Here is a 61,931-nt window from a genome sequence, read left to right as displayed (position 1 = left end):
TTGGCACACTGCAATATTGAGAGAGAGAGAGAGAGAGAGAGAGAGAGAGAGAGAGAGAGAGAGAGAGAGAGAGAGAGAGAGAGAGAGAGAGAGAGAGAGAGAGAGAGAGAGAGAGCAAGCAATAAGTCATTGAAATGGTAATGTAGTAGAGACACCACACCTTGGTTTAGGCAAAGTCTCCTCCAACAACAACATGTGAAATGTGCAAAGACGAGGTTTACCTAGAAGAAAAACGATGTTGAAACATTTATAGTATAATAGGTTTCTGATAAATATGTAAAATAAAATTAATGAAAATATAATATGAATACGTGCATGCATGTGTGTGTGTGTGTGTGGAGAGGGAGGGAGAGTATGCATGTGTGTGTGTGTGTGTGTGTGTGTGTGTGTGTGTGGAGAGGCAGTAAGTATAAATAGATGTATGCACATATGTGTGTGTGCGTGGGGTAGGTCGGGAGTTCTTTGTTAAAAATCAAAATGTAGAAAGGACATCATGAAGGAAATTACTAAAAGCTATCGAAAGAAAAAAATTAAGATTTGCTTTCACCAAAAAAACCTCCTCCTAGATGTGGAAATGAATGGATATCATACCTCTGGCAACAAATTATTCGACTTCAAACTATCACTAAGGGAAAGGCTTAATAAGTTTGAACACTCCTGCATCACAATTTGGGAAACCAAAACATGTTACGAATAGAGATTTTTAGTGTATAGGAATTTTTGACGGTCGAGCAAACAGAAGGTGATCAAACTGTAGGAGACAACAAAAATCTCAAGATGGAGCTTCACACAGAAGTTAGCTCAAATTCTATAACAAAGTTGACATCAAAAGTAACGAAGCACATCATCTGCACACCTAATTAATCTACATTGCCTTAAGGGTATTCGAGCTAGATTCTCGTAGCTCTTTCACGAATGAAACACGATGTTTGTTTCTCAGCCAAGACAGAGGATCACCGTAACAGCATTGGAGGTCGTTAGTAGCAGAGGAGATAAGCTCACATATAGTGTGCCTCATACACACATCCATCTTGTGTCGGGGGCATCAATGCGTCTATGACACGGTGAGTATGTTACTACTAAGTTGCACACCCACAACATTAGGCATCACATCCATGCTCTGAGTAATTAACTGGCCTTGACCTGCTATGACAATTTGAATACGATCATCATCACACACTGACTCCATGGACGGGCATTGACGGGCATTGAAGGCATGCATTATATTAGTAATCCAATGGGTGAGTTTAGTGCTATGGCTAAAGACAAAAAGCATTGGGCAAAAAAGTCTGTCCATTTGTTGTTTTCTCCTCCTCCACTTCTGCCCATGCGCGCTCTCTCTCTCTCTCTCTCTCTCTCTCCTCCTCCTCTTCAAGCTTTCCTGATCTCTGACTTCATCAGAATTCTGTTCGACTTTCTTCTCCATCCCTTTCACCTTCCACCTTCCCCCTTCCATGGCGCATTGTCAACCTGCTCGTTTCTCGCCCGATCCCTTTTCGCCTGCTCATTCCAATACAGTGAAAACGATCTTCTAGTACTCGCTTGTTGACAAAACAGGAGATCCAGTTTCATCCCCTTCCCTCTTTCTCCCAAGACGCTGAAAGTTCCTTATACTCTCCATATCTGCTGACCTAACTGCATCAGAAGACACCCTTGACAGAAGAAAACCCTAACCCTAGCCGAAGAATACAAGCAGGCTGAACACGCCAATTGAAAACCGGTAGATTTCTCGATCAGCAATCCGTGGATTTCTGCGTACAACAATTGTGAATGGCCGAATAACACATGGATGGCCGATAACAATAGCTACAGAATCAATGCCCGGAATGTCTGGGCAAGCAATGCCGAAGGTGTGGCAGCTTGAAGATAGGATCGCCAGAGTGGTAATGCCGGCGGTATGGTAGCTTTGATGGCAGATGTAGCGCCGGAAAGGCTCAGCAAGAGCAGCAGTGCGAATCAGGAGGCACTGTCGGATTTTCCTAACTCCGTCAGAGCTGGTGCTGGAAAGGCACGGAAAAAGATGCCGAAAATCATACGGGAGGGTTTCATGGTGCGGTACGGCAGACGGAAAATTGGCCGATCGTTCTTTCACAAGCGCTACTTTGTGCTGGAGCCCAGGCTTCTTGCATATTATAAGAAACAACCATCAGACAATGAGGTGAGATTTTTCTTTTGAGATTTCATGGCATCGCCCTCGTGTTTTTTGGAGATTAGGATCCCAATGGTTTGATCAGTCTGTCTTTCACCTCTGCAGATTCCCATCAGATCGCTTTTCCTTGATGCGAATTGCAGAGTTGAAGACAGAGGGATGGAGCATCACCATGGCCATGTGATTATCATCGAACGTTTTTCTGTTAGATGGAAATTTTCTTAACAAATAAGGAACACATGTTAATGATGAGAAAAGGAAGGCTAGGTGTTTTGCCAGTCAGTGCTCAATGAGATTGTTTGGAGATTAGGCCAGGAGCTGTTCCTTGGAGGGGGAGTGTGTTTGATGCCTGCTGTTGTGATCGGGTGTTAGACACACTGATACGAATCCCTATATAGTCCAGTGGTGTCAGGCCACCTCTTCATAGGTTTGTGAAATCACCAAGGATGTCATGAGCTTGGAATGGAAGTAGTGTAAACCATGGAAATGCTTGGGGAATCTAGACTGTTGGAGAATTGGTTTTGATAAATAGTCATTTTATGTCGTGAATCATAGAATGCTATGGCATTTGATTATAAATGAGGCAGGCTTTTGGGTCCTGCCTGGCCATGTCTTCATAAGTCTATGTCATCATGCAGGACAGCATAGACTTTGAATGGCAGGGGGTTTGATTAGCGAATTCTAGAATGTCACTCATGGAAACAGCATTCAAAGGGAGGCTGGAACTTTGTGGTTGGCTCTGGAGGGCCATTTCTGTCTTTTGCTGAACTGGCCTTAGTAGCCCATTATATGCTTATACCTCACTCTTTAAGGGGAGTTTCCATGTTAATCCGATCTGATCTTATTAATGCAGGTTGAAAGTGCAGGGTTGATGTTATTTAACTTCTATTCCATAAAATTTATGACAACAAGGAGCTTGCTGTTAGACTGACAAATTGCAAAAGAAAGTTATGTTGCTAAGGTGTTCTTATGACGTGAGTGAATAACATCTGAGGGACTATAGTTTGTGAAGTGATGTGAATGGTAGACGGATGGGGAGCTGGAATTCCAGAAAAAGAGGAAGCAATCGGCCACTGGTAGCAGACATAATGCGTCTAGAGAGGCTAGATGCCAGGCACAATGCAAGATAGACTTTAGATTGAGTTTGTTAAGAAAAAATGGAATGAATGTCAAATAACCTACCTGTAGTACCAGTCTCAAGGAACTTGAAGTGAATGCAAGTGAGTTTGGAAGAAAAGCCTCTAGGAGAAGTTTAAAGGCAAGAGTACAGCAGACATGGTGGCTTCAATCGAGAGAGCATCTTGGCGAAGTGCACATTACAAGAAGAGAAATAACTTTTCTATTATTATCAAAGAATGTGCCAGAAATAGACTAGCATCTATTCTTATCAAAAGTGTCCTTATAAAAAATGTATGAGATTGGACTTATGGTTTAATCATACAATATCCAACATTTCCGTTGTCGAGAGATAGAAGAAAAAGAGAGGATCATCAAAGGATTATTGGATGTTGCTCAAGCTTGGGCTGGTCACACCGCTAAAGGCTTTCAACAGGGAGCTTGTGCAGCGAAAAACGCAGTTTGATTGGGGAAGATTAGAAGGCAAGGGAAGAGATGCATTTAATAGTGCAAAAGTTAAAGTTAAGTGGGTGCAAGAGGCTGTTGGATTTGATTACCAATCTAGTAAGAACGCTTCAGCTGTTTGGTGATTGGAGTCTATGCGTCCAACAATCATCTCTGGTAGAATAAGTGGGAGTCAACAAAGTGCGCACTTTGCTACATGGAGATTTACATGCATGAAAATCCACAAGACCTGACTGTCGTTTGTGTAAATAATAATATTATGTATGTTAATCTAAAGTTAAATCCAATCAATGCACGTGTGCACAGCATAGACACTGGGTGCATGCGGTGACACATGTACAAATGTATACATGCTGATCCTGCTTTTTCTTGCAGGTTGTTTATGTTCTTTCTGTATACAACAAGAAAGATAAATCAAATCATATTATGGTATGTTAATAAATTCAGATTTTGAGTTAGATGTTAAGATTAGTTGGAATATGGTTTTGCAAATTCACTTTGCAAATGGCATGTCACATGGAGTGCACTGGGTGCATTGGAATGCAGATGGCATCTTTTAAGTTGCATGAGGCGAATTCTTGGAAAGAAGCCATCGAACAAGTAATTGAGCAGGTGAGTAGTTCTATCTCTCGGGTATAGTGTGTGCTTCATCCTATTCTTGATTGTTTTGTCCTCCCATAGCTTTGGCAGGTTGCTGAAAGAAGTGCTGGGATTTAGTGCAAGCTTGGCGGTTTCACCTAATTTGGTGAAGTTAACACTTGCTTATGGGATATTGGCAGTATCCACACCTACAACCAGTCAATGGAAACAATCAGGTTTTCCGGCTTGAAACGAAGGGAACTGCTTTTCATGAGAGGACCACATCGTCATCTGATGGTGAAATCAAGTAAGTTGGCTAGCTATAGTCCTCAGCTTCCTAGACTTTGAATATGCCTGATGGGATGCCCTACACCTTATTTATTCATTAAAGGACTGGCTGGGTAAACTTGGTATACCACACCGTCATGTCCCTGCTCTGCTAGTCAATTGCATACAGAACTCCAATGCAATCCTCAGGAGGAGCTGGTAACAACCTGTAGATGTAGTAAATGAAAGTCACTGTTTTGAAGAAGGCATCAACCCCCAAGGATGATGCTCCAAATGATGGGGCGGGGCATGTGCCATGTAGGGCTTGTTCCGGATCTTGCGGGAGAACATCATCACTTGCAATCTCTCCATCCTCCTCCAATGATCCTCCACAAGCTTTGGTTCCCAAGAGGGGGCTCCATACATCATGGCAGGTATCACGAGTGTATCAAAGTTCCACCCCTTGGTGCCATGCTTTTGGAAGTGGGCCTGGAAGCATTGTCTCTCCACAAGGGCCAAAGTGGCATATCCCCTCTTCTCATGGGCTTGGGTTGCCGGCCGAATGGTGAAGATTTGGCTAGTGAAAGTGACTCCCAAATATACATAGGATGCCACAATCTTTATTGAGCTCCTGCATAAGTGAATATATATATATATATATATATATATATATATATATATATATATATATATATATATATATATATATATATATATATATATATATATATATGTGCATGCGGAAGCTTCGTGGTCTGATCAGTAACTTCAATGCTCAGAATTCAGCAATCTTTCATGACGAATATAACGCACAAAACTGAAGTAGATGTGCAGAAAAGAGAGAGAGAGAGAGAGAGAGAGAGAGAGGGAGGGAGGGAGGGAGGGAGGGAGGGAGGGAGAAGAAGACATAGAATTGGGTCCCAAATACCCTCTGTAGGCCCCCCACCACGAATGGTGTATTTGCTTTATTAGAATGATGTAAAGCAGAAAAATAAAGGGAACAATCTTGACCTGCACTTTCCACCTTGGTTGAAGTCTTCCCCTTGGCTGTCTTGGCCCTTGGAAGCGTCAGCCCCTTGTGAATTATGAGATGCATGAATCGTTTTCTTGGCTGGGTTTTTATACCCTCAAGAGCCTCTAGTCGGCCAGCAAAATAAACCCCCACGACTTGTTTAATTAGCATTTAATGCTCTTTTTAAGTGGTCGTTTCACAATATGGGCAGCATCGTTTTCTTGGCTGGGTTTTTATACCCTCAAGAGCCTTTAGTCGGCCAGCAAAATAAACCCCCAGGACTTGTTTAATTAGCATTTGATGCTCTTTTTAAGTGGTCGTTTCACACTATGGGCAGCTGGCCTCTCTTCGCTTCTGTCCAGTCACCCCTTTATGGGCTGTAAAGCCTGCGCAGGCTGCCCATTGGGCTAGCCCACAGTCTGGCCTAGCCTTTGGGGCTGGCCGACTTAGCTGCCCAGGCCTGCCATGCTGGCAGACTGGCTGGCCAAGCTCTAAGGCTGGCCGCCTTGCTGTCCAGGCTCCCCTGGGGCTGGCCGACAGCATGCTGGCCCAAGCATGCGCCTCTTGGCCCTCTCTAGGGTGGTCCTAAAGACCTCCTAAGAGTCATGCAAGGAGTTTGACCTCCTTTTCTGGGGGGAGCCAAAAGGGCTTCCCCCTCTTCTATATGCAACCTAAACGCACCTACAAATGTCCGGCACCCGGTCGCAAACTAGATACATAGATCACTTGACGTCATTCCAGAGGGAGACTCACAGCATGGACTGGCACTGCTTCATGTGCAGACATTGCACACTTGACCTCGGACGCATAGAGTGGAACCGTGGCTAACTCGCCTCGGACTAGGCTCACATGGGACCAGTTTCCACTTTTGATCCTGCACCTTCTTGTTCAGATATGTCCACGTGGCATCCAAGTGCGGGATGCACGTGACATCCCCTTCTGCTTAATTTGACGGAAGCTGCATAGCCTCCAAATAGTCCGTCAATAAAGCCGGATAGTCGTCAAAGAATTCTTTGTCAAGCCAAACCGTTTCGTGGGTCTCTTGGTCCCGAAACTTTGTGACGAACTGTCTTTGTCTTCGGCCGGAGCCATGCTTGAAGCGGTGCAAAAGGATCTGTTCTGGAACTATCACTTCAGCTTCGTCAATCATATTGGTTCCGCATCGCCTTTCACTTCTAAAGGGATTGGACATGCATATGGTTTTAGCTAACTGACATCGAACACATCATGCATAGTCCAGCTTGGAGGTAGCTTTAACTTCATTGAAAGCTCGTTAATCTTTCTCTGGATGGGAAAAGGTCCGAAGCTCGTGAATGATAGCTTTAGCTTTGGGCATCGCTTGTCCACCTGTTTTAGTCTTTGCTTCATAATCCAAAGATAAACCCAATCTCCTTCCGAGAACTTCATATCCCTTTGGTCTTTGTTGGCCTATCGAGTGTAGGTCTCCTGTGCTTTAGCCAACTTGTCGTTCACTAACTCCAAAATCTCCTAGTAAGACTTCGTCATTCTGTTCGCTTCAAGTACTGAAGACGAGGTTCTGGTCAATAGCGACTTGAATGGTCTTCCAAACGTTGCTTCATATGGAGTCCTGCCAATAGCTGAAGAAAAGGAATCATTCAAAACAGCTTGAACTAAAGACAAATACGATTTCCACTTACCTTGTTGACCGTGGACATAACACTTTAGCACATCAAAGGCCAACTGGTCGTAGATTTTTGTCTGGCCATCAGTCTGTGGGTGAAATGCACTGGAAAAATTCAATATAGTACCAAAGTTATCAAACAATGCCCTCCAAAAATGATTGGTAAACTTGGCATCTCGGTCTGACACTATGGTCCTAGGGATCCCGCCAATCGGGTACCAATGCTGAATTAACAAATGGGCTGTTGGCATTATCATCTCTAGATTGGGCATATATGTGCATATTTCATGCTGTATCTGGCCAGATTTATGAGGCCATGCATTCATCTTATTTTAGATATTTTTTTGCTATTTTTGTCTATTTTTTAGACATTATTCTAGTATTTTTTGCATAGTCGGCCAGCCCATTGTTGTTATGTTGGCCGACTAGCTCTTGTCCAACCTATAAATAGGTGGCTTGGGTTAGCATCATTAGCACATCATTATTCAGCTATTGCTGTTGGTTGTATGCACCTACGGGCAGCCCTGGTGCTCTGCTTCAACAGATAACAAGTTTTCTACTTCAGTTCTTTTGCACATGTGCTTCTTTGCAAGTTCTATTTGCTGTTTTTTCTGTTTTACAGCCATTCTTTCATGGTATCAGTGTTGCAAAGGGACCTGCGTTTTCTACATCTACTGTTGTAGGCAAAGATCCACCGCATCTACATCTTCAAAGGAGCTGCGTTTTCTGCTGTGGACCTGTGTTTTCCATTGAGGAGGTGCGTTTTCCACTGAGGAGCTGCGTTTTCTGTTGAGGAGCTGCGTTTTGCACAGAGGTGCTGCGTTTCCAGACTGAGATCTGTGTTTTCAGATCTTAGCCCTGTATTTTGGTGCTACAACAGGGTTTTAACCCAGGGGAGTCATTTCTTACCTCTCCTTTTGGTTTCCCACCCTCCCATCCCTGCTTCTCCTTCCTTTCTCTTTGCTGCACTTAGCTTTCGAGGAGGAGTTTGCTGATTTTCTGATCAGCTCTGTTGAAGAGGAGGATTCTGCTGCATTATCGGAGATATGGCTTTTGGTCATAGTCATTCTTCTTACTCGGGGATTCTCTTTTCTTCTCCTCGATCCCAAGCCCCAAATTCACAAGGATCTTCTTCCCAGCTTCCTGTTTCTCTACCTTATTCCTAGATTCCTGCTTCTTTTCCTTCCATATTCCTCACCACCACCACTTCTCTTGTTTCTCCCCTCCCACAAACCCTCATCCCAACCCCTTCCCATGTGCCATCCTATTCACCCCCTCAAGTGAGTGATTCCATGAAGCTGACTGCTACCAACTACCATACTAGGTCGTTTTATACGCAATTGCTTCTTGAAGGAGCAGGTGTGTGGCCCTCTGTCACTACTCCTCACTTGGTGGATCCCGCGTTTCGTGGAGTTCTGGTGTCACCAATTGGCCGACCATTTGGTCCATCTCCAGTTTTTGCGTCTCGTTCACTTGAGGCCAGGCCGGTGTCTCGTGTGAAGAGGCCAGTATTTTGCTGACATGGACGGGAGCCAGACTGGTGCCACCCGTGTGTTAGCAGGATGGTGTCGTATGGACGGGAGCCAGACCAGTGCCACCCGTGTATGACCTGGACTGTGTTCGACCCATGGGATTGTCACGCCATGGAAGAGCCAGTATTCGTGCAGTAGTAAAGGGAGAGATGGCAGCCGCTTGTATGGGTGGTGAAGCAGCCGCCAGGTGCTGTAGACGAAAGAGCCGCCAGCCAAGGTGATCGCCGGTTGATGAATTCAACGCTAGATGGAAGCGATGGATGCCCACGCTTGAAGGAGAGAAAACGATTGATGCTTCACGCTTCATAGATGAAGCCTTTTTTAATAAAATTAATGTGGAGTTAACTTTGGTGATACCCACGCATGCATGTGGGGAACTAGTGGGGGTAGGTGACCATGCCCACCCCCACACTCACTTAAAAGTGGGGCTCCCCACCTTGGCCCCTAAGTGGGTGCCCAAAGGGGGTGCCCACTTTTAAATAAATGTGAACACCTAACCTTATAAAACAAAGGGGTTAGAATAAAATATTAAAACAACATGTGTAACATACTTACCACCTGTTCACATGCACTAAAACTCGTCAGAATACAGAGCAGACTTCACGACTCACTGGCAGGCGTCCCCGCTCAGTAAGTAACACGTCAAGCAGGCAAACACACAAATACATGTCATGCGAAAACAGTTTCAAACATGCAAAATATGTGTGCATGTGCAAATAGTAACATGGACATATATCCCGTTCATGGAACAAGTACAAAATATCTGTCGGCACAAAACTGGCACGACATAAAACATAAAAACCTGGTCTTCCTATGGAGTGACAGTCCCATAGGTAAGACACAGTTCCAGGCACGAGTCTCCCTATGGTGTGACAGTCCCATAGGCAAAACACGGCACGAATACTGGCTCTTCCATGGCGTGACAATCCCATGGGTCGAACACAGTCCAGGTCATACACGGCTGGCACTGGTCTGGCTCCCGTCCATACGACACCATCCTGCTAACACACGGGTGGCACCAGTCTGGCTCCCGTCCATGTCAGCAAAATACTGGCCTCTTCACACGAGACACCGGCCTGGCCTCAAGTGAACGAGACGCAAAAACTGGAGATGGACCAAATGGTCGGCTAACCGACCATTTGGTCCATCTCCAGTTTTTGCGTCTCGTTCACTTGAGGCCAGGCCGGTGTCTCTAACCGACCATTTGGTCCATCTCCAGTTTTTGCGTCTCGTTCACTTGAGGCCAGGCCGGTGTCTCGTGTGAAGAGGCCAGTATTTTGCTGACATGGACGGGAGCCAGACTGGTGCCACCCGTGTGTTAGCAGGATGGTGTCGTATGGACGGGAGCCAGACCAGTGCCACCCGTGTATGACTTGGATTGTGTTCGACCCATGGGATTGTCACGCCATGGAAGAGCCAGTATTCGTGCCGTGTTTTGCCTATGGGACTGTCACACCATAGGGAGACTCGTGCCTGGAACTGTGTCTTACCTATGGGACTGTCACTCCATAGGAAGACCAGGTTTTTATGTTTTATGTCGTGCCAGTTTTGTGCCGACAGATATTTTGTACTTGTTCCATGAACGGGAGATATGTCCATGTTACTATTTGCACATGCACGTATATTTTGCATGTTTGAAATTGTTTTCGCATGACATGTATTTGTGTGTTTGCCTGCTTGACGTGTTACTTACTGAGCGGGGACGCCTGCCAGTGAGTCGTGAAGTCTGCTCTGTATTCTGACGAGTTTTAGTGCATGTGAACAGGTGGTAAGTATGTTACACATGTTGTTTTAATATTTTATTCTAACCCCTTTGTTTTATAAGGTTAGGTGTTCACATTTATTTAAAAGTGGGCACCCCCTTTGGGCACCCACTTAGGGGCCAAGGTGGGGAGCCCCACTTTTAAGTGAGTGTGGGGGTGGGCATGGTCACCTACCCCCACTAGTTCCCCACATGCATGCGTGGGTATCACCAAAGTTAACTCCACATTAATTTTATAAAAAAGGCTTCATCTATGAAGCGTGAAGCATCAATCGTTTTCTCTCCTTCAAGCGTGGGCATCCATCGCTTCCATCTAGCGTTGAATTCATCAACCGGCGATCACCTTGGCTGGCGGCTCTTTCGTCTACAGCACCTGGCGGCTGCTTCACCACCCATACAAGCGGCTGCCATCTCTCCCTTTACTACTGCACGAATTCTGTCCTCAGGCGGTCTTTCTCCTTAGGCTGCGCTCCATCCTCCATACAGGTTGTGCAGGCTACGTTGCTGCTCTTCACAGGCAGCTGTCTATCTCTCAAGCTGCACCATAAGGCTGACGGCTGTCTACTCTACAGGCGGCTGTGTGTTTCATCTCTAGCAAGGCTGCGCTGCCCCTTGCAGGTGGATGTGTGCCCACTTCCAGCAAACGACTGCACCAGCTCCACCCTCATAACAAGGCTACGCTGCCTTCTTTCTGCAGGCGACTGTGTGACCAACTTCAGTGGGCTACTCCTCTTCTCCTGCAGGCGCCTACTTCTCCTCCCAAGCAGGCGATCCCTTCTCCATACAGGAGGCTGTGCCTTCTACAAGGTGGCTGCACTTGTTGTAGCCAGGCTGCATCTCTCTTCATAGCAGGTTGCTCCTCCACACAGCAGCCAGGTCTCTATCCTTCTTGCAAGTGGATACTTCTTCTCTCACAGCAGGCGGCTGTACCCTTCGTGGTGGTGCTTGTCTTGTTAGTTCTACACGAGGTAACTCTTTCTTCAACAAGGGTGGCTTCATATTCTATGCAAACACCACAAGTTTTGGTCTTCTATCAACCATCTACAAGTAAGTGATTTTCAGATTTGAGTAAAGCATTTTATGTTTAAATCTGATAAGGGATTCATCCCTCTACGGCCACACCCGTTCGGTGCCGGGTTGTCCAAGCTATATTGGCGAATCTCGGTCCAAAGGTGCTGAGATCGGGAGAGCCAGGCGTTAGTACGAGAGCGCCTGTTTGTGCGTGGTCTCGGAACACCAGTGAGGCGCTCTCCGCGGAGTCCAGTGAAAGCACAGGACCGTAGAGATTGGACCACACTAGTGGTCGTTCTGCTTCGAGTTTTCTACATCGAACTTCGAGCCTATTTGTTTGGTACTGTTTTCATATGTACATGGACATTATCTGGTTCTTGGAACCCATGGAGCATTGTATTTATTAAATACTCCCAATAAATATATGATATATTGAGGGGGGGGGTCGGCCCGTTCCGGCCCCAGTGCTGGTGTCCATCTTTCCATTTCATTTCATTTAAATTTCAAGTTGTTTTAAGTTGTCCATTTCAAATTTGTGGTTTTAAAGTTGTGCTATTAAGCGTGTGGGTGTCCAACAGAGTCTTTCCCACTTGACGGGATGTTGGGAATAAAGTCCCAGTTTCGCCTCCGGACCTTGATCATCGCGTAGCTCTTTTCGAGAGCTTCGCGGCCATATATTTACTTGTACATTTGGCCCCCATTTGGGCCTTGTAACGGCATTCTTTGTATTTGGTCCGCCGGGCGTCCCATAAGTTGGGCGCCCGCCCATACCCTTGTATCACTATAAATACGAGGTCTCCCTTGAGCCTCAATAAGACAATCAAGATATTCTTGAGCATTGTGTGAGTTCTCTCTCTCTCTCTCACTCTCACTCTTCTCTATCTCCTCTGCACTTCCTTGGCTGCAAGCTCGTGTTTGAGTCATTCTCCTCCAACAACTGGTATCAGAGCCATGGAGGGAAGCTGTATGCAGAAGCTATGGAGTTAGAGGTGTCTTCCACCAATTGACTACGGGATCGTCTGCGTTTTTTGCGTCAAACACCTCCCTTCTATCATCAATCTGGTGCGTTTTTTTTAGAGTGCTGCTCTCTTTTTTTTAACGCAGGAGACTGTTTTGCTGTTTTTCTTGCTCTTCCCTCTCCTGCGTTTTCTGCTCCACCCCTGCTGCCCTTCTGCTGCGTTTTTCCTCTCCCTTGCTGCCCCCCTTCTGCTGCGTTTTTCCTCTCCCTTGCTGCCCCCCTTTGCTGCGTTTCTGCTGCTGCGCTGCTGCAATCAGCAGCGTTTTGCTGCCTTGTTCTCTGCCTTCTGTACGGCTGCCATCAGCAGCAGCCAACGCTGCTGCCAGCAGCCCCACGACCACCAGCAGCAGCTAGGGCTGCAGCCAGCAGCCCCACGACCACCAGCAGCAGCCAACGCTGCAGCCAGCAGCCCCAAGGCCACCAGCAAGCAGTCCGGGCTGCAGCCAGCAGCCCCACGGCCACTAGCAGCAGCCGACGTCGCCTCCAGCAGCCAGGATCTTCGAGCAACCCTCAAAAGACAGCAACATACTGCCCCTCGGGTTTACATCGACATTCGGTGATACTCTTCCGCCGTCTCCTTCACTTGAAGTTGTTTCATCAATCTACGAGCATCCTACATTCAACCCATATCTGGTACATAACATCTTGCTATTGCTTACTTTCTGAAGTGTCAGTTTGATAAGTCATGGCGTCTACAAGTGATCTTAAGGGTCTACTAGAGATTAAGAAGTTTGCAGGCACTGGGTTTGATCTTTGGAAGGTGAGGATTCAGAATATCCTCTATCTGCGGGAATGTGATACTGCACTTGAGCAGTTCAAACCCGCTGCTATGACAGATGATGAATGGGGAATCCTGAACAGAAAGGCCGTTGCCTATCTCCAGATGGCTGTTGCTGATGAGGTTCTTGTAGACCTCAAAGGGCTGACAACAGCCTATGCCGTTTGGGAGAAGCTGAGAAGCACCTATGAGATCACCACGCCAGTGAACCAGGTACATCTCATCAGGAAACTCATGAATATGCAACTTGATGATTCTAAGAATGCAGTAGAGCATATTACTACTTTCACAGGGGTGCTTAATCAGATGCAGGATTCTGGATTGCCTGCTTTTGATGATAAGTTGAAAGCTATCTTTTTGCTCACTACTTTGCCTGACTCTTGGGAAACACTTGTGGTGTCACTTGGGACAAATCCCAACCTAACTTTTGATGGAGTCAGGGGTGCTATTCTCAATGAAGATATCCGGAGGAAGACCTCAGAGACTAGCGGTTCTGCAAATGTCTCACGAGGGAGGACGACCAAGCGGGGAAATACTACTACCAATTCAAAGGGTAGAAGCAAGAGCAAGGGCCAGCAATCTGATGTTACATGCTACCAGTGTGGTCGTAAAGGCCACAAGAAGCCAGATTGCAAGTTTTACAAGATGGAGCAAGACCGGAAGAAGAAATCCAGTCATTCAAATGACAAAAAGAAGGAAAAAGAGAGTAATTCCAGCAAAGCAGAAGAGTTCGAAAAGGACAAGAGAAAGGCCAATGTGGCCTCTGGTGTTGTCATAGAGGAACTGTCTGACTCAGATGATGTGCTATGTGTTTTTTCTGCTAATGCTCTTGATGTTCATAACTTGCATGTCACAGAACCAGATGTTATTCATGCCTTGATGTATGAATCTGATGTGCTTTCACAGACTTGGATTATTGACACGGGTGCCTCTTTTCATGTAACTCCTATCAAGGAGTGTTTTGCAACTTTCACTGCAGGCTCCCGAGGAAAGGTGTTCTTGGGGAATGATCATGCTTGCAATATTGAAGGTATGGGCACCGTGAATTTGACTTTGCAGGATGGTAGTGAGTTTGTGCTGCCAAATGTGAGGTATGTGCCTGGTTTGAAAACCAGTCTCCTGTCTGTGGGCCAGCTTGATGCCTTGGGATACACGGCCATATTTGGAAATGGCACATGGAAATTGACCAAAGGCACAAGGCTGATTTCAAAAGGATGCAAGAAAGGAACATTATATAGCCTTCATGGTCAGGCTTTGTCTGGTAAGTTTATTGCTTTTGCAGAGGTACGCTCCCACATGGAGCTTTGGCATAAGAGACTTGGCCACATGAGCCATAAGGGTCTCTCCATTTTGTCCTCCTTGAACAAGTTTGATGCAAAAGGAAGCAAGCTTGATTTTTGTAATGATTGCTTGTATGGGAAACAGAATAGGAGTTCTTACTCCTCTCGTGCCTCTCGCAAGGCTGAAAAGTTGGACTTGGTCCACTCTGACATATGCAGCATGCCCATTAAATCTAAAGGTGGTTCAAAGTACTTTGTGTCTTTTGTGGATGATCACTCACGAAAAGTATGGATCACTTTGTTGAAATCTAAGGATGATGCTTTTGCTGCATTTCAAAAGTTTTATGCATTTGTTCATACTCAAACAGGAGTGAAGATTAAATGCTTACGCACTGACAATGGGGGTGAGTTTGTTAGTACTAAATTTCAGAAATTTTGTGATGATAATGGCATTAAGAGGGAACTTACACCCCCCTATAGCCCCTCTTCAAATGGTGTGGCTGAAAGGTATAATCGTACACTGTGTGAAAGAGTTCGATGCATGCTGTCCACAGCTAATCTCTCTCAGGATTTTTGGGGAGAAGCCTTGAAAACTGCAGTTCATGTTTGCAATCGATCTCCACACACAGCTTTGAAAGGTGGAATCCCTGAGGAGGTTTGGTCTGGCAAACCGTCCTCATATGCCCACTTACGCATCTTTGGTTGTGATGCATATGTGCATATCCGCAAGGAAGACCGGAACAAGCTTGATGCTAAGTCCGAGAAGGGCACCTTCGTTGGCTACGGTGATGAAGGTGAGATGGGCTACCGTGTGTGGTTGCCATCAACCAACAAAGTGGTTCGCAGCCGGGATGATGTATTTTATGAGGCAAAGCTGCTCCGTAATGTTTGTGCCTCTCATGGTGATCAGAAAAAGGTCAAATTTCAGCAAGGGCAGCCACCCATTGATGCTGAAAATGAGCCCCAGGATGCTTCACAAAGGGCTGAACATAATGAGTCCGTGATATTTGAGCCAGAAGAGGTTGGACAGCCGCTTCATGCTCCTGGAGGTGTAGGGCAGCAACCCCTATATGCTGAAAATCAGGCTGTTCGTGAAAACCCGCAGCCTTTTGATGCTGAAATTATGATTCCTCCCGATATTGACCCCCAACCAGCCAATGATCATTGGGTACGGAGGTCTACTCGTTTTCGGAGGGAACCTCAGCGTTTTGATCCCTCTTTACAACATGTTTTGCTTACAGATGAGGGTGAGCCTCTTACTTTCAAAGAGGCTAAGTCTTGTGAACTCCGAAACAAGTGGGAGCATGCTATGCAGGAGGAGATTAAGTCTCTACATGCAAATGACACTTGGGACTTGGTTGAGTTGCCCAAAGGAAGGAAGGCTATTCCTAACAAGTGGGTGTACAAAGTCAAGACAGTTGACGGCCAGCCTAAGTATAAAGCCCGCCTTGTTGCTAAGGGCTATGCTCAGAAGGAAGGGATTGATTTTCAGGAGGTCTTCTCCCCTGTGGTCAAAATGACCACCCTTCGTGTTTTGTTTGCTCTCACTGCTGTTTTGGATTTAGAACTGTATCAGATGGATGTAAAGACAGCTTTCTTACATGGTGATTTAGATGAAGAGCTGTATATGAAGCAGCCTGAAGGCTTTGTCATTCCTGGCAAAGAACATCTGGTTTGTAAGCTGAAGCGTAGTCTCTATGGGCTGAAACAAGCCCCGAGGCAGTGGTACAAAAAGTTTGATGCTTTCATGCTTAACCAAAAGTTTAATCGTAGCCATGCAGATCATTGCTTGTATACTAAAACTGATGCAGATGGCAGCCCAGTGATACTTGTGCTGTATGTTGATGACATGCTTCTTGCAGGGAAGAATAAGAGCATTTTGGAAGCTCTTAAGGACCAGCTGAAGTCAGCTTTTGCTATGAAGGACTTGGGTTCAGCTGAACATATTTTGGGTCTTCGGATTAGACGGGACAGAGCACAGAAGTTGCTTTTCCTCTCACAGGAGAAGTATATCCAGAAAGTCCTTGATAGATTTAACATGGCTGATTCTAAGCCTTTGGGTGCTCCATTGCAGCCCTATGTTAAACTATCCAAGGATGATTGCCCAAAAGATGATGATGCAGCCAGTACTATGCGTGGGATTCCTTATGCTTCTGCTTGTGGGTCTCTTATGTATGCTATGGTTGCTACACGGCCAGACATTGCTCATTCAGTGGGAGTAGTCAGTCGTTTTATGTCCAACCCGGGCAAAGCACATTGGGATGCTATAAAGTCTATTTTGAGGTACTTGAAGGGGACACAGAAGAAATGCCTTATGTATGGTAAAGGTCCACTTGAGGTGCAGGGTTATTGTGATTCAGACATGGCAGGTGATTCTGATACCCGCAAGTCTACTAGTGGGTACATCTATACTCTTGCAGGTGGTGCTGTTTCTTGGTGCTCTAGACTCCAGAGGATAGTAGCACTTTCTACTACTGAGGCCGAGTACATCTCCGTCACAGAGGCTTCTAAGGAGGCCATTTGGTTAGCACGCCTTGTCACAGAGTTTGGATTGCCAGAGAGGGCTCCGGTCCTTGGTTGTGATAGCCAGAGTGCCATATACCTGGCTAAGAATGCCATGTTTCATGCTCGTACCAAACACATTGATGTACGGTACCACTTCATCAGACAGGTGCTAGATGATGGTTTGGTCAGTTTGGTCAAGATTGGCACTCATGAGAACCCTGCAGATGCTCTCACCAAAAGTTTGCCAAAAGCACAGCTTGATATGTGTCTACAGCGGGTGGGAGTTACATAGCTTAGAGGAGCTTCACTGGCCCTTTAAGTGGGAGGTTGTTGGGAATAAAGTCCCAGTTTCGCCTCCGGACCTTGATCATCGCGTAGCTCTTTTCGAGAGCTTCGCGGCCATATATTTACTTGTACATTTGGCCCCCATTTGGGCCTTGTAACGGCATTCTTTGTATTTGGTCCGCCGGGCGCCCCATAAGTTGGGCGCCCGCCCATACCCTTGTATCACTATAAATACGAGGTCTCCCTTGAGCCTCAATAAGACAATCAAGATATTCTTGAGCATTGTGTGAGTTCTCTCTCTCTCTCTCACTCTCACTCTTCTCTATCTCCTCTGCACTTCCTTGGCTGCAAGCTCTTGTGTTTGAGTCATTCTCCTCCAACACGGGATCGGTTTCATCTGGATGCACGGGCCCGTCTCATCATCATCCATTGTATGACACCATCTATCCATGCACAATTCATATCTTCCCGGAGTGATGCTAGTCAGATGTGGAATGAGATTCAGAGGAGGTTCAGGAGAGTATCTTCCGTGAAGATTGCTAAGTTGGAGGCGGATCTTGAGAAGATTACCATCAGTGACTCAAATAATATCATTGATAAGATTGGGGAATTCACAAGGATCAAGAGGCAGCTTGAGGAGTATGGGAGCTCGATCAACAACCCGATCCATAAAGGGAAGACAGATTCTGCTTTTGCTGCCCAAAGTAAGGGCAAGTTCAAAGGAGGTAGCAACAACAAAAGCGAGAAGGGCAAAAGCAAGGATTCTAAGGAATCCAAAGGTTCCAAAGAAGAGGAGTGTGCCTATTGTGGCAGGCCTGGCCATACGGAGGCTCAGTGTTTTGCAAAGCGTAATGATTCCCAAGCCGCCAAAGCCAAGTACAAAGCCAAGGACACCTCCAAAGATGTTGACAAAGATTCCAAGGACAAAGGCAAGGACAAGGTTCCAGAGGAGGGCAATGCCAAAGTGGCATACATAGTAGTTACAGATTCTCCCGTTTCTTCACAGGATTCCTTCCTTGTGGTCACAGAGATCACTTCTGATGCAGAGGTGAGTGCCACACATGAAGAAATTGAGTGGATTGGTGATAGCGGTGCTTCGGCACATGACCAAACATTCCCACATTATGGAGGATTACAAGCTACTTTCTTCTTCTGTACGCATTGGAGATGACTCCTCCTTACCTGTCCATGGAGTTGGTAACATTTCTTTTGGTTCCTCTGCTACTTTACATGATGTTTTACATGTGCCACGTATTTCGAAGAATTTGTTTTCAGTGAACATGGCTGCTTGGAAGGGACTTGGCATTTATTTCGATGATGAGGTGATTGAGGTGATTGATCGGAGGACTCTTACGGTTGTGGGTAATGGTGTTCATGATGAAGGCCTCTACAAGATCACCAACTTCTCTTCTCAGATTTCTTCCTTGGAATCTCATCTTCATCAGCTTTTCTCTCCCTCCCATGCCTTAGTTTCTATTGTAGATACTTCTTTGTGGCATTCACGTTTTGGTCATGTGCCTATTGCCGCTTTGCAAAAGCTTCATTCCAAGCAACTTGTTAGTGGACTTCCAGAGTTGAGAGCTCTCCCACACATTTGTTCCTCTTGCATGATGGGGAAACATCACAGGGAGTCCTTTCCAAAAGAGGCTACACAGAGAGCTACTCGGAGACTTGAGTTGATCCATGCAGACTTGGCTGGCCCTACGGAGGTTGAGTCCCTTGGCGGGGCCCGTTATTATATGCTCTTGGTGGATGACTTCACACGGAAGGTATGGGTGTGTTTCTTGGCACGCAAATCTGATGCATTTGCCAATTTCAGGTCTTGGCTTCCAATGGTTGAGAACCAATCTCAAAGCAAAGTTTCATTCTTACGAACTGACAATGGTGGTGAGTTTGAACCTTTTGATGAGTTTCTTACTTCTAAAGGCATCCAGCGGGCAGACGACTGTTCCTTATACTCCTCAGCAAAATGGAGTAGTGGAGCGGAAGAACCGAACAGTGAAGGAGATGGCTCGATCCCTCTTGCATCATGCGAGTCTTCCTCCCTCTTTTTGGGGTGAAGTTGTGGCTACCTCAGTTTATCTCATCAATCGCTCTCTCACAAAGGCGGTCGATGGGAAGACACCAGAGGAGGCGTTTTCTGGACATAAGCCCTCCGTCTCACACTTACGAGTTTTCGGTTGTGTTGCGTTTGTACATGTGCCAGGTCAAAAGAGGACTACACTTTCCCCGAAGTCGAAGCCCCGAAGTCGAAGAGGATGATCTTTACGGGATATAGTTCGAAGTCGAAAGGATATTGCTTTTGGGATCTCCTGCGTTGGAGAACATCAATATATCTCGTGATGCTCGCTTTGATGAGACCCTCTTTGGATTTGATTCCTCTTCACCCATGCAATTTTCTGAGGATTTGATCCATTTCCGCCCGATATCGGTGAATTTTCTTTGCTCCCATCAGGCACTTCATCACCCCCCGTGCCTCCGGTGACTTCGGCAGCGATTCAGCCTGTTGTTGCTACTGTTTCAGCCCCTGTTTCTGCTGTTTCCAGCCCCATACAGAGTGCTGGACCATCTTCCGGAACTTCTCAGCGAGTCTGGGCAGCCTCTACATCATCTCCCACACGCTCGGACGTCCCTTCTTCAAGTAGTCTTCTGAGAAGAAGTCCGACGTTGACCGCGAGAAACTGAAGGCAGAGAGGACCTGTAATGATTGTGGCGAGAAAGGCCACTATTGGAGGCAGTGTCCCAAGCGGAAGACCGAGAAGGGTGAAGACTCCTCAACAGCAATCATGAAGACTCCGGCTTTTGTGCACCTGGAGGTGATGGACACCGATGCTTCATTTTCTTCAGGCAGGGAGGAGATTGGAGGACTCTCCGCAACGGATACTCGAGAGTGGATTCTCGATAGTGGTGCTTCCAGGCACATGACTCCTTCCCGTTCCGGTTTACAGGATCTCTGCAGGCTTTCTGGTCATATTCTTACTGGGGATACATCCACTATCCCAGTTCACAGTGAGGGCAGGATGGAGATAGTTCCCGATGGTGGCAAAGGGGGGAAGCATTCCTCCCAGGTGTTGTATGTTCCGGCACTTGGTTTTCATCTGTTGTCAGTGCATCAGGTTTGCAAGACTGGCGTACGGGTGGAGTTTGATGAGCATTTTGTTGCTCTCCGGGACAAAGCAACAGGCCAGGTGGTTTGGGAAGGCGGAGTGGAGAATGGAGTTTACAAGCTTTCAGCACTCTCTCTCCCAGGTCCTCAGGTTTGTGATGAGTGGCACTCTGGTAATGGCCACTTGTGTGTGGATATGCTGCAGGTACAGGCTTTCCGGGACCAGATGGTGGATAGCTTACCAGTAGATGGTAGCAGTTGGCAGGAACTCTCCAGTACTGATGTTGGTGGTTCTTGTGTTCGTGAGTTAGAGGAAACTGAATAGGTCACTTATGCTCTGATGTCTCGTCGTGTTTGGGACAAAGAACCTCCAGTGAGGAGGATGTTCTTTCCACGGGGACCTTTCGAAAAGCCAGGCAGGTGGCAGGTGATTACTTGCAGAAGGAGGTGGTTTCTCCAGGCTTTGTGGTTCCGGATTCAGAGGGGGTGGTTGACAGGTTTCAGAAGGCCTTGTGTGGTCTTCATCAGGTCTCCAAGACTTGTTTTTGCACCGTAAGAGGTGTTGATCCTTGTGAGCAGTGTGATGCCTCTTTGACTCAGAAGCAGGATGGTTCATTGATCTGGTTGATGGACACCAGATTGGACGGGAGCTTCCTGATGAGGCAGTTGAGCTCATGGTTGCGGATGACTCTTTGGGAGGCAGGATTGTGTTTCCTGTGGTTTCTACGACATGCGAAGGATCATGGACTCTTGTACACAGGAGGGGGATTGTTGGATGGAGTCTGACTCCACGGTTGGAGTGACTCGGTTTGGGGAGGAGATCCGAACACGAGGAGATCTACTTCAAGCCCAGGAGCAGTTTTTCGGAGCAGTAAGAGGCAGTCATCTTTTGCCTTGTCGCAGACAGAGGCAGAGTACCGGGCTGCATGTGATGCTGCTTGTGAGGTGGTGAGGATGCAGAGGTTGCATTGCAGGTTTGGGCTTCCACTGGAGGAACCCATGGTCATCCAGAGGCACTTTGTTCGTGAACAGATCGTTGCTGATGACATCCTGCCAGAGTTCTGTTCGACGGAGGACAGTACGGTGGACCTCTCACGAAGTCGCTCTCTCTGGATTTGCTCAGGCGGCACCCCAGCTCCCTGTGGTTGGTTTCACAGCCAGGAGCTGAGAGGGGGTGTTAGAAGTCATCTCCTGTCTAGTTTTTATACACCAGGGCCTTTGTTGTGGGTGTGCCTGCCCTTATGAGGTGTTTTATCATTTTTCCCCACTCTCCGCATTTTTCCCTATTTTTCCCATTTTTTCTGTGGCTTGGGAGGCAGCTCTGAGTTGGCAGGAGGATCCATTTGCTAGCCGACTACATCAGGATGTGTGTACAGGTGCTGGCCGACTGTACTTGATGCAGTCGTGGACCCTCAGTGCTGGCCGACTGGATGCATGGTGCTGGCCGACTGATGATGCAGTCGTGGAGCCTTTTTCAGTAGGCCGACTGCTCATCTGGGGGCATATAAATAGGCCCCCAGCCCCCATACCACTTGTGTATCATACCGGGATCTTCTTGTGTATATCAGAGCAGAGTTACACGCCTACATCTATCTCTCTCTTGTGCTGTTTTTCTGCATGTGTTTTTTGCTTTTGTGTTCCCTGATCTGGTCATCATCTCCGCTGCGTATTCTGACAGGATCCTGGTGGGCGTGGCTGACGAGCACGACATAAGATAACTGCTCTATCAGTGGTGACTCCTTGGGAGCGTGGTCCGTGCTCTGATGGCCCAATGGAGGAGGTATCAGGAGAGGTGTGGGCTGGGTTGCTGGTGCTGGTGCCGAAGAAATCTGTCAGGGTCCTCTGTCTAGGTACATCATGGCTCGGCCTCCTGTCTGCCAAGAGAGAGAGAGAGAGGACATAATATTGGGTCCCAAATACCCTATGTAGGGTCCCCACCACGAATGGTGTATTTGCTTTATTAGAATGATGTAAAGCAAAAAAATAAAGAGAACAATCTTGACCTGCACTTTCCACCTTGGTTGAAGTCTTCCCCTTGGCTGTCCTGGCCCTTGGAAGCTTCAGCCCCTTGTGAATGAATCGTTTTCTTGGCTAGGTTTTATACCCTCAAGAGCCTCTAGTCGGCCAGCCAAATAAACCCCAATGACTTGTTTAATTAGCATTTAATGCTCTTTTTAAGTGGTCGTTTCACACTGTGGGCTGCTGGCCTCTCTTCACTTCTGTCCAATCACCCCTTTAGTCATGCAAGGAGTTTGACCTCCTTTTTTGGGGGAGCCAAAAGGGCTGCCCCTCTTCTATATGCAACCTAAATGCACCTACAGTTGTCCGGCACCCGGTCGCACGGACTAGCACTACTTCATGTGTAGGACAATGCACACCTGACCTCGGACGCATAGAGTGGAACCCTGGCTGACTTTTGGACAAGTTTCCACTCCAGTTCTTGCACTTTCTTGTTCAGATATGTCCACGTGGCATCCAAGTGCGGGGCGCGCGCACGCACGCACGAGCGCGCGCGGAGAGAGAGAGAGAGAGAGAGAGAGAGAGAGAGAGAGAGAGAGAGAGAGAGAGAGAGAGATTAACGTCTACGAGAGGCCAAAGTTGGCCTATGAGACAAAATAATACAACTGTGTTCTTCCGATCATCGGAAGAAAAGAAAGACAAGAAAAAGTGTGCATGTGTCTGGATACAACTGTGAATCATCATGGATCGGTGGAGCCCATATACAAACAATATAAGGGGGGGTGGGGATGTGGATGGAGTGCTAAGGCAAGATGCATCTCTATATGCTGAAGGGGTAGTACAAGCATGCTATGCAGATCTATGTCTAACTCCATCCAGTGCCATAAGAGGGATATAAGATATCATACATCGCCAATGCTGAGGCTGTGAATGGCGTGAACATGTACCCTGAGTATGAATGAAAGCGAGCTAGCCTCTCCTGTGTCTCCATCTGGTGTCTCATTCGGATAGCTGCTATCTCTTGGTGACGGAGTCGGGGTGCTCTATGTCCAGTCTGTCTAGGTCTCCTCCTGGCTCTCAATTCCTTTGCTCTCTGTGCGGTCACCCCACGTGGTACATCAGCTAGCAATGGCATAGCTCTCTGGAAGAAATCTGTGAGCTGGGACTGTCTCCCACCCCTAGTGGGAGTGGGTGTCTGGAGGAGTCTCTCTCGAGAACTATGAAGCTCTAGTAGTAGTCTGCCAAGCTGCCGCTGGTCTGAGGCCTCCATCAATTGATGTAGTGAAGAGTGCTCCTCTAACAATCTTGCATATCTATCTCTGACCCCCTGGTGGGCTCTACATCTACATACAAAGTGATCCTCAGTCTCCACCTCCTCGCGGCACAATCTGCATATCCGCTCAGCTCTGGGAACCCGTGCCGCTCTCCTAGCCTCTATCTCTAGCTGATGTGATGAGACTCGTAGCTGTCCAATAGCAACGCGAGAGCTGTGTGGCATGTATACATCCATGTACCGCGGTCGATGTATAAACCCATCCCCTGAGATGCTCATAAAGTGGTCTCTGTAATACAGCATCTTCGGTGGTAGTGGGCTCTCTGGTGCTGTCCATGTCTCCTGTATGTAGTGCTGCCATATGTCCTGTCTCATCACTCTGTTCCTCTCATTGAGAGAGAGGTAACCCCGTGGAGCAGACTGATCATACTGAAAAGGTGGCAACCGCTCAATGTCTATCCCATGATGTGAGAACCACTGTAGCATCTGTGCACACCAAGATCCAGTGTGTCCAGCCTCGGCCAGCTGTCTGGATGCCTCAAAAGCTTGGCGGGATAATCTCTCCGTGGGCATCTCCCTCATCTTGGATATAAAGGAGATCGTCTGGAACAATGCCTCCACTGCCATAGGTGGTGCAACAAATTCAGCTCGAACAATGTCGTGCGGGACGGATGGTTTGCTGCATATCATCCTCGAGAGCATCAAGATCTGTGGTCTCTCCTGCTGTACCCATGTGGAGGCTGCAAGCCCTGGTGCCCAAACCGCTGCTGCATACATCAAGGCTGGTGTCACTAATGTATCAAAGAGCCACCCCTTCGTGCGGGGTTCCTGAAAATGTGCCTGATGACACTGACGCTCAAGGCCAGCAAGAGCTGCATACCCCCGGGTCACTTTGTCTCGGACTGCCTGAGCCATGGAGAAGCGTCTAGCTGAGCTAGTAAATGTGATGCCAAGGTAAACATAAGAGCTCACCACCTCGACCCGCCCTCCTGCTAATGTGAGAGTAGTGTGGCTCCTGACTGCGGGTGAAGTGTGGAAGATCATAACCTTGGTTTTCCCAAGGTTCATTGTGAGCCCCTGCTCTGCGCAAAAGTCATCAAGAGCCACAAGGTGTCTTTGAAGCCCAACCTGCGTGTCGGATACCAAAACGATGTCATCAGCATAAAGCATAACATGGACAGTAATACCTGATAGCTCAACCCCAGAGCCTCCTCCCTGTGTGATGTAATCGACCACCTCATCAATATAGAGCCCAAAGAGCGTGGGGGAGAACGGGCACCCCTGCTTCACACCAATGGTGCTAGCAACTGTGTCGGACAAGCCTCCTGGGCATCGGACTCTCCCAAAGACCTGCTCATATAGCCTGTATATGCCCCACATCATGTCTGAAGGTATTTCTAGTGTCTGTAGTCGCCGAAAGAGGCGCTCTCTGGGCACAGTATCAAATGCCTTGTGGAAATCCACAAAGCAACAATAGAGCCGTTGCCTCCGTGCCTTGGCCTGATCAATCAGGCACCTCAATGTAAAAATGTGGTCGATGGTCGAGAAGGCTCGACGGAAGCCTGCCTGGCCTGCTGCTCTCAATCCCCCAACCTCTGCATGAGTGCTCAGCTCTGCCTCCAAAACTGCCCCGTATAGTTTGGCCAATATATGGCCAATCATGATGGTCCTGTAGTCCCCGGGGTCTAGTACATCTCCCGCTTTATGGATCGGCACAATAGTGTGCATCGTCCACTCAGTCGGAAACCCCTCTGACAGAGCTCTGTTGAAGAGATGAGCAAGAAATGGTGCCAATGTATCAATAGCATAGATGAGATGCTATCCCTGTAATCCTGTATGATTTGTCGCCCGTCCATGTTGGAGTCGGCATACGGCCCTCCTAACCATAGGTGGGGTGAAGAAGGTGGAGATTGTGGAGCATGGCTCTGTGGGTTGTGGTATAGGGGGCTGTGCAGGCACATCATAAAGTCTCTCTGCATATGTCTGCCAGGTCTGAGGATCGGCAATAGGTGTGGGAGGACGGGGCTCTCTGAGTCTCCTCCAAGTAGCAGTAGCATCTCTGCTCATGAGCATGTGATATGTGTCCCAGTACTGAGCCTCCTCATAAGCTTGCCGCTTACGGCGGGTGAGAGTATGCATCCTCCTGCCTGCCTGCCTCTAGGTGATCTCCCCGTGAGCCCTCTGCACTCGGAGACTGCGGTAAAGGTTTCTGCACTCATCATCATACCATCGGTTCTGGGGCATGCTCCCAGATGTAGGTGGCCGTCCTGTCTGTATGTGGTATGGGAAACTCCTCGCGGCTGCGGAGTGCAGTACATGTGAGAGCTGGGAGGTGAGCATGGCCATGGGTGCCGATGGATCTAAGGCAAATAGCTGATCATGAACATGATAGTCATACACCTCGGCTAGGTCCCGAGTGAAGTGAAAAACAGTGCGTGGTGGCTGTATGATGGGTGGGTGGGTCTCCAGTAAGCTCCTGAAAGTGAGGGATAGGTATGTATGATCCGCCCCAATGGGGCATGGTGGTACGGTGAAGTGAGACACCATATCTGCTGCCTCCCGGGACCCCATCACATAATCCACTGTACTACTGCCGCCTCCCACTGGAAAGCAAGTCAACCCACCTGAATCTGGCCACTGAGTCATCCCATTATAAATAACGAGATGGTGTCGGGCCCCAAGCTCCAGCAAATGTTGCCCATATCCAGTGCTGTCAGCTCCTCCATCAGCGGAGATCCGAGTGGTCACTGTATCCTCTGTAGCTAGCGGCTCTAGTCTCAAGGGATCCTCAAAGTCATAGATCTCGCACTGTCTGCACTGAGTTCGTGCATTGAAGTCCCCCATCAAGAAGACTTCTCCCAATGTCGAATAGTGTAAGATCTCCTCAGATAAGACAGAGTATGGAGACTCACTAGCCTCTCCTCCACCCGGCTCCTCGGTGGTGGCAAACCGCGACCCGTTCGGAGGAAAGTAACAAAGGGCGATATAAATCCATCTGGTCTCCGAGAGGCGTAAGCTAATCCACATGTATCTCGCCTCCGAGTCTCGTGCTACGACTCGAACATGCTCATGTAACCCATGTCTGAAAAGCACTGCAATACCTCTTGAACCTCGGGAGGTGGCCTGTCTCATCCCCTGTCGGTGAGCTGACTCCCACTGATAACCCTCAACCCGTGGTAAGCCCCTCTCCGGGCTCTCATGCATCTCTGTCATCAAGATGATATCCCGGCCCTCCATCACCTCCTCAAGTCTCCCTGGATGTGTCCATAGGACTCCATTACAGTTCCAGATTGCTATGTGTATCTCTTTGTCTTCATGTTGTTTCCTCCGTGTCTCATAGGCCAGATGGCGCTATTCGACCCTCTTCCCATCAATGTAGATGTGACCATCCCTATAATGTGCCTTCTTCCCTTCTTTGCGTGCCGCCTTGATCTTCGGCATGCATAATCTTCTGTGCTCCAGTTGCATCCATGTGAGGTCATCATCGAAGTAGATGGGGTCCCCTGGCAAGCTCCTCAAGATAGCCCGTCTTCTCATAAAGCTCATCCTACTCTCCTCGTCCGGGAACTGTAGCACTAAGGCCTTGCCTTTGGTGGAGTCCTTTGGGGTTGTCCTCCATACTCTAGTGAATGGGAGAGAGAGAGAGAGAGAGAGAAAGATATATTAACGTCTACGAGAGGCCAAAGTCGGCCTATAAGACAAAAAATAATACAACTGTGTTCTTCCGGTCTCACGACACACGAAGAGAGAGAGAGAGAGAGAGAGAGAGAGAGAGAGAGAGAGAGAGAGAGAGAGAACTTAAATAGTGACAACATTTTTGAAGGGGTCTCACGACACACGAGGATGAAAAGCTTTTGACTCTTGGGCAAGCCAAGATGAGTGGTATGAATCAAAAACAAATTTGTTTTGTAAGTGAAGAACAGGATTATGCAGGAATGTTGGAATTCAAATGTTTATACAACTCTGATTGTCATTATCTAGGGAATTGTGATGAATAATGGGGTGTTGGTTGGCTTGGTTTGGTTTGCCATCTATTCCTGGTTTATTGACAGACATGAGCAATGAGGCAGACCCAAAGTTTACCTATCCGACACTACCGGAAATTAATGCTACTAACAGAAAACATTGGCGCCTGGTCCGATGCCAGAATGGTGATTTCTCCAATATTATACATCATGATCTTGCTGTTTTGAAGTTTACAGTTGCATCACTTAAGACAGGCTTTTGAAGTTTGGATTCTATGAATGCCACAGGATTGCGAATCTTTGAAGAGATCTCAGATGATTTTGCTGTGAGCTTCTAAACCTCTTTTCATTTTGTGGATTGAAAAGTTTATGTTTTTGACAAATTGCTTGTATGGATTCATTTCATGCACGTCTGTATAACCTCTCTCTCTCTCTCTCTCTCTCTCTCCCCCCCCCCCCCCCCCCCCCCCGCGAAGGGTCATCACAGACAGATCACAACTGCCTCAGAGAGCCAGACACCGATAGCATGCATTTTGTATATGATGATGACACACGACTCCCCCAGTGGGACGGCTTTGAGGCCATTTGTACATGCACTGTCAATGTAGTATGTGCGGATTATGATTAGGCAGATTCGCATCTCATCTCACCGCCTTAGATTGGAGATAGGGAGGGAAGAGAACATTGCTAGGGAGGAGAGAATTTGTTGGCTATGCTCCCTGGAGGTTGAGACAGAGGAGCCTTACATTTAGAGATGCCCAATGTATTATGAGATTCCGGGGAGATTTCACCAGTCCTTCAGGGAGGGATTTGTTCCATTATCTGGGATTATTGACTTCCTGGACCAGTGATGCCTAGGGATTTAGTTGATGGAGCTACGTAGATATGGAGATCTTTTTCTTTGATAGGGCAGAGCCGAGGTTCAGGATACTTCACAGCCACCCATCACGAGCTTCTTTCATGTGGCATAGGAGAGCAGCACCAGACGATGACCACGAGGACTGCGAGGTGCCGAAGATCCTCACAGGCGGAATAGACACCACACACCAATGGCACCTGTGCCATCACAACTCTCACCACCCTGGATAGGCCCCATCAGCTGCAGCGTACTAGACGCCCATGGCCTTTTGGTCCAAGGTGGTCCTCCATGAGGCAGCCAGAGCCAAGAGATTCTACACACAGGGGTGCCCCTCCACAGGTCGTGGATATAGAGAGCTTATATGAGGATTCACCTATTGATGATGAGGGTATCTCTCTCTTGTTGTCTTCTTGGCTAGAGGCTACCATGAGCTCACCCTGTACTCATATGATTATCTTGTACTTTTACATGTTCACCATTACATAAGTAGCTAGTTTTTCCATGACTCATTTCGTGGACTTATTGTAACACCTTTTTGGTCTCATAGTTCTTTGGGTTTTTTGAAAGACAATATAACTTTCTTTTCTTTCTTTCTCGCTCTTCCCTTATCAACTATATATATTCAGGCTCAGCAAGTGTTTTTGCAGTTACAGGGTTATACCCGGGCAATGAAGGCAGTTGGGGTGGTAGAGGCAAAAAGTGAGGACATTTTTTCTTTGATCATGGGAATGGATGAGACCCGAAATGAGTAAGTCAATTGAAGTCTTAACTTGAGAAATTCTAGTTTCTTTTTTAGGCTCTACAACTCAAAGCAAGCCAAAGGTGGCCCTAGAAGTTGCTTCTCTATCAAATTATATTACGCTTTTGAGGTGGGAATTCTTGAGTGGCAGATGGGACAGCACATTTCACAATGGTATGATGGTGGAAGAAGTGAATGGCCACACTGCAATTTTGTATCACCGCTTGCAGCTGGGTTGGTGTAACTGGTAAGTTGTTAAAATGCATTCTTTGTGTTCTCAATATGCTTAAGCTATGTCAAACTGGTATACTTTGTGGCTTGTAGGTTAGTTTGGCCCCGTGATCTATGCTATGTTCGATACTGGCGGCGCAATGAGAATGGGAGCTACGGTATGGACATGGTAGCCTCATAGTTAGTTAAGGTGTGCATAGATACTGGTACCCTTGATCTAATGGTTTTTCAATTTATCATGCAGTTGTTGTTTTCCGCTCAAAAGAGCATCCGAATTGCCCTCCTCAGCCAGGCTGTGTGCGTGCACATATTGAAAGTATGTGCGCTTTCATTTCCAAGTTTCTGATGTTATGTATAACAGTCTAATCACTGGTTAGATCTAAAAGGAAAGTCTTGTTGGTGGGCCCCTAGCTGAGCGGCCATTATACCACACCGGCTTGAAGGGGGCATGAGTTTGAATTGGACATCTAAATATAATATTTTATCCACAACAAAAAGAAGATTAAGACCCAAATGGAAAGTCCTACATTTTGTAGCTCTGTCTTTGTGGCATTTTTACTGAAAAGGCTTTAAAACATGTCATTATTGTCATGTTTACAGGTGGAGGCTTCACAATCTCACCCCTAAAGCCCCATCTAGGTTTTGGAGGGCCTCGGGCTAAAGTTGAGCATCAAATTCATATTGATTTGCAGGGATGGGGCGTTAGCTATTTACCATTTTATCAACACCATTGCTTGTTACAGATGCTGAACAGTGTTGCTGGTAAAATTTTGTTTTGATGACTGAATCCTCAATGCGCTATGGAAAGAGAATTTCATATCAAACTTATAGCATGAACTTCAATCCTTGTTGTAACCTGTAGTTGCTTTCTTCAATTAATTGACTAGGCTGTCAGACCAGGATTCCCATGCAACATTCCCTCGCATCCTTTTTCTTGGCATACGGTGTTTCATGACGGATGCACATAGATTTTTCATTGGTTAGGTGGAAGAATTTATAGATGTCAGTTTTCATGTGGCTTTCTTACCTGTGACTGACAATCTCTTCTATCCAGGCTAGAAACTATGTTAGAAATGATAAATTGCATTCCATTGCAGTAAGTTGCTCTGAGTTAGCGGACATTTTCAAGGAGTATGTAAGAAAATCCCAGGTACTTTATTGGGATGGCACAAGCCTTGCCTACATCAGCTCTCTTTACGTCTCTTACGCAGTAAACTGTGATGGCCGGAGTCCCATATGTGAAGCACTCAATCATTATCATGTGCAATACACATACAAAGACCTCAGATGGGGTTTTCATTTTGCTTTGTTACCTGTGACTGCCAATCTCTTCTGTCCAGGCTAGAAATTGCGTTTGGAATGTTAAATTCCATTCCTTAGCAGTCAGCTGCTCCAAGTTAGCAGAAACCTTTGAGGAATGTGTGATGGAACATTGCACCTGTTTTATTGGGATGGGACAAGCCTTTCTCGTTGCATGCGCGGAAGCCTTCTTCTGTGATCCAGCCCTAAGCCTGATTATGGAACACCTGTAGATGCTTATGAAATGATTAGACAGAGAAGAGAGAGAGAGAGAGAGAGAGAGAGAGAGAGAGAGAGAGAGAGAGAGATGGCTGTTGGTATTCAGTATATTACTATGCTACAAAAAGATGTATGACTTTACAACTTCATGAGGCCTTTGGCCTGCCCAAAAAGTGGCTGATGCGCTTCTACTACCAACATGATGACCTAAGCCCAAAAGAGGGAATAGATGATCTGTACAAATGATGCCGAACGCTTATATAGGCCTTGGGAGAGTAGGTCGACCAGATGAAGGGCTGTCAGCCTGTTTATATGTCCACGACATGCTGCCGACTGTGCCCATACTGCCATCCTGATCCGTAGCTATAAGTCTAGGCTCAATAGTTAATCCAGCCACATTATGACTTTGGAGCCATAATTGGGTAGCCAAAATTGCATAGTGACCTAACCAGCAACCCTCCTATGGTCTTTGTATGTGTATCGCACATGATGATAATTTGAGGTTTCACGTATGGGACTCAGGCCACTGCCACAGTCTAATTTGAGGTTTCATGTATGGGACTCAGGCCACTGCCACAGTCTAATGTGCAAAAGATGTAAAGAGAACTGATATGAGAAATGTCACGTGCACACCCGTGCCATGGCATAAATCTCGGCATATTCGGCGTATTCCCTGGTTTAGACAGCATTTAGGGCATTAGCAAGGCTTGTATATGGTCTGATGAGCAATCGGCAGCCCTTGATAAGTGACTTATAGGTCAGTCATGTGGAAGGACGTAATCATTATCAGGTGTTCTTTTAATACTGCCCACTGCCTAAATAAGTGAGTTATTGGCTGATTATCAGTGTTCCCCATGGCTTCTTGGTGGAATCACTACGTAGACTGGTACAAGCGCAAATAAATAAAAGCAGTGCCCTTAAGTTACTTTACTACATGGTCCAAATAATGATGAGCCTTTCAAAAATCGTGCGTAGCTATGTCCTTAGGCTCATAAGAGTCAAAAGGAGTGCCTTTCTTTGGACTTGCTTAGGAAAGGGCTGAAAACAGTGTCTTTCAAGGTGGGACAATAATATGTAACCTCTCACCAACTGTTATGTGGCAGCTGGTGTCATCACAAATCTCTGGCTGAGAAAAGATCTCCCAAGTATCCCTATGGTCCTTACATTTTCCACTAGCTCTCCATCAAATGTAAAGGATTCTTGGTGCAAGTATCCTAAGCTAGTGTGGAAGGTCATAAGTGACTCATAACCTTGGTCTTTCCAAGGTCAAGTCTAAGGTCTCTTTTAGTGGGGCATCTAAATGGTGTCGCAGCCCCTCTTGAGAATGTAATAGAAGTGCCACATCATCTGTCTAAAAAACTGCCAGTGTAGAGCCACCCCTCCAAATCAACAAATTCAGCCTGTTCATTTTTCTAGAGTGCAAATGGTGTGGAGGAGTGTGGTCATCCTGACCGAGTCATGTATCTCACGTAAAAGTCCCTTGATTGTGCGCAACCTGCCAAATGACTTGTTCATATAGTATCATATTGGCTTAGCTTACTAGCTTCTCTTCCTCTAGCTGCATATGTAGGATTGTCCAAAGCCTCAGCAACTGTTTGATGTCATGTGGATGTTATTTGATGTAACACCCCTAATTTTTCAATGCACCTTTATATGGGCCTTCTATGGTTTTTATGAAATGCTTTGTTGTTAGACACTGATTGCTTCTGCTAAATTGCTTTTTCAGGTCTGCGTGAATGGTTTGCTCAATGTGAAGATGCCCATCTTGTACCTCAACTCAACAGAATCATGAAGATGGATACACAACTTTCAGTTGCCAAGAGAGGAAGAAAAAAACAACCAGCCATCCAGTTTATCCCTTCCTTGAGTCAGATACATGATGCTGAAGGTCAAGGAGAGGAGGATGAGTCTGATGATGAGGAAGATGGACAAATGGTGAATCAAGAGGTGCACATATGCTTTTGGAAGGCTCTAATGTCTTGGCCATTATATCTTCTAGCAGTAGTGTGATAAGATTTGGTTTCTTTTGGCAGACTTTTGATGAAGGATTTGTCAAGGAGAACGCCGTCACATCTTTGTGTAGGTTTTTGACACACACTCGATTTTTTATCATGACTGAATGTGGTGTTGCCTTAGATTACTCTAGAGACTTTGTGTGATATAGATTTCATTTCACGTGCACAGCCAATGTTCAAGGTCATTGAGCAGGCAGAAGCAGAAATTTGAAACATCTCAGATGGTTTTTTCTTCATTTTGGAACTTTAAGGCCCGGATGTGGAACCTTCCGTCAGAGGATTCCGTGGACCCTTACACATACGGTCTGGTATGACTTGTGGGTTGTAAACATTTTGTCCCAGTTTATAGCCAAAATCCTCCCTTTCCAGAGAAACTATGTTGGCCACCTCATCAAAGGGAGAGGGGTGTTTGGTGAGTGGGGATCCTTTTGGAAGAAAACTTGAGTTTAGTTCAACATGTCTTTTTGTCCATGGATGCTGCTGTTGGCTCACACTATCTGGGTAAAGACTGTCATTTTTCTATTGTAATTTGCATGTGGGTTGCATTATGACAGTACCGTTTGGATTCCTGCTTGCCAATGCCATGACATGTAGTGGCCATAAAGGGCTGGTGGCTATTGAGGGCAGCTGCCAGCTGTACTGCACGCAGTAAAGACCTTCAAAGTTCTGACAAGGCATCTTAGTAGAAACAACTATGACAAAATCACATATATCATATATCAGGAACCTTGGATGTCTGGTATCCAAGCTATATTCACTGTTTGGTACACTAGTAGCAAGTTTGTTCCTCTAGAGTGGCGTAGTGCAATAGACTAGGTGAGGAGGGTCAAATACATTAAATGGCAAGGACTGGAGAAACTATGAATCAAACCAATCTGTTCAGTTACTATACATACTAAGAGGGCTCTATTGCTGGGGAGATGGAGACTGTACCATATCTTGCTGAGTCTGCCCTTGGTCTGACAAAAACTTCAAAGGTTGTCATTTTCTAAGGTGGCCTATGCTTATGAGTGCAATCATTCTGAGATGCAAGGTGCAGGGCAAGTTGATGAGAGGTCACAACCCGTTGCTTCTCTCGAATGACTATGTTTAATCTTGTTGATGCTGAATGTAAGTGGTGAGCAAGGACAGAGTCTGTATGTACATGCTTTGTAAAGCAAGCTCTAGCTAATTTTTTTTAAATGTTTGAGATTCATCGAATATGTTTCAACAAAACAGCTGGAACAGTTTTACAGAGTCACGATAATGTGTTTCTGAAGATATTTTGTTTTGGTTGGACTTGTTAGCTGGTGATGGAAAAAATCATTTTTTGCTTTATTCTCACCCCGTACTTTTCATATGTCAAATCTCACAAAATAACCAGACGATTGCGAGTCTAAACCAAATTATCTTTAGCAATGATAAAGAAATCTCTAATAAAACATTTGGGGCTTAGTGTGCAAATTTTAATGTTGGTTTTATGAAGATTGATTCTAATTTTGGTGTGAAAAACATTCAAATGGTTTTTCAGCCCTTAATGCAAAAAAGAGAAGGCTACATAATCAGCAAACATGACTGCATTTGGTAGTTGTGGAATGTGCTTCTTCTAACGATCCACTTTAATCAGCCTACTCATGAATGTGGAAACCAAAAGGAGTAGGAGGGAGTGGGCAACGACTTTGTATCCCCTGCGATTGCATGTACTCTGCAAGTAGCATGCTCATATATCGAAAATGGTCCAGAAGAGGAGCCTCCTCTCAAGCTGCCTAACGTGGTTTGCCTGATTAGGAAGCTTGTGATGTAGTTTTTGTCCTCTTTGCATCCCACAATGCAATGGGTGTAAGCAAGGCACCCAAGCCATGACTCCTCAAGTCATGTAGGATCTGCCTCCTGGTATGAATCGCTCATGGTCATCGTTATAGGATTGTGAAACCCAAAGCACCTCTTAATAGCTCTCAAGTTTTTTCTGCATGGTGTTCACCTTTATCTTACAGCAGGTGAGCCATTAGAATAGATCACAAGCACTGCCATTTACCAACAATCAAAGAACATAAGAAGTCTTTTGTGGGCTTTCTTACAGTACACTGATGATATGGCTTGCTTCGAATAATCCAAGGGTCTGTAAGGGGATGGTGTGACCTGTTGTTCTCTTGTTCATCCACTGACTTTAGAACCGAGAAATCTTGTTACAGCAACATGCTGTCCTGCTTCCTAGCTTCCATAACCTCACAATTTGTGAACCAACAGCTGCTGTGAATTATAAGCAACATGCTGTTCTGCTCCCTGGCTTCCATAACCTCAACAATTTGTGAACCAACAGTTTTTGTGAGGTTGAGGGTCCTCTATGCGGGAATGTCTCATACAATCTCAAAGGGGGGATTATCTGTGCTTTTCCCAATTTCATGAACTTCAAAGCTGCAAAGTCATAGCCTTGGTATCAATGCAGTCTGCTAAAACATGTCGTACATTCTATGGTCTGCTGCAAAGCTCTATATTTAGACAGTTGATTGACATTCTAAAAGGGGGTTTGATACCAGCCTTCACTTTAAACGAGTTGCTTTTGCTTCCATTGCCTGTAATATTGACTGCACAAACCATGGGAATTGCTCAACATGTTCCAAGTTGTTTTAAGAGTGCATTGGGTACCAGCTGTTACTGAGCAGATTGCATGTGTTTGGAGTGCTTTCATGGGCTAGCAAATTGACTGGTCAGTATTCCAATGGTTTATGGTTGTTGCAGCAACAAGTTCTGCAGAGGTGGAGACGATAGAATCATTAGATGGGTCAGCTTTTCCGAGCTCTGTGGCTCGAGATGATCGGGAGAATGCTAGGAATTCCTGGAGCATTCCAAACGGTAACAGCTTCCGTGTTCGCAGCAGGCAGTTTCCTTTTGATCGTTCAAAGGTAAAGGGCGAATTATCATGCATTCATTTTGGAGAATTTTCCTTGATGTTTGCAGCTGCCACAAGTTCTGGTTGTATCGCAGATTCCAGCAGGAGAGTCTTTGATGCAACTAGTGTCAGTTGACTGGTTTAAGGATGTTGAACGCATGGACCATCTTGCTCGGCGGAAAGGTTGTGCTGCCCAGGTAAGAGCTGCTGTTATAGGATTTTGTTGAGCTGCGTTTGCAGGCCGTTTTGAAACTCATTTGAGCTAGTAATCTTACAGCCTAAAATGATTATTATGCTTTTTTCTCTACCAACAAAACTGGCAGAAGGGATTACAATAAGCTGGAGTGTCCACGCCACTCTAAATCTCTGTCGCTTAAGCTATAGCCCCCCCTGCGTTTCTTACCCTTTCCTGCGCCTGTCTTGGCTGCTGTGCCATCCTTTAACATTCTGCCTTCTCCTGCCCCCTCTCCTCGATCTCTGCTTGTTGCTGCATTGCAGCCCAGCATCATTGCCTTGACCCCTCCATGCAGTCAGAACAACCAACCGCTGTTGCTATGTGAATCAATTCCATCATTCACAGGACCTATTGTGTGCGTTTCTGCTATGTCGGGCTATGGCATCCGTTGAGCTGGACGATATCGAGGAGAATTGGAAGAAGATGAATCAGTATGGTTACCTTTTTAGCTCAGATTTACGGGATGAGTTACCAGTATCCAAGCCCAGGTATCCTCAAATTAAGTTCATTCAGGCACTGAGCCTTGTTCACGACCTCCCAATAGAATGAGCCGCTTGGAGATGATTAAGCTTAAGCAGCAGTTAGTACTAAAGGGTTGGTCCATCCACACTCCTAGCCATGTGGAGATCCGGTTCTCTTTGTTAAGAAGAAGGATGGGAGTATGTACCTATGTGTGGACAATTGAGTGCTCAACAAGCTTACAATCAAGAACAAAGCTTCTCTTCCATGCATCCACGACTTCTTGGATTAGCTTACATGCGGCGAGTGGTTTGGTAATGCCAAACGCAAGAACAATGTAGACCAAACGTCTGTTGCACCATCAAATGGGTTGAAGACAACTCTGAAGCTACTTGGGAGAGCCTTATGCACACCCAGATCTGCTGAGGTAGATGCACTGCTGAAGGCTGAATGCTGAAGAGAGCTTCGGGCTGCCTTGGGACTGAAGCACTAGGGTTCTTTGGCTGAGAATAATGTATGCACAAGACATGAGTCTTAAGCACACATATTTCTGCACTAGACTATGACTGAATGTGATGAAGAATGAGATGATTTTAGCAAGGAATGAGGGGCTGCCTTATATATGGAATTATGCTGCTGATTAGTCAAGGGAATTGCTGTCAGCCCCAGCAGAAAATACTCACGACTGCAGCCAATTAGCATTAGATGCTTCTTTTCCCACCAACGCTTCACCTGTGAGTTACCTGCTGTCCTGGCTGCTGACCCACTGAGTCTGGATCTGGCTGACTGCTGTCTCAGCCTTGTAGGGCTGCTGACTAGCTGCTAGGCCTTCTCTTGAGTGGCCCATGGTGGCCACAAGACAAATTCTCATAGGCTGCCCCCAAGGACTGGCCTAGAGCCTCAATCCCTTTGCTTCTAAATGCTTGCTACGCTAGGCTGACTTATAATGCTTGACTGTTCTCCAAGTGGGTTAAGTGACAAACTCTCACACCTACGGCTTGGAATGATCTGCGTAGCTCGTGCTTGACATGTCCTTGGACTAGGGCTCACAATGGGGTCACGGCGTACGACAAATGTTCCTAAAAAGGAACTACTTCTAAACAAGTATAGCACTGATCATAAACCAATGTGTCACACTACACCTCAGTGCACATGCTTGCAGATAAAGCAATTGGCTTTCTTACCAAAACAGGCCACAAGAGGGTACAATCTTGTACATCCTCCATGCCTCGGGTTCTAGCAATTGCCAGACTGGATCTGATACCAATGTAAGGTCTCCACAGACCATGCCCAAGCTAAGACCTAACCCTATCATGGGTTAGCCTACATCCCTAGCCTTAACCCTAGGCCTGTTGGGACGTAACATTCGGTCTAAAGAAGACCTATGATATATGGATATTGTACGTTGTAATGTGGACAACCCGGTGCTAGATGTAAGCAGCACCCTCAGAGCTTGTAACAGATATTGCTTCTTCTTGGTAATAAGACATAAATTCCAAGGGGGAGCAAGGCATCCCATTCGAGTCTCTATATGGTGTCAAGTTCTCAAGTGGTGCCTGTGGTTTATGTTACATGCAAGGAAGCTCTATGTCTTCTTTCAGACCTAAGCACCTTTCATAGGAACATCTTGATGCAAAACGCAAAGAAGAGATGGAGAGAAGAGAGAGAGATGGCTATGTATTTTAGTATATTCATATACATGTAAAATGGTTACAACTTCTTGGCCTTAGGCCTTCCCAAAACACCTACTGCTATACCTGCCGCATGTGAGGGCTCAGAAGATGACCTAAGGCTGGATGCGCCTTTATATAGGCCCTAACTTTGCCTAGGAACCAGCCGACTGGCTGTGGCCAGTTCAAGGACACCAAAAAACCATATATGCTACTGATGCTGTCTGTGGACTGTTGTCCACCTGACCGACAGACATCCTGTCGCAAAAGGTTTCTTCAAGACCATTCTGAGGCTACTTAAAGCCCTAAGTCTATTGTTTAATCTGTTGCCTTTCAGACCGTCGTCATCCCCTGTCTCCACACATGGTCTCACATACTTGTTGTCCTCTTCCCTTCTTGGCAACCTTTTCACTGGAAACCTTGCCTTAGATCTCCGAATCCACTCCACAGTGTGGTGTAGATCTGTGCATCTGTTCCACTTGTCCCTTGGCCCTTCATGCCCTGTCACTCAACCTTTTCTTTGGTTTTCTCTTCCCAAGTATTGAGGTTGGCATTCTCACTCCACCCCTTGGATGATCATCATCCCTTGGAACTGTTTTCCTAAAAGCCTTTCCTGGTATGCCCCAAGTGGCATACAACTCACAAGGCTGCCATTCCAAAAAGGTTACAACATCTTGGCCTTAGGCCTTCCCAAAACACCTTATACTAGACCTGCTCCATGTGAGGGTTCTGATGATGACCTAAAGGCTGGATGCGCCTTTATATAGGCCCTAATTTTGCGTAGGAACCAGCCGATTGGCTCTCGGCCAGTTCAAGGACACCAAAAAACCATATATACTGTCAATGCCATCTGTGGACTGTTGTCCACCTAGCCAATAGACATCTTGTCCCAAAAGGTTTCTTCTGGACCATTTTGAGGTTCCTTAAAGCCCTAAGTCTATTGTTTAATCTGTTGCCTTTCTGAGATTAGCCTTGGGATTAGCATGTCCATGTGCATGAGCATGATAGTTTAAGTGGATAAATTTAGTGCCTTATTCAAGTGTCTAATTGCATTAGTAGTCATGTGTGAAAATCCCGCCTTTGTTACACTTTTCATCTGTAAGGTGTTTCTGTTGCATGGGCTTTCAAAGAGGATCGTCTTGCAAATATTTCCAAAGTTTACAAGACTATTTGAAAAGCCTTGTTATATGGTCTGGAAAAAGTTATAGTTTAGTGCAACTTTTCATCGGCAAACAGAGGGGCAAACAAAGATCATTAACTAGATGAGAGGGCATCTCTTTTGGATACTCCAACACATGCACCAAAGCAGATCTCAGCCTATGTCATTTCTCTTTCCATCGCTGGACTTTTGCAAGTGGGCAAGGTTTGGGCGTACATACAGCCTAGACAACACACACTTCCTTGAGACTTGTGAGATGCGTTTTCTCCTTACTTTTCTTATAGTCTCATGAAGACCCCGGTTGGATTGAACTTCATTGATGATCTAGATTATCATGAGGAGCACAAGGGGAGCATCAAGATGTAGATATACCCGAGCTTGAGGAGCCCAAGGAGATAGGAGCGGTAGAAAAGGCATACTTTGATACTTAAATGGCAAAACTTAGGGAGGTGATGCTTAAGGGAGAAATTTGTTCTCTTGCAACAACAAGTAGTTTTGAACCCGTATTCTACCGTGATACCTAGTTTGGTGTCTTCTTTCACACCAAAATTTTTATGGACGCTCTTGGATGCCACGTGGACATATCTGTAAAGTAGGTGCAAGAGCTGGAGTGGAAACTGGTCCTTCCGGGTGTTCGGCTTGTAGCCAAATACCAGGCATTTGAGTAGGAAGCATGTAGTTGCATGTAGGAGAAGGGCCTGAGGGCCACCCCAACACAGGGTTTGATACCCTTGCCACATGTCTTAGGGTGGCCTAAGGCATGTGTTAGGCCACCCTAAGGGTCTAGGTAACCCATGACCAATGCCCAACAGTCCCATTGGATTGGGGATGCTGTCGGCCAGGCCTGGAGGGCCTGGACAGGAAGGCAGCCAGGCCTAGATGGCCTGGACAGCCTCACAGGCAACCTAGGCAGTTTGGCCAGTCTCACAAGCAGCCTGGACAGCATGGCAAAAGGTGGCCAGTCAACAACAGAAAAAAGGCGCATATTTTAGAGATCATAAACAGGTCGTGGAGATAATATCCACAGACTGACCCTTGTTTTCATCCACCGACCAGCATCTTTAATGACTATAAAAGCATAGGCTAGTGAGTTATTTAGGCATCTCATAATTCCCAAAGTGCTGAAGAACTAAAGGGAGCCTAAGCAAAGGTGAAGCTTGAAGGTCAAGAGTCAGGTCCTCTACAGGCTGAAAGTCTACAGCTCCAAGAAGATCTACAGATTTGCGTTATTTTCTCATCATTCTTATAAAGCAAATACACCATCCGTGGTTGGGGCCCTACAGAGGGTATAGACCCAGACTTCGAGGGAACCCAATTCGAAGAAGGTCTAGACGAATGAGTAGAATTTCCAGAACATTCGGGAGGTTGGTGTTTTACTTGCTTTCAGATGTTGAGTTGTCTGGCAGAGAACAAGCCCAAGGTAACTCATTTGACCAAGCTGAAAGGTAGCCGTAAAATTACTTCCGTAAATACTACAATTTTAGATCATAGTGCGTGCATGAATGTAACTTCAAGATGACAGTTTCTGGTCCCAAGGATCTAATACCGATGTTTGTTGATGTTGGGAAAGATTATGCACATCTTTTTTTAAAAACCTTGGTAGTACTCACAACTTCGTTAATGCTAGATTTGTGCAAAAGTTGGGAGTGGAGACGCAGCCTAGTAATCGTGCGTACTATGTGAACCTGGCGACGGGACCTGGACAGATCTAGGACTGGTCACTGGTGTGTGTCTCAGTTATTGATATTTATCCAGCCTGTGATGTAGGTGATTTCCTAGGGAGATCTTATAGGAGTACATTGAAAACTCCCCAAGGTGGTTAGTTAGAAACGTTAGGTATGGTCTGCATAGTAATGATTGTGAAAAGATATGAATATGTTATGTTGTGATCCTTGTGAATGTGTTTGAAAGAAAGAAAGTTCTAATAACGTCTACAAAAGACCAATTGTCTATGAGATCAAAAGTGTTACAGTGTGTCCTGGAAGTACAGGGCCATGAAGTGATTGAATCATGGAAAAACATACAAAAATCCCAACTAGAGCTGAAAGAAAAAGCGCCCATATAGGTGCTAGTGGTACAATGCTACAATGATAGAATGTGAGGGTATCAAAGTGGGTTCTCGACATCTATGACTGTATAGAGACTGCTAGTGCATTGAAAATGCGAACAGGGAAGGATGTAAAGTCGAAGGCTTCCTGTGGCTAGATGGGTTAAATGCAACAGATGCTTAGAGCTGAGTAAAGAAGATCGCCCTCCAGACAATGCTACATCCAGAGACAAACACCTTTTGTGTTCTTATGGCAATTCGTGAGTTTGGATCTTCCTAATTTCCATAACCGGATGAGGTGTTTGAACGGCTATGTAACCCCTTGAAGTTTTGATATATGGCAGCCTTGGTGACCTCTCCTATCTATTAGGCATACCTGTTATTCCAATTCTCATTTACATAATGCTTTGCTTAGTTCTAAGGTGTCCTATGCATCTCCCCCATAATGCTTATTACTGACACATTGGTCTCATGGGTCATTGCAGACATTAATAAACCTGTGTGTGTGTGTGTGTGTGTGTGTGTGTGTGTGTGGATGGAGTCTTGGCGCAGTGGTTTTACAGGGATCCTAATCAAGAGGTTCCTGCACCTTGCTGCTGCTATGTTGTCCATTTGCATGGATATGATGTTCAATCTGCCACCATCCCTCGCCCCCCTTTTCTCCTTTTCCCCTCCCTTCCTTGGACATACATCCTTTTGGCTGGCATAACAAGGTGTCTTTAATATTATTCTATCAGTTTAATCATAGCCTTTCATTTCTTACTGAGGTTTCTCTGGTTGTGTATCAGGTAGCTGCCGAAAAAGGTCTGTTCACATTACTATTTAACTTGCAGGTATAAATGCTTCCTGATGCCATTCCTATGTCTTTTTTTTAAATCTTGAGTAGATCCTTTAGTAGTAGCAACTTGAGTGCCCACCCGAAGGTGGCTTGTTCTCTTACCCGAAGGCAGTACAATTATGGCTACAATTGGCCTGGATGCCATGGAGATTCAAACTCAGGACCTCCCCCTTCCCAGTCACAAACCTACACCGCTAGGCTACACACCCATTGGCGCCACTTCTATGCCTTCGTGAGCTCTGTGCTGCATACAATGTCAGGAATTTTTGGTCCTTATCTTTTGTTTTGGCCATAGGTACCAGGATCCACGCATTACAGCATGGTTCTATATTTTGTGGCAAGAAGGTCGATTCCTCCTGGATCACTATTACAGAGATTTGTAGATGGTGATGATGGCTTTAGAAACAACAGGTTGAAGCTTATTCCATCAGTTCCCAAGGTAAGATTTTTAAGCGTCTTCTATGAAGAATGGTTTAAGCGTTATTTTGAAGCCCTGATCCAGCTCAAAATTGGTACGAGGATTTCTTGTCTGTCCAGCTTATTCGTTTTTAGAATGGTGCATTCGCAGGGATCCTGGATAGTGAGACAGAGTGTGGGGAGTACACCTTGCATACTTGGAAAGGCTGTGGATTGCAACTATTATCGGGGGAAGAAGTATCTAGAGGTCCTGTTTGCATTTTTTATTCCTGACTGTTGATAAGTGGCTAATTGCAGGCTGTTGGTTGTAAGTTCCTTTTTTTTGAAGTGCCTGTAGGTGCTGTTTTCTGTCTGATATGTATTACAGGTGGATGTTGACATTGGTTCGTCCACTGTGGCAAATGGAGTACTTGGACTTGTTTTTGGTGTAGTAGCATCCTTGGTGGTTGACATGGCCTTCCTTGTTCAGGTAGTCTGTCATAAAATGATGAATGTCAGTCTGTGCCTTGTTTTGCACATTTGAGCTTAGTCCCAGCTCATGCATAGCCCTCTAGATTCCCTATTCATGCAGCCGTCTTTAGAAGAATCCTGTAAATACAGGTTAAGAGAAACACCCTGATGGGTCATTTGCCCCTGCTGACAGAGGTTGCACAAACTTTAAGTGTCTCTGATTGTAGTTTTTTTATTGGATATTGACCTGGTTTCTTTGGTGTGGAACTTTTAGTATTTTGTCTTTATATTTTTGCAGGGAAATTCATTGGATGAGCTACCTGAGAGGTTGATTGGTACTGTACGCATATCACGGCTTGAACTCTCAAAAGCCGTATCTCCCTACCTTGATAGATATACAGTTGACTGACCATGAAAAAGTTCACATGGTGCCTGTACAATTCAATTCAGCCTTTTAAAAGCTTCCTCCACCACAAACCTGTTAACTGCAACATGATGGAGAGTGTGCTGGCATCCTTACCATCTCACACAAGAAGGCAGTGACTAACCTTTTCTTTTGTTCTTCTTCATTTGGACAACAATGCACATGCATCATGTTCTCTTTGTAGTGGATACGAGCTGGTGCTTCTACTGGTACAATGGTTACATATGGAAATTCAGGTGCTGACGAGCTATGCTGGAGAAAGCTTGGCATGGCTTATATTCAGGTGAGGAGCAGACTTGGGATTGGGGAAGCTGATCTCAAAGAGTGCTTTGGTGAGAAGAGTCAACTGTTGTTCCAGAGTCAGAATGTGTGGCATTGTTGAGCAGTGCCATGATACTCCCTCAAATTTAGGCAAAGAGGTACACACCTGTATAGAAGCTAAATGGTCATAGAGGTGAAAGCCTGAGGAAACCGCTTTACTGAGTCTAGTTTTTGACCTGAGATCTTATCCAAATGTAAGAAAATCAGATAACGGAATTTTTGCATCCCTTTATGAATAATGATATTTATTGATCCATTATAGACGCATTCCTTCAATTCCATGGTTTCATGCTGTACCATCTAATTCATTTAATGCTTTCGAAAGCTTGAGCTTCCAGTATTGTGCAGGCATTGGTGATGAAACACTCCTTATGTTCTGATAGAAAATTCTGGGGCATGGTTTGGAACAGATGTAAAGTTCAAGGTGAGAACTTGCATTAGAGGTTTTAACCAGAGAGCATATAATGGATGCCCTTGGGCCTTGTCACTAAAACTTTATCTAAAATTAATTAGAAGTCACAACTTATTCGTGTCTCAACACACCTGAATGGATATATTAAGGAAGGCAAGTTCTAAAAACTTGGAACCTCACCCACCTGTGTTGGCCAACTCGGATGGCAGGGTGTCCATAAAGACTTGCCAACCTGAAAAGTGCACATGGGGGCAGGTCAGTGCTACTGGCGGGGTCTAGACCATTATATCGACTATTAATAGTCTGATTAATTGTCGACAATGCCTTCAATCATGCACTGCAATAGATCAATGCAGTTGTTTTGATATCATGGCCAATGAGCTGTTTTCTCTTCTGTTTCATGTTGGCTACCTTGCGTTTCTCCTTCGACTGGGTCTTTTGCCAGTGACTCCAGATCTCTTTATGGTAAGGGGTGGGGCAACACCAATCGAGTGCTCAAACAGTCCGGTCATCGGGAAAATCAGGCAGAAAATATCAGGATTCTCTCTTGATAAAAATGCACTTTCAGGTCAGTCATCATTTGGGGCAAAATCTGTCCATTTTTTGTACAAATAGTCACCCTTAAGTGGGTACCGTATACTCTGCAAGCTCTCTATCTCTTCTCCTTCAATCTCTTCTAAATCTCATGCAAACTAACCATTTATCACTGCCTTCACTCCAATTTCATCATAGAATATAATGGGCGTTGATCTTTCCTAAAAACAGCTTTCATTACTTGCGCGTTGCACTTGCTAGCTACTCATCGTTGACACGCACCAACATAAGGTCTAAGGTGTAAAACACCTGATCACCTTCAACTTAATACATCCGTCTCCAAAAAAGCACTAAAAAATACTTCATGAGGTAACGCTAAGTGGAAAGCAAACAATGTACCATCAATAACTCTTCGTGGGAAAAACTACATGGGATGATTCATGAGGTAAGCCTAAGTGGAAAAAGGGAAATAAACCATAAGTACCTCTTCATGAAAGACCAACAGTTTTGCAGAAGTGAATGTGGATTGGCTCTATAACCTCAAACTCACATGAAGAATTGTGTGAAGATTTAGAATGTACTTAACATCGACTTTGCTAACCAAATAGGAACAATGTTCTCTCTCTCTCTCACATGGAAACTAACCAAACACGCCTCACCATACACATACAATGTAGAAACATGGTCCTGCTCCTACCAACCTGATGCTTATGGGATGATTTTCTTTTGTATGTGTAAACATGATGGGACCCAAAAAGGTAGAAACATATTCAGTGGGTGAGTTTTCATTGACCTAGAGGAAGATGTCACCACACCTTACAAGCCAAGGAGGCGACATTAATATAGAAGACTACATTTGTGTCCTAGAAGAACCCTACATGTACCAAGTGGTAGGCTACATTGTGCAAAAGGGATGTGGACACCCCTAAGGGAAGGGTGCATTTTCACCAAACCTTGTAATCCAAGGCGGCGACATCAATATAGAAGACTACTTCATGTCCCAGAAGAACCCTACATGGACAAAGTGGTAGGCTACATTGTGCAGAGGGATGTGGACACCCCCAAGGCCAAGGTACATTTTCAATATCATTCCCAAGAATGCATGTTGTTCTTGAAAGGGGCATGCATATGCCACCATCCTCCAAGACACACTGGGTTGATTAAAAGAACTTGCCATTCGACAACCTGTTAAAGGAAAAGAAGTTGAACATGAATGGGACAGAATATGAAAACTTCAAGGATCCATCAATAGAAAAGGATTGCAGAGCCTTGTCTATAATAATGCAAGTAAAGTTGATGGACTGGTATAGTAGGGTGGATCTGCATAAGTTACACAAAAGGTACATCTAGGCAAACACAATGATTGGGCCTATTATATCTATAAAGAGCTGAACAACTACCTTCAATCTCATCAGAGTAACATAGTCAATCCCTATCTCCTCACCAAGCTCATATTAGTCATAGTAGTAAGATTCATTTGCCAATAGAAAGGAGGAGCCACTGAGAGCATGAAATCCAGAGGTGTTCAAGTCAAGAGCTTACCTTAGTCTGTCGAAGCATATGTCATTGGTACTTACCTTTAAGCTGCAAACTGCAACTTCCCTATGTGTATGTGCTAGCTCATTTGTGGCGTTCTCACTCCGTTGCCACATCAGAATGCTCCTTTACCAATGGGGTGAAAGGAGAGCTCTCTGTGCCTTAATGGAGATCCGTCTTTGTCATGGTGGTTCTCTCTCACAAAAGGCGAGAGAAGAAGAAGAAGCTAATGTAAGAAGACAACATGCAATCAAACCTATCTAGCATGCATCCATTAACCAAGCAAGATTCAATGTCATACAAGTAAGCAAGAAGAGAGAATAGAAGAGCTCACAAGTAAACTATTGAAAGGGAATAATTGTCCTTTCCTTTTGTTAAAAATGACACATATATAAATGACTAGTTTTCACACTAGGCTAGCTAAACTTAAAAATGGTTCGGCCTCTATTACTACTAGTCTTAAGTAACTATTACAAATGGCTAGTTTTCACATTACGCTAGCTAAACTTAAAAATGATTTGGCCTCTATTACTAGTCTTAAGCAACTATGTACATTAATTTTGTAGACTTTGACACAATAAGAGCATAGTAAGGCTCCTTTATATGTTCTACCATTGTCTTACAAAAGATACGTGCCTATTCGCGTGCAGGTAAGCTGGTAAATCACCTTACGGTAGGTTAGGCAGGTGAAACCATGTTAACCAATGGAGTGGCTAATATATCCACCTTCCTAATGATGATCGCATCCTTGCATCACCCAATTAGTGATGAAGTTGCTAGGATGGAAAGGTGTGGATAGTCTGGTATATGCTATGAAGTTGGTGGCCGAGGTTAAGTGGTATAGTTCGGGAACAATCCGTAGTAGGTGGATGTAGGGAAAAGTGATGGGAAGCTTTAGGTAGCCCTAATGGGCAGCCAACTTGTCAAGGCGGCATGGAAAGTGATAGATGATGTAGAGGTTCTTCATGCTAGGCTTCAGTTGGTTATGGAAGTAGTGTGGACCCTTCAACATGAGGTGGTTAGTAGAAGCAATCCGCACCCTATAATTGGCAAAATATGCTAAGAGATGAGGCTTTATCGTGGTAAATGTGTTTGCCACCATGGCAAGGTTGTGTTAGTGCTGAATTGGACTCAAAGCAGAGGATACATGTATGAAAGCTCATTAGAGGTACTTTGCAAGGGTAGGGTTCTCCAAGCAATCGGTCGTACCATGGTTGCTCATCTAGAGATGTACCTGCAGGGTTGGTGTTGACAAGGTTTGTTGTAGGTGCATGTGTTTGTGTCCGAGAAGGTTCATGACTATAAATGAAGTCGATCTCCTCAATGGGAACTCTTGGATTTGCAAGAAGGCCAAAATATACAGGACTCAAGAGCCAGCAAGTGCTACATTGGAACTATGTCAATAATCAGTCCCAAAAGGAAGGCATTCATGAAGGCCAATGAAGCGGCGTGGTACTTCACATCTATAAGGAAAGTGCTACATTGTTAGGAGGACATCTAAATCAGACTCAAATAGGAGTTATGCGAGAGGACCGATGCAACAGTCTTGTACCTTGCACATTGGGGAATCAGGGGACTCTCATGCAAGGGCTTGTATTCTAGGCCAATATGGACCAAAAGTACAAAAACACGCACAGTTCTGGATTAGATATTAACTTTACTCATTGCTATAAAGCAAAAGTTAAGACCTCCCTCTTTTCATTTTCTTAGCAACACTTAGATACTTTGGAAAAAATCTCACTCCAGTTCAAGAATTGATTAACAAGGACGCCAATTTAAGAAAGAGGGGGTGGGGTGTGTGTGAGGCTTGGAAAAGTTGAGATTTCTATCCAGGACCCTGGGGATTTAGAGATATGTTAACTTGCACCGCGCTTCATGCATCTATGTGGGGATGAAGTGCAAGGAAGAGGCTTGGAAAAGTTGAGATTCCTATCCAGGACCCTGGGGATTTAGAGATATGTTAACTTGCACCGCGCTTCATGCATCTATGTGGGGATGAAGTGCAAGGAAGAGGCTTAGTGTTAACCTATTTTCGGGTTAGCAAGGTTGCCACACCCAACTATATACCAAAGCACGAGCAATCTACATCAAATGCCAAGGATGGACACACCAAACTCATGTACAAACAAGCCATGAAGCAATGATGTAATCTCAAACTTGGACATATGCTCGTGAAGGTAGGACAGATAATTAATGGTTTTCCCGCTCCAAGAGCATGTGGTAGTGAGATAGGATGTGCTCCGTAGTGTTGTAATGCATCAATGTATTATGAGATGAAGTAATGTACAAGAAATAGGCTAAATAGAAGCTTTGGGCACCTACCTAGCCACAATTTAAGTGTGTGTGAACACTTATGGCCATGTATATAAGGCATTGTGCAATTGAGCTTTCCCTCTTGCTAAACCTCTCTCTAATGCATGCTAGTGAGTGTGTGTGTGTGTTATTTGAGGTGAGAGGAGGGAGTAGTGCACCGTAGTACAATGTGACAATGTGACAACGCTCTTGGGAGGAGATGAATGGTAAGCTACTTATGGTGGTGTTGAGCTTGGAGACCTCAAGGGTTACAAGCTTGTCCATTGGAAAGATCCCCACCACGACACGTTGAGGTGAGTAGAGGTAAGTGGTTCTCTCGAAGCTCTCTCAGCCTTGATATTTTTGTTGCCACTGCTAGGGAGCGATCCCTTGGCTTTATCATTTGTTTTTCTCTAATCTATAGTTTACCCATTTCTTGAATGGTGAAGCGCCATGAACGGGAGTGGAATTTCATGGAGATTTATGTGAATTTTGCTTTCGTTTTGCTCTCTTTTATGTGTTAACAAAGAGCTTAGATGCTTAATTTTTGGATGTTAACTAGGTTTTTTGTTGTATTTGATTATATTAGTCTGTTAGCATTCATATTAGGTAGCTTAATTAACAAAATATTTCATTAAAAAACAAAACAAAACTCTTGATTTTTGCTAATTTTATCTAATACATGGGTTTTTTAATTAGTGAATTTAAGAGACAAAAATCATAGAAATTTGGTCAAGCAAAAACATCATAAACTTTCCAAAAATTGAATTTTGAGTTTCCTGCAAAATCATGTTTTTGGGTAAAGCCTAAAAAATCACGGCTGTGATTCTCTACCATCACGCCCATGCTTGTAAGGAAGGTGCAGAGGCAGATGTGACCTAGAGCCATTGCTTGAGTAGGTGGGCGAGTACAAGGCAATCATAGAACCTTTCTGAGATTCTATCACTACGATTTTCACGAGGCCAAAAATAGTAAACCTTATCTTATCTTGATCGGCATGATTCTGTAATCATGACGTATGGACAAATCATGGTATATGAGTGACGTGAAAATCATGGTATATGAGTGACGTGATTCTCACAAATGAAAATCGACGTGATTTTGCAATCCCAACATATAGACAAATCGCGGTGTATGAGTAGCATAATTTTGCATAACAGGCACATAAAAAATCACGATGTACTACTAGAATCCACGGTGTGTGTGAGCAAACCGACAGAGTCACGGTGCAGAATCATGGCCGTGAAAACTTAAACCTGCAAATCACGGTGCAAGAAAAAGGTCAAAAGAAGGTAGATGGAGCCTAAAATAGCACAAGGGAGTAGGGAGAATATTTTGAGAAGCTAGGGGCTTGCACTTTGGCTGAAGCATCCCAATCCGTCTCTGAAAGCTTCCAAATGCACTGTTTTGCACTCATAAGTCTTTTTTTTGGTCATGTAGGGGGTCTAAATTGATTGCCTCGATTAGTGCTACACTTCTAAATTCTTGTAATTGTGTTTTCTATGAAATATTAATGAAAGTTTAAGTTTGAACTTTGTCACCCAGAGGTATCTCAAAGCCATGCATGACTTTTAGACTAAGGCGCCCGTATGCTAGAAACCTAAGAGAAATGGGAGCTCCTTAGCCAAGAGACTTGTAAGAACAAGGTCAAAAGAGGAACTAATGGCTACTCTATGAGATCAAATCTTATCCCTACAAATGCAGATGTTTAATTTAGACCTTGAAGCTAGCCTTAGGTAGCCATTGAGACCTATGCCACCCATTGAGGCCTCACACTCCTTAGGGACTTCATACCTGCATTCGACCAACACTGTACACATGAGTGCTACGCTGAGGTTCACCAAACCTGTAATAACCCCAATGTCACCAGTCCCAAGTCCCTTGCATAACACTACTTCCAATCTAATCACTTCTCAACCCCCTCTATCCTTTATTAAACAAATTCTTTCCATACTGGGAGCTCTAGGAAGGGGGTGGCACAAGGGTGGTCACACACATTGAACCTTTCTAAGCCACGTAAATATACTTCAGTGAAATTTTTCCAAGCTTATGAATAAGTTTGATGGGAGTGGAGATCCTTTTCAATATCTCCAAAGGTTTGAAACTATTGGTGAAACTTTTGTAAATCCTGACTATCCCACTAAGGTGCACACCTTACATTTGTGATTAGAAGGCAGAGCAAGATAGTGGTTTCAAATTCTAAAGCTAGAGATAAAGGTCAATTTTAAAACCCTAAAAGAGTCCTTTATTTACAAATTCTCAAGGTAGGGTCACTAGTGGTATGCATTAAGGGAACTTTACTCAATTGAGAGAAAAACTAATGAAACCATACGAGATTTTATCTTTTGGATAAAAACTCTAGATTCACATTGAGGAATGATGTTTTATGATAGGCTAAAGAAAAATGGCTTGCACAATTTGATCCTTGTATCAAATCCCAAGACCTTTGACCAATGTTGCAAAGAGGCTATCCGATTGGATAACAACATGTTAAATGATGACCTAGAAGTGCGGAATCCCTTAACCAAACAAGGGATTATAAGTAAATTGATTTCGGAACTCACCACTCAATAGTTTTACACTGCTTTGATGGGGAGAGAAATTCGCAATGAAAAAGGAGCTAAACATCAACAAAATCTAACAGCCCTTCCACTTGGGGGCATAAAGCCAATGATTTTATATTGTAATGATTGCAAACAAGGTTATGAGACCACACTTTGTCCTAAAGTTTGTACAACTAAACCAAATCAATCAGAAACACGTCATGCACAAACCTTGTTTGCTTGGTACATCATCTTTAGTTTAACATAATACTGTACAAATGAATCAACATGAGACACAAAACTCTCAAACCCTATAAATCCAAGAACTCACATTAGAATTCTGGGGCCCTTGGCTGAAAATGAGACCAAACAAGGGGTAGAAAGTGTTAAGGACATGACAAGACCATCACTCCAGTGCTTTTACTATCGTGGACCACACAAGATAGTAGACTACCCTATTTGGAACGCCCCATCTCTAGCAACTATTGATACTTTGAAACCCCTATGTGAGCTATGTGTGTTACACCACTTGTTCAAAGACTGTCCAAAACTAAACACTGGAATGCCAAACACAATAGAATTAGCACCAATTAACATTGTTGTTAATCCCATTTTGGATTAACAAGTATACTCCTCCAATTAAGGACATTAATAAGTGTCATGTAAAGGCACTATAAAAGTTGTACATTATGAGATATTGGCCACCCAAGGCCTTAGTTAAGTAAGTTTTGGACACCTAATCGTGAATCCTTTAAGGGCTAAATGTATATAAGACATTTTCTCATAATGAATAGACACAATCCCCCTTTGTGCTGTTGAGAGCTCTTCTTTGTGTCTTGAGAGAGAGAATTCTAGCACTTGTGCCTCTTCTATGCTTGTATGTTTCATGCTTGTGTAGGAGAGTGAGAGAGAGTGATTGCCTTATGTGATGGTGCGAGCTACTCTATGGTGACAGCGTGGAGGTGGAGCTTGGAGGTTTGGATCTTAACAAGTGAGCTTGGAGGCCTCAAGGGACTCAAGTTCGAAGCATTGGTAAGTGCCCTACGATAATTGTGTTCTATTGCTCTTCCCTTAGGTGAATGCATTGAGTTCCCTCTTGGAGGTGTGGTAGCCCATAACATTTTTGGCGCTGCTGGCCGAGGAAACACATTTGTTTCTTCCTTCCTCTTGGAGTTTCAGCTCCCATTGCATAAGATTCATGATTGCCTTTACATTCTGGTAGTGCATTGTGTAGGAAATGAATGGATAAGATTTGTGTGGAAGTGAAAAATCATGAGAAATTGGTTGTTTTTGTTGTGTATTTGTGTGGTGGAGTGGTCTTAGAAGAGAGATTCATGGTTTTTTCTAGTTAATTTGATGTTTGCATCACTGGAACATCAACGTGAACGAGAAGGTTGGTGTTTTGTTTTTCTTTCTTTTAAAAAATTCACAAAAATTAAAAAAATAAGGAGCCATTGACTATGCCTTGAACTTGTATTACACTCCTTAGGCACGGCACAATCATTTTGGAAACAGTTGGATAAGTGTTTTGCACCCAAAATCACCTTAGCCATGCACGAAGTTCCCACGTAAAACTGTAAGAAAATTGTTCACGACGTGAACCGTTTTCATGCTGTGAACCGCTCCCAGCATCAACGTCATGATTAACACCGCAATTCACGGGATTACCTTGCCAAAATAGGTAGTCTTATCTTGACACCTCTGACACCACGAGGTCTGACAAAATTAAGAATCGTGAACGTGTAGAAAATTATCCCACGACGTGAACTATTTCAGAGCACTTCACGGCGTGAAACATTTTCATTTCACGACATGAACCATTTTAGAACCCTTCACAGCGTGAACCATTTTTAGTTCACGACGTGAACCAATTGCTTTTCACGATGTGAACCAATTGCTTTTCACGACGTGAAACCTTTTCTCTTCATGACGTAAACTTTTTCTGCAATTTCATACCTTAATCAAATCAAACTCATGAACTTGGTATAGTTAGATTAAGCATATTCTTCTCAGCCCCCATCAATGCTCGTGCTATCTCTGCAATGTACCTGTTTTTCCGCTTAGCAACTTCATTTTACTGCAGCATGTAAACTCTTTGAATGCCATTTTTTTGTAAGAATTCAAGGAACTCATTGGAGAAGTATTCTCCCCCTCCATCTGACCTTAGGCACTTCACATGCTTTCCTGTCTGGTTTTCAGCCATAACTTTGAAATTTTGAAAACGAGTGAACACTTCACTCTTCTCTTTCATGAAGTACACCCACACTTTCCTCATGTGGTCATTAATGAATGTTACGTAGTACCTGCAGCCACCCATAGACATAGTCTTCAGAGGACCCCATATATATGAATGCACAACATCTAGTACATTCCTACTCACATTTGTGTCATGTGGAAATACATGTTTTATTTGCTTTCAAAATTGACATGCTTCACTGCATACCTTCAACTTTAAACTTAGGCAGCCCTCGCACAATTTGTTTAGTCTGCACAGACTCCATTCTTTGGACATTGACATGCCCAATTCTCTTATGCCAAATGCCTGTATCTGCAAAAACTCTTGAACCATTTGCAAACATTACAACACTCACTTCATGCATATTTACATTCAATGTAAACATTCTGCCCACTCTGTTGCCTTTTGCAACAGAGAACCAACCTGCACTTATCTCTAAAGTCTTCTACATAATAGCCCATCAGGGTTGAACCAAACCTGCAAACCCTACTCAATCATCTGGCCAACAGAAACCAAATTCTTTGTAATGTTTGAAATATGAAGCACATCTGCAAGGAACTTCACTTTACCATCCTGCATAGACAATGGCACATCTCTAACATGGGCAATCGGATGAGAGTAGTGTCATCCCCTGTTTCAACAAAACCTGGTCTTTCAAGACTTTTCATTTCCTTGAACCACTCACCATGACGTGTCGGGTGGTTCGAACATACCATACATCATCCTTACATGCTGCTACATCATTTCCAGACATAGCATTAACTACATGTTGCATAACAAACAACCTCTCATTATCCTCATTATTTCTTCTAGAGGATGCATAGTTGTTTTGCTATACTTTTTCGTTTCGCATGTCACTTTGCTTCTTACAGCAATCTGCCTACACAAGCCCGGGCTTACCATAGTAAAAACAACCTTGTGTATCATTATGTTGCCTTTGCCGATTACCATGACCTCATTGACTCCCCTTGCCTCTAAAATGTCCTCTTCCACCTATATGTTATTGTTGTGAATCCTGGGACTGTTGTTGCTGCTGTGCTGACCATAATTTTGATTACCTATTCGGCCACCACCTTGGCCACGTCCACGACCTCTACCTCGTCCTCTACCTGCACTTGTGTAGAAGGCCTCCTGCTCTGAACTGTTTCTGTTTTGTGAAGACTGTTGATCTTCACCCAAGTTTTTCTCTTCAATGATCAGCATCATTGACACCAAATTTGTGAAGTTGGGAATGTTCTCCCAACTCTGAATAGACGTCTTGAATGCCTTGTATTGTGGTCCGAGACCACGTAGACACACTTCCATCTTATCATCATCATCAACAGAGACACCGATTGATGTAAGGGATTCCACAATGCCCTTGATCTTCAAAGCATAATCATTCACATACATATTCTTCTTTTCCACAGTATGAAGCTCATTCTTCAACTGAATCTTTGGTGCCTTGGTGTTGGTTTCATATAGCTTCACCAAGGTGTCCCATGCCTCCTTAGGAGAGTTAGCATCCTGTTTATGCCCAATCATAGTGTCCTGTATGCTAATAGAAAACCTCCTTAGGAGACTTAGCATCCTGTTTATGCCCAATCATAGTGTCCTGTATGCTAATAGAAAGCCAATACATGACTTTCCTTACTCCCTGATTCCAATCTTTGAACTCTTTTATATCTATAGTAGTTGGATTAATCTCTAGTATCTCTGGTGCCTCCTCCATGTTCACCTTTAATGTAGTCCCAGCAGTAACCTTTTTCCGTCAGGAAATTTGTCAATCTAAACCTCCAAGCATGGAAGTTTTTCTTGTCAAGCTTCTCTGCAACAATCTGGTTTATTCCATCATTTGACATCTTTTTTGCAACACAAATTTACCAGCAACAACAACACTCTTGCACAAAGTGTTGTATTCTCTGCAGCAGTATTATATTGCACCCAAATTGTCACAACCAGTGATCTTATTTTGCATACATACACCCAATGGCAACTTTGAGACCTTTTTTGCAGCACACATAGTGTATGCACAACCAATCGCCCTTCCTACAGTTCCAAAAACAGAGTTCTGCAGAGTCGAAACTTACCCGGCAGTGCTGTGAATGTTTGCGAATTGAAAAACGGAGGTCCAGACGCACCCGAAACACATTTTCAGCCGTAAAATGTTGTCCAGTAGGATAGTATAGCTGCCCTATAGTTTTCCCTCCCACGAAGAAATCTCCTCAAATCGGAGTTCGTTTGCCGGTGCTGCCTCCCGAAGCTCCCGACAAGGGTCCAACACAAAGGGGGAAGAGTAGATGAAGCTCTTACCCTCGTACCACTTCCTGTGCTTCTCTTGCTTCCCTTAGCATGCACCAGGCTCTGATACCATGAAAAGAAGCAGGGGAGAAGAGAGCTTAAGCTCTTGTAAGCACGCGTGCACACACACACACACACACACACACACACACAAACCCTAGAAGAGAGCACACAAGGTAAGAGACTGAAAATTCTTGGTCTTCTTCACACAACAAAAGAGGTCTACAAAGAAGATAAAGTGACTAACACACATAATAGAGTATATACAAGCGGTCCATAATGTGAACATGCTAAGAGGAGTGGATAGATGTGGACTAGTCGGTGTAGTCCCGCTGTAGAATCTCTGGCAAAGATATGTCAGTGCCAGCTATCAAATCTGTCCCAGTGATATAAATGTCGAATGGTCATGCAGGCGCCTCATGAGTGGCAACTCATGTTGAGATAACCGAACCCAAAAAAACTTCCCTTGCCCCCAGAAAGCACGGGCGATTCCTCCAGGATATTGTTACTCTAACGTAGTCAAGGTCATTACTGACCAAACTAATCCGACTGAACCTAAAGTCACTTGGTCAGATCAAGGAAGAAACTTGCACTTGGATCATAGAGATCAACGCTTTTTTCCCCATCGAGAGGCACAGCTATTGATTCCTTTTTCCATAGAACAATTACTATCCGGGATTTACTTCATCTAGCGTACTACAACAGAAATCGAGTCTCATTTAATGGATCCATCAGTCCAGCCTAACCCCATCCAGTCCCATGGGTTAGCCAACCACTATAGTGATGGGATCCAATTAAGAATTTGGTTAGGTTTTGTCCTAGGTACCAGGGAAAAGAGTTCCCAGGCCCCCTAGTCGGATGTTCATGCAAACTTAAAGCTAGTCACACCACTTACACACCCAATATGAAATTGCTTTCTTCACAGATCTAGCTATCTTTAAAACAATCATTTAATGAAGCCATAGTATCACTGATCATAATCCTCCAAAATATCCGGTTGAATCTTAATTTCCAATCATACCTTCATCAGAGTATCTATGGCATCATTGGCAACAACCAGAATGCTCACACCACCTGTCCACTCAGGGGCATTTTCGATAGTTCCTAGCTCATAGTACCCGGTAATATATTCACTTATAAAAAATTCAAGATGGAATCTCTGTTGAAGATCAGCAAGATCAACCAACAGATCCATATAAGAGAGCCATGGACTCATCCGTTTTGAGGACCAGCAAGGTCAATCAACCAGATCCATGAACGGTTTCAGAAAACAACTCTGACTCCTTGTTCCAATATCTTCCACGACATACATGTGGGTATCTTTGGCGACCCAGAGCCCGAGCATCGTATGGTTAGCACCCTCTAGGATCCTTCATAGGTCACCTAGTACTTCACTCATAGGCCGCTTCCTTGGCCCCTCATCCACCGTACCGGAAGCTCGCCATTTAAATCGAACTGAGGTTGGTTAAGACCTCGCCCGCCCTTGCTACGCGAGACATCCTCCATTGACTCTCCGTCAGCTGTTGCAACTTTATCAGCTGGGTCTCCACGATCTTATTTCACAAGACGGTCAAAATGCTTCCCCAGCGTTCTTGACATAAAACAGTCATTTACAAACAGGTCACAAATACAGTTTCTATAATGAACTCTCGTCTTTCCACATTGTTCCACATCAATCCATATTACTTAATCCACGTCCAATTCATATGTGTACCCATTCTCATCCAATCACATCATTTTCCATCTCATCACATCAGATTCATTCACATCACATATCATCCATTCATATCCCATATCATTCATTCACATTCTGATTCACATGACATTACATCTCATTCATTCTCATCCACATTACATCTCATCCATTCACTCACATCGACATCACATCCTTTCACATACACATCCTCATTTATTCTTCCACATTCACATCCACATTCGTACTTCCACATACACATCCATATCCACTCTTCCACACGTACACATTCACATCCACATCCATTCTTCACATACACATCCGCATTCATACATCCACATCTATACATCCACATCCATTCTTCCACATACACATCCACATTCATTCTTCCACATACTCATCCACATCCATACATCCATATCCATACATCCACATCCACATCCATATCCACATCCATATATCTACATCCATATCCACATACACATTCACATCCATACATCCACATCCATATCCACACCCATACATCTACATCCATATCCACATACACATACACATCCACATCCATACATCCACATCCATATCCACATCCATACATCCACATGCACATCCATACATCCATATCCATATCCACATCCATACATCTACATCCATATCCACATACACATCCACATCCATATCCACATCCATACATCCACATCCACATCCATACATCCACATCCATATCCACATCCATACATCTACATCCATATCCATATACACATCCACATCCATACATCTACATCCATATCCACATACACATCCACATTCATACATCCACATCCATATCCACATCCACATCCACATCTACATCCACATCCACATCCAAAAAAATAAAATCTAATGCCCATCTAATGCTAGCTTCCAAGAAAACTCTCTACCTAGTTTCTTTATCTTTAGAAAAAACTCATGATTTCACAATGTATTAGTCAATTTTCCTCCCACTATATAATCAACAACCACATACACAAAACGAAATACCTTTTTTGTGATGGTCTTTCTCTCAGACCCCTTATCTACATATGGAATATAACACATTGCTTATTGAATTGGTTGAAAGCAAATCCATATGAATGTAATAAGCAAATCCATGCTTGACCATCATGTATGCATTTTGCTTTGCACTCTGTAATAAAGCATTAGCCATGTCTGATATGCATGCATTGTAGAGAGTTATTTTTTGTTTAAAACCCTCCTCGACTAACCAGCTTCCATGTTTAGACTCTGACAAGTTTTTTCATGGTGTACATGACTGATCACTACTCTTCTTCACGTATGCAATAGTTAGAGACATATTAGAAACATCATTAAAGACATTGGTTTTAAAAACAATGGTTCTTATACATATCAAAATCATTACATTGCCCCAATGTGCAATGCACACTTCCCACCAACTCAGCCAAAGATCCATGGCAAGTATATCTATAACTTTTACATTTCCACTATGCCACCATTTTTGGACAAGTCACACTTGAGCTAGTGCATCCTTTTTTGTTGACTCGGTCTGCCACTTCTCGTACATGCTCTTTTGCACGCCTTAGAATGCCTTTATAACAAACTTTGTGGTGTGTATATTTAGGCTTTGTGCCCAATGAAATAAACATAAGTGTTCCCAAACTTTCATTTTTTGTCCTTCATTGTGGACTTATCTAATGGCATTCAATTTTCTTGGGCTTTACCTGCCATGAAACCAAAGAAGTCTGCCTTTTCAAATCTGTGTTCCACCATGACATTATTTATGCACTCCCAAAACAATACTTGGGAAGTCTTGCCTCCTCTTTCATCTTGCAAGTTGCGATAGTTAGAAGCTCCTGCGCAGGCTGCAACTAAGAGGTAATATATAAAGTTGTCTTATTTTTCAAAAGCCATTATTTCTAAGCGACAAGCCATTGTTACTACCTTGGATCATAAACGGACAAGCCATTGTTACCCGATCCATGATGTGTCTAGTGTGGTCAATCCAAGCTCTTCTTAGATCACCATTCCTTGAATGCCTCATTCTATTGGCGAGTTCAACACCCGAGGCTAGTCCTTTAGTAGACATCTTGAAAAAAAAACAACGTTCAGTTTCATTCCCTTGACCTAGAAATCGGCTTCCATGGAAGAAGCCATAATTGCAATCTCTCTTCAAACGTAGCAAGTCATCATAGCCAAATGATTACTTAGGTGGTCCTTGGCGGGGATTTCTAATTTTTGAGCAAAACCATCTGAGCATTTGAGCAAATTGGATCAGAATGTAGTTTTTTTGTGTCAAAGTTTATGAAAACAATCCAAGTGTATGGACCCCTTTTGTGAATAAAGGGGTCATATTGCTTAAGAAAAGAAATGGATATCCTCATTTCTGACTAAACAAGTTTTTTAACTCTTGAAGTTCATGAAATGAGGCCATGATTATGAAACCGTTTTGTAAATGAAGGGTCCATATTGGTCAATTAAAGAAACAATAAAAGAAGTGGTTATCCTTGTAAACTAATAAACCACAACAACTAGTTTTGTGATTGTAAAATTATCCTACAAGGCTTCCCATCATGAAGGTGTGCAATCTGCAAAAAGTATTATTATAATAGTCCTTTCAAATTTTGTTCAACATCATGAAGGTGTGCAATCTGCAAAAACCAGGCCTTGAGGCATGCAAGATAATGCTGTGAAGATCTCTTTTGTACTCAAGTTAGCTTGGTGACCAAAAATATTATCTTTTCTATCCATATAAGTTAATATGTAAATAATATAGCCCAATTTTAAGTCAAATACACTCACAATATTTTCTATTTTGCTATTTGTTGTATTTTCCAATACATGCTCACATTATTTCAAATAAGTTTTCTACCTATGCAAATGAAAATGAAGACATGATTTATCACATAGAAGACATGTTCAAACTTTTGTGATGTAAAATCATCCTTCAAAATGTCCTACCACAATTATCAAGTGGAGAATAATTAGCACACTATCCTTGTGGTTCAAATTACTCATGGAAAAAAGGATTTCTTATATCCAATCCAAGGTACAAAAGGAAATGTAACAAATATAGCCAAATTTTAAGTCAATATTTTACACTCATAGTTTGGTATTTTGCTACTACTAGATGTGTTGAGTTCATGTTATTTCAAATAAGTTTCCTACAAAGCGTCTTGCCACAATTATCAACAAGTAGAGAAACAAACCAAAAATTTACACAAGGAGAAATGCAAAAGGCCCCAAAAACATTGTTCTTGTGGTTCAAAATCTTCATGGAAAAAAGGATTATTATAGATATCTTTTCATTTTGTATTCAACATCATGAAGGTTCAGTCTTCAAAAAAATACCATTTTTGTGCTTCAAAATCCTTATGGAAAAAGGATTATTATAATAGCCCTTCCATTTTTTGTTGACCGTCATGAAAGTACAGTCTCCAAAAACTAAACCTCAATGCATGCGGGACAATGCCTGGAATATCTCTTTTTTACTCAAGGTGGCCTGGTGAACAAACATATTATTTCTGCTATCCAATCCAAGGTATGAAAGGAAGATGTAATAAATATGTTTGCATGGAATATAGGCATCCAATTTGCGGGATCGTCCAATGAAGTCTTCACAATTGCAAGAAGGAAATGGAGAAATGTCAATCTTGTATTCAATACCTTTTTGCATTGATCCTTCTGTAGAAACAATGAACTCAGCATGCTCCATGGCCTTCACGACTGTTGCGTCCTTAACAATGCATTTCATGACCAATGACCTCTGAATTCTATCTTCCATTTCTTTGGAGATTTTGTTTCGCCATCTGATTGCTTTGCCATCTCGACGCCGAGGTCGATCTTCATGCAATACTATTGTTTCATCATGGGCTTGAATTGGTGAAGCACAACTTGCACCCACCATCGGAGTTGACACTCCTAATATGATAAACCCAGCTTGTCAACCTGGCAATCTCTGCACTTGTCAAGGATGTTCCTGATTGAACCTTCCACCTTCCTGGTGATGGTCCTGGAATACCTGTAATGCTAGTTGATGGCTTCCACGTGTGGGTTACATCATTTCCACAAAACCAAATCATTTGGGAGTGCACTCCAATTGGTGTTTAAATCCTCCCAAATAATGATGGTGCAACAACTCCACGTCGATTTTCATGATCCTTTATATTGACAAGCTTGTTACATTTTCCTCCTTGTCCAAGCCAAGCCTGGCAACGGACTTGGCTTGTTATAGGAACTCTTCGTAATGCCCAATTTGCATCATGCACTTCATATTCTTGTACACTCTTGGAATCATCATCCTCAAAACTCTCTGTTGCAAATTTAGTACTAGATTTTGAAGACATGGAGTATCTTTTCTTATTTGCATAACTGTACTCAGGGCGGTGACTATCATCCTCACATATATTTGAAGGCATTGACTTTGGCCTTTTCCTTCGCACAGTCTTGTCATCTCCAT

At 44.3% G+C, this 61,931-nt stretch overlaps 1 protein-coding gene across 3 annotated transcripts; it reads left to right on the top strand.

Annotated features, from left to right (window-relative positions):
• The first annotated feature begins 1,250 nt into the window (after positions 1-1,250).
• On the top strand, positions 1,251-44,214 carry LOC147618396 (protein ENHANCED DISEASE RESISTANCE 2-like). 3 transcript variants are annotated; one of them, XM_086774822.1, is made up of 22 exons: positions 1,251-2,158; positions 2,255-2,329; positions 4,106-4,159; positions 4,277-4,342; positions 4,510-4,616; positions 27,563-27,621; positions 27,792-27,890; positions 27,993-28,030; positions 29,211-29,311; positions 29,454-29,549; positions 29,627-29,691; positions 29,778-29,849; positions 30,134-30,295; positions 32,778-32,998; positions 33,085-33,130; positions 35,785-35,948; positions 36,031-36,132; positions 42,294-42,338; positions 42,639-42,782; positions 42,912-43,007; positions 43,128-43,229; positions 43,509-44,214. In XM_086774822.1, the coding sequence occupies exons 1-22, from the start codon at positions 1,898-1,900 to the stop codon at positions 43,617-43,619; spliced, it is 2,286 nt and encodes a 761-aa protein (XP_086630948.1). In that variant the 5' UTR covers positions 1,251-1,897; the 3' UTR covers positions 43,620-44,214. The 3 variants fall into 3 exon arrangements, 2 of the variants coding, with proteins under 2 accessions (XP_086630948.1, XP_086630949.1); XR_015262117.1 differs by having other exon boundaries at positions 1,253-2,158; positions 42,896-43,007; XM_086774823.1 differs by having other exon boundaries at positions 1,253-2,158; positions 29,217-29,311.
• The last annotated feature ends 17,717 nt before the right edge of the window (positions 44,215-61,931 follow it).

Source organism: Cibotium barometz, chromosome 35 (genome assembly GCF_041138505.1).
Source record: "Cibotium barometz isolate CiBa-2024 chromosome 35, ASM4113850v1, whole genome shotgun sequence".
Classification (NCBI taxonomy): Eukaryota; Viridiplantae; Streptophyta; class Polypodiopsida; order Cyatheales; family Cibotiaceae; genus Cibotium; species Cibotium barometz.
This window is presented reverse-complemented; position numbering and strand designations above follow the sequence as displayed.

Bases quoted from the DNA above. Each gene is read 5' to 3' on its own strand.
- LOC147618396 (XM_086774822.1), top strand. From the start codon at position 1,898: ATGGTAGCTTTGATGGCAGATGTAGCGCCGGAAAGGCTCAGCAAGAGC. The intron at 2,330-4,105 runs GTGATTATCATC...TTTTTCTTGCAG, and splicing joins TGGAGCATCACCATGGCCAT to GTTGTTTATGTTCTTTCTGT. The intron at 27,891-27,992 runs GTGATTTCTCCA...TGAATGCCACAG, and splicing joins CCTGGTCCGATGCCAGAATG to GATTGCGAATCTTTGAAGAG.